This window comes from Protomyctophum parallelum, assembly GCF_964188405.1.
Source record: "Protomyctophum parallelum genome assembly, chromosome: 17".
NCBI lineage: Eukaryota > Metazoa > Chordata > Actinopteri > Myctophiformes > Myctophidae > Protomyctophum > Protomyctophum parallelum.
The window spans coordinates 24,079,699-24,151,787 of NC_139719.1; the positions used below are offsets into that span (position 1 = coordinate 24,079,699).

The following is a 72,089-nucleotide window of genomic DNA, read 5'->3' on the forward strand; positions in this document are numbered from 1 at the left end:
GGCTATGAACGTTTGTTGTGCTGATATCTGACCGACCTGCTTTGCCCCCCCCCCCCCCCCCCACCCCACCCCTCCCAAAAAAGAGAAGAACCCCCGGAAGCACCCTTTGAGGCCGCACCACGAGACAAGGCCGCTGTGAAACAGAGCCTCGTCACTGACTTGTATTATTTCCCTTGAAGAATGTAACCAATATTGTGTTGGGTTAGGCTTGCGGGTGGAAAGAGTTAAAGAGTAGGGGGTGGAGATCTCGGGAACTATTTGGGGAAAAGTGAAAGACACTAGAGCAGAATGCAAGCCGTGGGTATAAGACTTTAAAGGAGAGGGGGGGGGGGGGCTGGAGTGACTCTTGGCCTGCAAATAGAAAGCAGACCGTTTCTTGTGGTATACAGAGGGAACTGGTTCTTTTGTTGGCATTTGAGGCTTATTTTTTCCCCCCTCTAAAATGGCGGCCTTATTGATTGAATTTTGAATCCTTCCTCTGACTGTGGTATTGCCCTGCCTTGTTGCATACAGTGATAGACGGTTGGCGTGGACATTCACAAAACACATGCAGCACAGTAGTATCTATTAGTGTGCTGCGGAGAAGACTCCCAGGAGTGAGTTTGGGTTGTTACACGCTGTATTAAAGCCCCCCCCCCCCTTCCCTTAGCACACCCCCTGGTGGAATCCTATATACTTCATCGTGAAAATAGACGATCTACTGTATAATGTCAAACCGCTTTAGCGATGCAACACATTGTGAGGTTATTTTCCCTGTGACATTTAAAAAAAAATGTGCCCGCAATAGGGACATCAGCGCTAATGTGTGTTAACTTAGCTGAGAAAAGTCAAAGTGCCGTGCTAGCATATTAGCATCAGCATTGTCTCTAGAAAAGGAGAATCATGTACGCGTATTACTGTAGCCCGTGTGTGATTCCGTGTTGTGAGGTACTCGTGACTGTTAATTATTGACTGTTTAATATTGTTTGGTTAGCCCCCATCTCATCTGTATGATGTTCTTTTTGTGGACTGCACTTGAACAGACAACTGTATTTTTCAGTGTAATCGCACTATGACCCCTGCTTATAGCACAGACATCTCCATTCACTGACCCTCACTATGGACTGGACATTACACCCTAACTCAGGCTTGGATAGCTGTGATCTCGATGGCATATGAAGACCTTTAGGAATAGCTCTGAGGGGACAATACAATTGACCCGTTTTGAGACACTACCAGACCAAATTTAGCCAGAGAGAGAATTAGTAGCACTTATAGTTAGCCTTGTGGGAGATGACTAGCATAGTGAATTGATTGGCGTAGTGCTGCTTTGAATACCTACGCATGTACTATGTCTGTTGAGATTTATAAAGATAGGGGTATTTTTGTAAGAGGGTGGGAAGTGACATGCCTAGACAGCAAAGAATGTAATCAAATTAGCTAATTTATTAGAAACTTAATCAGTCAGAGGTGGAGGGGCAATATTTTTTGATGACTAGATAATGAGTTGTGTGAGCAGAATAATAGTATTTGTTAGGCGATCTGTGTTTATGAATTGATATGCAATGTTTGTCAGTTTGAAAAACGGGTTTTTGAATCGGTTCGGAAATGCTCAGGTTCGAAAGGCCAGCCTCGAAGGGTGTTCCCCTCCTCCCTCTCCCCCTCCCCCGACCTCTATACTTTCCACACGCTGTCTCCTGTATTGTCCATTGGGCTCTGCTCCTTCGAGTGCCCACGAAGCACACATCACCGTCTCTGCTCCGTCGGCACATAACGCAAAGCCCCTCAGATATGCGAAAACCAAATGCTCTCTGCTCGGCTAGCTTCAAAACCTAGCAAAAGGGGATCAAACGATTCACGTCTTTCCAGTCCGTATATCTATCAGGTCCATGTAATTCTTAACGAAACGGCGCCACAAACACACCGCCTCCCCGCCTGTCCGCCTGTCTTAGTTATGGCTGCGTGTCCAATAGGAGCCTCCGTTAGCTTCTTTCGGCTCCCTTTGATTACAGTGGAAGGGATGCTGCGTATTGCTGAGAGCTGAGTTCTCAGCATCAGTACAAAAGGTGCCCAGTGGACACGAGGCCTAAGCCCGGGTATGCAGAAATAGGTGCTCATAAAAAAGATTCCATGTCAAAGTCTCTTTCTTTGTAAGCAGTCATGAGAGGACTGCAAATGTATACAGTTCTTGGGTTGGGAGGGGTTACTTTGTACAGATATATGTAAACTCTGTGTCTTGTTTATTCTATTTTTTTCTTTCTCTTTTTTTTTCCTTTCCTTTTTTACAAATCCACTGTCCTGTTAGAGAGAGGCCTCACGTGCCAAACTTTATTCAGAACGTCTTGAGGGTTTGTCTCAAACGCGACACCTCTTTCAAACCTCTTGCGTTTGTATATTTCATCAAAGTTTGACCAACAGCGGCACGCTGAGAGGAACCTCAAAATTCTGTAGGTGTGGAGTTTTCTTGGGGGGGGGATACGTTTGTTTATTTGTGTCACTTAAATGTTGTTTCTATTGGGATTTCTATTGTCCTTTTCTCTGATTTTCTCAAGGACCCTGTTCAACTGGTCCACTTGCCAACTCATCCATATTTGTGATTATGGAAACAGAACAGACTTCAAACCAGCAGTACACTTGTCACAAAGAATAATAATAACAATGGAGTAGACATGCAAACAAGCTATAAACTACTACTACCACAAACTAATACAACTACTATTCTTACTTTTGGATTTCTTACTCTTACTTTTGTATCACTTCTTCAAGAGTTCCTTACTTCACTTTGATTGCCGAGGCTCCTCAGAAAATGACGATGCTCTTGACACATGCTAAAAGGGATGCGACCCCATTTGTCAGGCCTTAGCCTGAGGAACACTTTCTCACTCCCAACTCGTCACATGTGGACGCTTGGTCAAGAGGACCCCTTGGTGTACTTTTTAATACACCGGGTACCACTTTAGCATATAAATTTTTTTCAACGTGCAGTGTAGTCTGAGGAATGTGGACGTTAGTCACGTGGCTGATGACGGAATGCGGACAGGATTGAGAAAATGACGTTAAAACATTGAAGCTAAAAACATTGAAAATAAGGTATAGGGGCGCTATCAGAAGTAGGCATGAGCCCCCATGAAGTCCGCCCGAGCAAGGCACAACTAAGTGAGTGCCCCGTGACAAAAGGGATGTAAAGGATACGTGAAGGGTACCTGAACAAGCGTCAAAATATGACACGTTGGATTGAAAGTGAGGGGCATGACGGGGCATGAGCAATTCGAGCGAGCCTCTTGAAGCTCAATTTATACTCCCATCGCATGACGGTGCTACTGGCCGAATATAACTGCAACACGTTAGCTTGAAGATCAGTTACTTTCAGCCAGCGACCCCGGCCATGCAGCTGAATATGAATTAGGCATTAGACGGAGATTATGGAGGATGGTTTTCTGGAGAAAATAAGCAGCCAAAGGGAAAAAAGAATCCAGAGGGGTCTCTTGGTCTGGAGGTCCCCTCGGGAAAATAAATTGTGTGATTGCAGTGTACAAGATACACTAGATCGTAGATAACGGTGAAGTCTCAAACTGAGACTGGCCCAAACTGGTGGTGGGAGGGCACAGTATGTAGACAAACAATGTGGCCATTCACTGTAAGGGGAACACATCAAAATGGGTCCATTTTTACACGCTCGGAGTTCAATTAACACAATGGATTTTACTGTGTAGGGATATCTCTTTCTGCCTCTATTTCTAGTTTGACTCTCAGACCTGGGTCCGATAGTAGGCTATTTGAAATGTTAGAGAGTAAAAGGAAAGTATTTGAAACGGTGTGACCGCTGGCATTCCACGCAGGTCGAAAAAACAAAACTTTTAAGAACTGCTTGCGATTGACTTGACCCAGGCCAAGTTCTTTCTTTCTCTGTCTCATCTACCTTTTCCTCGGATGTAGCCACTCTCACAGACATGCCAAGCAACAGGAACAGTATTCAGGACTCATAACCCACACAAAGCACAGGGGCAAGCAAACTAGCAAGGGCAACACAGTTATGCTTCAGGCAATGCTCTGGGCAAAGACAAACACCGTCTCTCTTCAAAACAAACACACACACTCATGGGAAACCTCCGAATATCTACTGTGATCTCCTCACACCACCCACACCGTCATCACACCTGCCACCACCCGACCCCTCTGCGAAGGGCATTCCCAAAGCCCTTCTCTCTCCCTCCCTCTATGCCTTTCCCCTCCGCATACCCCTCCGATTACCCGGATAATCGGACCCCAACCCCCCCCTTTCCTGCCTTTCCTCTAAACACGTGTCCAGTGGGTGGTGTGATGTCAGGTTTTTGTGGTGGGCTGCTTATGACAGGTCCAGACAATCAGCGTGTTTGTAAATGTCAATGTGTGATTTTCAAATCTTTGTTTATGGTCAGGATTTTAAAGGAAGATATTTTTATGGTAATTGTCGCTGGTCTATTTTACTATATATTTATGTAATAAATATGTGACTAAATTTACTTCTCACTGACTCTCTGGTCTGTTTTTCCCTCCTGTTTCTTCACCACCTGTCCACTTATCACCGGGCAGCTGGACGGCTCTGCTTTATGGGCTAATAAATTGTATCAGGGGAAAGTGCTTTTGCTATTATCGTATCTTGTCTCTCTGCGTTTAGATTTGTGCACACTCTTGGGTAGAAATTGTTATTTTTTGTCTTAATTGAGAGATCCTAAAGTATTTCCCCCTGTACAATTTATCAGTATACTGTACTTTACTATTTGCCTGCAAACCAGACCACTGAAAATGGGAATAAGAATTGGGAGAATTGCGTTCATTCATCACAATCATTTGTCCATCAATGTATGAGCAGTGTTGCATCCTGAACCATAGCTAATAGGTATCCCATACATACAGGGTGCAACCTGGTTGTAGTGTACACATCTCTAGACCACTAGCTGTGTTACTGTCGACATTCCCGGGGCTCGCATCAATGCAGACCAGCCTCTCCTCTGTAGCGAAAATAAAAGATAATTTTTTCTCTATGATGGTATTCTCTTGGCAATATCGGTAGAGGGAGCAATGGAGTAACTAAAATGTTATGTTAAACAAAATCCCTTTCTGGCCAAAAAGTGCATTTATACATGTGGTGGGGGGCTCAAAGTGCATCCACTAAGGAAAGTAGGCTTTCTAATGACACAACCCGTCTTTGTATTGGTGAGTAGGTAAAACATTATCTTTATTTTCGCTACATGAGGAGAGGCTGGTCTGCATTTCATGCAAGGCAGGAAGCCAATCAGTTCCATAGCCTTAATGCAACGGCAGCAGGAGCACTGGAGCAGTAAGGCTATGGACCAGACCACTCATGACTTTAGAAGCTAGCTGATGATCATTCACTGCACCTGTTCAAGTCAATCGAGTTAGTGTCCACAAGTGCAGACCACTCTCTGACACAATGCCAGAATTATAGACTACATACTACATAATCTAGCATCTTAAGTTTCTATTATATAAATTAAATGGGCTATGTATAGGTCTTGATCAGATTTAGAGGCCACAATGTGGGGAAACTAGTTTGTCATTTATTATTTTGTATTATGATATCAAAACGGTGTGTCCTCTCCTGCAACATCATTGTCAACCTCAAACTGAAGCCTAAATTTGCATGCAAAAAAAAGCAATGTTTTCCAACTGTGACAGTGTAGTCACTACCCAGGGCAAGGAAGGACACAACACAGGGCAGCTTCCTTAAGTTTGTCTTTATTCCTTAATGTGCAGGGAATTATACACAATAATATCCTTTTACACAGGACTGACAGGAGAGGTGATCTCCCCACTGTCCGGACAGAGGCTATCTCCTGAGTCGTGTTTGTGGAGGTGACTGATTTATCCTGTTGTGCCTTGATCAAGTCCATGCACAACAGGTGCGCAGCCACACCCAGCTCTGAGTCCAGTTCTAGTTTTAACTCAGGCCTGGTGTGACTGCTTTAATCAGTCACCCTCCCTCTCACACCAACATTCAGCGGTACGTGGGCTGAAATAAGTGCTAAATGAAGACGGATCCGCTCACCTTGCATCATTGTCGGAATGGAAGTCAGCGTCTGCATCAGCACTGCCGCAGTTCATCAGTGTGCGTCACCGTGCCACCCCACCTGCGTGTTGTATCGACAGATAGCCTGCTACATAACATATGATATCAGAAAGTCGCTCTGGGGTTTGCAACCGTTTAGTCACTGACAGACAGCGGAGGTAGGTAAAACAATTAAATACAACATAAAAATGTATCTCTCTCAACGGTTTTATTGTTGCATTCTTGAGTTACCTGTTACCGGCAGCCGGCTTCTTTTGTTTAAAGTGGGAAATTTGGTATATAGTCTTTTTTTATTGTCTATATACTGTACATATATTCATGAATCCACTTGCTGACCGGCTGTCAGTATTGTCCATTTTTATAGGGGTTTCTTGTGACCCTACCATTAACATCCTATGTAAGGCAAAAATGTCAAACTTTAAGTAGGGGAGGATGGTGGAAGATGAACCACTTTTTACTTAAGTTGTCCTGGAAGCAAGGCAAAATGAGATGGCAGTCAAATCTAATGATCTACACATATTTCAGGATGTCCTCTATCAATTTAAATGATGAGTAAGCAGCTATGACAAAGGGCCATGAAAATATGACCTTTTCAAAAAAACTGGTCATGTGGTAAGGGGTAAGTTGATCCAAAATTGAACCACATGATATTTTAATGTAAAGAGCTTAAACTTGAACAGATAATGTATTCACTTATTGAAAATAATTTAATAACAGTTTTCCCTTTTGCAAATAGTCTTATTTATCTGTTTATTTATTATTTAAACAATATAAAGACAATTAAATAAAGTTTGTTATTCAGAACCTTATATTTGCAATATTGTTAATACAATATAGCAAATTTGCAAACATCCAAATTAAAGGTCATTCAGTATAATTTGAGTAGCAAATACTTAATACAAAAATATGAATGGTGATTCACATTAAGAAAATTGGCTCAATTTACCCCAAGGAATTGGTTCAACTTGCCCCATGGCCACTTTTTGACAAAACATGGCTAGCTTAATGCTCCAGGCTAATGTTTTGCTAAATGATTCACATGGGTTTTATACATTGGTATATCACCAACATGCATGATATATAAGTTTAGACCTGGGTGCTTTTGCTTTAACATAAAAATGATTATTCCAGAAAGGTTGTTTTTTTTTTTCACTTTGACCAGCAAAAAACCCTTTTCTGTGTATAAATGTACTTTCCACTTTGTCCATGTGTCTCTCATCTTCACAGTCAGGTTGAAATGGTGGGTGTGTCCTGATTTTGAGGTCACATGACAACTCATGTGTGTAGTTTTAAAGATACAGGGGGTGGTTCAACTTACCCGACGGTTCATCTTCCCCCATCCTCCCCTATGTAAGTTTGCACAAAAAAAGCTAAAAACAGCCATAGCCACGTGCCCAAATGTGCCCAAAATGTGCTGATCTCATCACATTTGTGCTGATCTCATCACATGTGTGCTGATCTCATCACATTTGTGCTGATCTCATCACATTTGTGCTGATCTCATCACATTTGTGCCGATCTCATCACATTTGTGCCGATCTCATCACATTTGTGCCGATCTCATCACATTTGTGCCGATCTCATCACATTTGTGCCGATCTCATCACATTTCCCAGAGAACAATCGCACAGGTGGGGCAGCAGCACCTTAGATTTTGCATTTGTACATGTTCAGAGCTATTCTGAGGCAGGGGGTTTAATCCCCCTCACTACCATGGCATGGGTAATGAAGACTTTAGACTCTCGTAGATTGTAAATGTCAGAATCGATAAAATACATATACGAGAGTCCAAGGCTATAGTCTTATAGCCTATATACGCCTTATACATTATTCACGGAATAAAAATGTAGAGCTGCATTCTCTGAGACGTGTATCCCCATGCCAATGACTGATATATCTGTTTGATATATACAGTACTAGAGCAGGGGTGGGAAACTTTGATGATGGAGATGGCCACTATATTTTCACACATTGTATAATACTGTCGGGCAGAAACCTCTTATCTTACCTCCGTATTTTTCCTTTTTTGTAAAGGAATGCCCTTCGTCATTCTGTCACACAAAAGTACCACGCGTTTTGAGCTTGTAGATCGACAATTTTTAGCAATTTTTCAATTGGAATCCTAAATTATTGTTTGCTATCATTTTGAATTGGAATCCTGAAAAGTACAATTTGTATTTCATTTCAAATGAATTGAGTTTACTTATCTTAACTATATATATAGCGTGTATAACTGTATATATAGAAACACCTGGCGCAGAGACCTGGAGGACATCAAGACCATGAAGACGACCTGAAACCAGCTGGAGAGAACAGCTCAAGACAGAGATGCTTGGAGATCGCTTGTTGACGGCCTATGCCCCAGAAGGGGCAGTAGGCGTAAGTAAGTAAGTAAGTAATCTTAACTATATGAACTTAAATACAAATGCATTGGACATAAAAAAATACAATACATTTGAATACTAAAGCCATTAAGACATAAGTAATTAAATCGTTGTTTGGAATTGTAATCTGACCTAGAGGACATTGTAGTAGCCTGTAAGCCTAAGACATGTAGGCTACAGTATGTATGTATTGTATGTAATGGTCTCAAATTCCTACATATTGTATGTGTAACCCCCAGGCATGTATTAAAGGGCCACTTCAACCCTTTTGCAACCAGAACTTATTTTAATGATGTTAAACACTTTCCTGGGGTTTTATGTGTGCAATGTGTGTGGGTTTTTTTTAACAGATTTTTGTCATGACGCCATGTTCATGACCAAAAAATCTGTCATGAAAATGTGGTCTCACTTCCTTCCTGGGCTACAAAGTCACACCTCCATGCAGCCTCACCACTAAACTAACTCTAGTCAAACACACACAGACTTCATTCTTTTTCTGGCCATAGGGTGCAAATTTCAAATTGTGTTACTGTTATCTACTAGTATTAACATTGAGTGAACTGCAGTTTCTTCCAGTAGTGAAATGTCCCTTTAAAGGAAAAGGGTGACCCATCATAACCCATGGCAAAGATGTCTCCAGCCTGACAATTTGTCCCCCCCTGGTGGCAGACAGACTTATCGTCATTCTCAACCTTCTATAGTAAGTAGAATCATCAGACTAAATAAATAAATAAATCCCTGTTGCAATTATAGATTGCCTTCGAAATGTCACAAAAGGTCTAAGATAATTGAGAGGAGATGGAGAGCTGCAAAACATTGCTCAGTGACTGAGAAGCTGATTATGGTTAACTTTTTTGGTTTGAGTTGGGGTACATTAGTATAATTTGATATGCAACGTTCTGCTAATATTCCTGTTTGCCTTCAAGGCACAACGGAGCTAATTAAAACCTGCGTTTCTCAAACTCAAGGCAACAGGTGCATGGCTCACATTCTAGGAATAATTTCATTGTAAAAGCGCAACCATGCAGTGACATAAATCAACTGAAGACAAAGCTTAATAGCATAAACCTGGCACCTTTTTAACACAATAGCAAATCTTTCACAGCTTGAATCCTTGAATTTTAGAAGTATATTATTATGAACTTCAAATCATCCTGTTTTCATCGTTATGTTAACATTCTTCCATCATCATTTTAAATGAACAGTGATTTGCAATTAATCCAGGCCTTGGACTCGGAGGTTATGTTTTCTCCTGCCAACTTGTTGTTGCCGTCCCAGATCACAACAAATGATGTCAGATCAGAAGGCATAAAGAATATAGTATTATTCTCTCCCCGTGCAGCATAAGAAAATAATGTGTCATGTGATGTCAGATCAGAAGGCATAAAGAATATAGTATTATTCTCTCCCCGTGCAGCATAAGAAAATAATGTAGGCAGAGAACTGGGTCAGATAAACAGGACGATGAGGAGGTGTGACGGAAAGGTCTTGAATGGGCACGTGCGTGTGTGCGTGCGTGCGTGCGTGCCAGTGTGTGTGTGTGTGTGAGTGAGAGAAAAAGACAGAGAGATATGGATAGAGTGTGTGAATGGACAGTTTTCTCCATTGAAAGTACTATTACATGGTACACTGTATAGGATAATTGCCCTATTTTTGCAGAGAAATAGAGAGAAGTGCAATATAGTAGTGGACCATTATGGTGTTTGTAGTAGCAGAGACTCACATCCTAATGGTTGTTACACCTCCTCAATGACACTTTCTCCCCCTCTCTCTCTCTCTCTCTCTCTCTCTCTCTCTCTCTTAACAGGGTGGTTATCTTAGCATGAAGTCGGCCATGTGGGTGGAAGCTGTTGTAGGGGCTGTGATCTCACAAAGGCAGCTTTCCCGCCAACCAATCCCTTCACTTGATTTTCGGACCCTAGCCCTGCCCCCTCCATTCCCCCTCCCCTACTTGCACCCCCCCCTTCACGCACGCACACACACACACACACACACACACCCTCCCTCTCTCTCTCTCTCTCTCTCTCTCTCTCTCTCTCTCTTTCTCCGAGCTCCATACTCTCTCATAGTAGGAATTTTCCACTCAGCAGCAAGTGAACATTGCGGCCAGCTGTGCTGTCAATTCAAGTATATGCTCACATCGCAAATACTGTCTCTCCCTCTCTCTCTCTCTCTCTCTCTCTCTCTCTCTCCCTCCCCCCCCCCCCCCTCTCTGTCTCTCACTATGTCTCTCTCTTTCCTTTGGCCAGGCAGCAGTTGTTTTGTTCTGCATGGCCTTCTCTGCTTTACACAAGGAGGGATGAGAAAACACGCACACGCACACACACACACACACACACGCATGCGTGTGCATGAGAAATGCCTTCATGTAAGTACAGTAAGCTGCAAAGCTCTATTAGATCCACATCTATTGCTTCCTCCTTGCTTACTCTGCTAACACACTAGGAGATCACAAGAAAACACGAAAAGCCTGTGCATTCCACTGCCTTTACACACACGGACACACAACACACACACACACACACACACACATGCACGCACGCATGCATGCACGCAAATGCGCACGTGCACACACACACACGGACACACGGACACACACACGGACACGTGAACACAAGGGGATCGTTTCCCATGACATTGGAACAGAAGAATGTGAACTAGGGGAGACAGGAGGCCCCACTGGTACACAACCACACCAAGACACACCGGCCCGCCTCCAACAGTAGCTCTGTCTTCTCTGTCCTTGTCCATCATCTACATCTCTATACCTCTCAAATCCTCCCCATGCCTTCGTAATCACCACAAGCTCAGTCAGCCTCTCTCTCTCTCTCTCCCCCGTGCTTTCATCAGTCATGAATACATTGACGCCCACGTACATGTATAGCCTTGTGTGTCCTGCATACATTAAAAGCGTGCCGGTTATATAAGCGTTCCCACACTCCCTAGACTCACCCCCCGCCCTCCCTATACGTGTCCTCGCTTCCTCTCTCCGGTTAGGTCAGGTGAGGACAGGGGAGAGAGAGGGAGGGAAGGGAAAGGGGGCCCGCACGGTATACCCCCCTAATTCCATCAATCCCTTTCAAAATATATACGTGAACCTGGTAGCCTATGCCGCCCTCCGGGGGGGGGGAGGACAGGATCCAGGAGTGATTAGGGCAGACGTTGACGGGGGCCATGCAGGGCCTCGGGGGCCGGGGAGAGGGACATGAAGAGGAGGCCAAAGAGGGGAAATGAAGCCGAGGCGACGAAGACGAGGGATGATGCATGGCTCTTCAATGCAGTGTGTATGGCGCCCCTCACTCTATTCAAACACTCGGGCCTTATAGGCCTGCTCCGTTTACAATGTGATGTTGTCCCCGTTTTTCTTTGCGAAGACATTATGTCACTCTGACACTGAACTCGATACACAGATTGAACGTCCAAGATGACAGCTGGCTAATGTTTACATTCATGGTGTGTGTTGGAGCAAAACAGGCCTTTTATAACGAGTTCTGACGGTTCCAAAGACCCCCATTTTCCATCTGCGAGTCCAACTCTTCAGGAACGCACAAGGATGTACTTTGAACTGTTAGACGGGTCGAGTAAACCCTGGAATGTATCTTTAATGCTCCAAAGGGGGATACATACTTGGAACGGATCATATGGGCGTTCTGTGTAGAGAGGTCTTGGGGGGGGGGGGGAGAGTCTCAGAGGCCAGCTCACTCAGCATTTCGAGACATAAACAATCCATTACGCTTCCCTCTAAAGAGTTGTATGACATCAAAAGGGGTGCGATCATGAGAAATATTGTGCAATAAAGAGCAAAGGAATTCCAGATCATTTGCTTGTCTTGTATGCATGTTTTATGTGCACAATACATACTGTAACGAGATAATAAAGTCCTGGCCTCCCCCCCCCCCCCCCCCCCCACCCCGTTTATAAGCGCTCTGAAACAATCAGCGTTAATGTGTTTAAGTGGTGAAATGGCGAAGCGACAAAGGGGTTCCCAGACTGTTGTGATTCCGTGTTTAGTGGCGGGGCATGCTTGTGAATCAGCGATGGGGAATTAAGTATTCTAGCTCAGGCATAATGAGCTTAGAGCTGGGGGGGCCCTCGGCGGGGGGGCGTTCGCTGTAACTTAAACGGGATGCCTGGGCAGCGAGGACAGAGACACACAGAGACAAGAGGAAGACGTGTGTGTGCATGTGTGTGTGTGTGTGTGTGGGGGTGGGGGGCCCAGGGGGTCCATGTGACTGCGTCTAATGAAGGGTTACCCCGGGACACAGGCAGGAACGATGTCGCACGTAAATTGGCTGCTTACTTTATACCTTTACCTAGTGGTGGAAAGTAATTTACCGCACTACAACTTTTGGTACTTTAAGTAGCCTACATTTTACTCAAGTACAAGTTTGAATTTTTGACTTTTACTTGTAGCCTAGCAGAGTATTTCTACATTGCATTAATAGTACTTTTATTTGAATAAAAACAGTACTTTTCCCACCACTCACTGCATTCATCAACTAACTCACATAGCCTATAAAATGACAACAGCGAATAGTGGTCCCTCTGGTGCTGCATGTGTACAAAGTGTTGCTTCACTTCATGCAGTCTTAATTCCAACTGTCAGCAAGTTCAGAGACAATGCTGAGGGAATAGAGTAACAAGAAGTTGGATGTGTTGTGAAGTATTATAAGTATACATTATTCAAGGTAGCGGTACATGTTTATCCAGTTGGTTCTCATTCTGCTCAACACATTATGGGGGACTTGAACTTCTCATGACTCACAGGGGCTAATTATTTGACCTAGTTAGTTCACCAGGTTCATGTCTCAAGAAAATGGAGTAGGCCTAATGCCTATTATTACCGCCTGAGTACAACATCCCTACACATTTCACATCTTAAGAGCCATGTAAGAAATTTCAATAAATTCTTCATTTGATTACACCACATCAAATTAAATAGGCCGGCCGCCTGATGAGGCTAGACAGAATTTCACTTTTGTTATGCATGCTCTTGCATCTTCACAGACATACTTTACTTATTGTAAATAAAACATCAAATGAGTGTGTATATTTGCATAATGCTTCTTGTATTTGGTGTTGCATCTCGGGTATATGTTTCAATCACGGCCTTTTATGGGTCTAGAATTCAATATTAAAACAAGCGTTCCGGATATACTATAACATTTCCCCTGGCATACATTATAGTACTAATAACTTTTTTATAATGTCAAAAAGTGATGGTGGTCATCATGTAGAATGTTCAGCGATTATGTTTTATCTAAAAATATACAAAAGCTTTGAATGTATTGTACAAACAATGTTTGAAAAACAAATCCACCAATTAAAGTCCACAACTCGACTGTGAATGTTTTTGGACAAAAGAGTTTAGCGCCATCTTGTGGCGAGACTGACGACCTGACGCGGCTGCTGAGGCACTTCCGTAATTGGGAAGGAAGCGGAAGTGGCTTGTTGACGTTGAAGTCAGAACAAACATGGCGGCCGTTTTCTGAGGATTGATTCTTGTAGCTCAGAACAAAACAACTCGTGGAGGAGAAAGAATCAATAGTGTCAATGGCAGACGTCGGAGTGGACGAGCTGCAGCAGCTCGAGTACCTGTCTTTAGTGTCCAAGGTGTGCACTGAACTCGACAACCATCTCGGAATAAGCGACAAAGATCTCGGTAAGCGCCGTCAATGTAATGGGGAAAATATACACATTGTTGTCGGCGTAGCTTAGCCACAAAGCTAGCGCGTTAGCCATACTGCTAAACAGCCACAATAAACTAACATTGGGAGTTGTAGTAAGTCTAATAATAACGAGCCATGTGACAGCTTTATGAATATCCATGTCCCGATATTCATCTCTGTGTGTTTTATATAAATAAAACATAAACAAACACGCAGTAGTTTAGCCACAAAGCTAGCACGTTAGCCACTGCTAGTGTCACTCTCTCGAGACAGACTGTTCACAGATGTTTTACAGTCTATGCTATATGGTGTTGACTCAAATTAAAAGTAAAAGAGGGCGCTGTTTTTCCTTTATATTTTGACGATGGATTCTCAGATTGGCCACTGCACCGCTAAACAACTACCGGTAACCAAGTTGTAGTAGTCTATTAATGGACCATTATGCAAACTTTCATATCGTTCATTAAAATAGGCTGTGCTGCTATCTCTGCCATTACTCGTGTCCGTGTACTGCTCTAAGTGTAATGCTTATATGGTGTCGTCCACAGTTAACAGTCTTGTATTGATTGATTGAAATATGTATTAACAGTTTGCACTTTGCAGAATTACAGTACATTTCAAGCGCAACTCAATACAAAGACTGTTACCTGCGAGTGGACGACCCAATAAAGCATTACACTTGTTCAATTCATCAAATGTACTGTAATTCTCAAACTGTTTATAAACTCTTCAATCAATCAAATAACGTAGCTATTTTATTTGTGGCTAAACTGCTACGTGTTAAATACAGAGAGACATGAATGTTCAGGGTGAAAAATACCACATTCATGTCCCTGTGTATATTACAACAGTGTAAAGTTAATCCAACAACACATTTCTACCTGTCTTGTCTTCCCTGACCCTTGTACCTGGTGTTCAGAGGTGTGTGGTGTTTGGTGGAAACTATTCAACGTTGTCATTATTGTTTTCAGCTGAATTTGTCATCAGTCTTGCTGAAAAACAACCGACATTTGATGGCTTCAAATCTCTTCTGCTAAAAAATGGAGCGGAATTCACAGTAAGTGAAATGCTAGTAAACATGCATTACTTTATATCCGACCAATAACTGAACAATACCTGAAGGACATTATGCTCTGATAATTTTCAGGATTCTCTCGTCGGCAATTTGCTTCGACTCATTCAAACTATGCGGCCCCCGTCTAAAGATTCTACAAGCCAAGGTGAAGTATTAATACACTTATTGTATTGTGCCAAATATAAGACGACTGATTATAAGACAACCTCCATTATTCAAGTCTCATTTGTGGAAAAAGGACATTGAATGTCAAATAGTCTAGTCCCTGATTATAATGCGGCCCTGTTTTTTTTAGGATATTTCCATTGGGGAAAAAAACTTGTGTGCTTATATTCAGCACTATAGGGTATTATCTTTAGTATGCATTATGCCATGCATAATAATTGTAATCTCCAATTTATTTGTATCTGTATTTGGAATTACTTGGGATACCATGTTTCTCCACATGCATTTATTATGCACTGCTGGTGAAAATAAGCGGCTGGCATCAGAAGAAACACATGGTTGTCTACACCCCTACCGCATCCATTGGCAGTTAGTACACATTAATAAACAGGATTAATAAGAAAAAAAGTAGACGTACTTCTGTGTTGTCTGACTCATATCCCTATTGGCTATTGCATCCCAGCAGCATGATTCACATTGGCGAATACGCAGAACTGTTCAGTAATTGCATTGATATGTGTGTTGCTTATAAGCGCTTGTAGCGCCGTTAAGTTATCTCTGGTATATTCTTTTTAATAAAAATAATAATAATTTTGTGATGTATTCTTCGGCAGACTTTGAGCCTTCGGTCCAACCAAAAACGGAGAAGGACAAGTTAAAGGAGTTGTTTCCTGGACTATGCAGACCAGACGATCTAGCCCCTAGAGTAAGTTAACACCATCTGAAAGTCAACTCATTTATATTGGACTTATTGGTATCAGGAAAACGCTCCTGATACCAGAACATTCTGGACCGTTTCTTTCATCCTGTCTTTATCTGCTGTTTTTATTTTCTATTGATTGGAAGTTTATGACTGACATCAACACACGTACAGATGAACAATGTTTTGGATGAGCAATTTCTGCCACAACGTTATTCACATTTATTGTAAATTTCAAGGGAGAATAATATTTTTATGTACAGCATTTGTGTGTGCAAAGTGCAAACCGTACTTTGACATTTTAGAATGGCCATACCTTATTTTGCATCATTAGCCTTTGTGGAGTTAACACACTTGGCGCCATTGCCTTAGACTTACGGCAATTAATAAATAGTATCACGCTCCCCGTCATTGCCGTAGGTGTAGATGTACGGCAATTGGTCTTTTATAGTGCTTATGATCAGAGCAATGGAGCGCGCCATCTTGGATTTTGCACGCACCCGCACTCACTGTATCTGTTTCTTTCGATTGCCTTCATCTCCAATTCCTTGTCCCAGATGGTATTTCTGGTCAAAACAAGGTTTATTCCACGGCCGGTAGATCCGGATATGGTCCGACACCACACACAGTGTAAGTAACTAAAGTGACATCCGGTCGCAGGTTTTGGCTCTTCAAAATATAGGTAAAACGGGGGGAAATCCTGGTGTGAATTACAGCAAATTAATTAATTAATCCTGGCGGGGTTAATACTCTTTTCTCTCTTTGAACCCCACAGAAGCTACTGGATGAAGATGATGTGAAAGTAGCAGCAGATGCCATGAAAGAGTTGGAGATGTTTATGCCCAGTGTCAGCAGTTCGGACTCCAAAAGCAGCAAGAGCAGGTAGCAAGATGTTCAAGTCATCATTGACAGTTGCTTGAGAAATTGTTCTATCGTAGTGGTCAGAAAGTTGTCTGTGTAGATAATCACATCCTTGTAATGTGTCGTTGACCGTATATGCTCATTATGAAAGTTGAAGAGATGAACAGTATTTAGTTCATCTATATTGTTCTCTACACGGTCTACAGACACAGTTGGAGATTGAGAAGAGTGGAGTAATATATGTGGTCATTTGATTAGATGTAATTTGATTTGGGGGTGTGTGCACACTTGCATGTTTGGATATGTGTGCATGTCCATAGCAGGCAATGCATATTGCTTCAAGTGAAAAGGCTAATTTGTACTGCATCCAATTTACATTTCTCATCAAAGAGCATTTCATCTCATTCTAATATACGGTCCTCTGGGTGAAATGAACCATAATCTGCCTCATGTGAACCTTCCTAGTGTTGTCTCAAAACACAGAGGCCTGATATTTCTCGTCTCCCAGGTCCGACAAGAAGAGGCGACACAGCAGGAGTCGCAGCAGAAGCCGAGACCGGGATAGAGACCGAGATCGCAGAAGACGTCACCGCTCGCGGTCACGCTCGAGGTCGACGTCGCGCTCCAGGGACCGTGACCGTCACAGAGGCGACAGGGAGCGAGACGGAGATCGAGACCGTAGCAAGCGCCGCGAGCGGTCGTCCCGCTGGTCCGAGCGGTCTCAGAGTCCCCGCAAAGAGAAGGACAAAGAAGTGGACAAAGACTCTAGCCGCTTTAAGGACAAACACGTGGACCGTCCTCCACCAGAGGAGCCCTCCGTGGGGGACATCTATAACGGCAAGATCACCAGCATCATGCAGTTTGGCTGCTTCGTCCAGCTGGAGGGACTCAGGTCAGTGCCTATAAATAAATCACTAAGAGCGTGCATAATGCATCATCGATTTGCCCTGGCAGAATAAAGTGAGCTTCTATTGAGGGTGTAACACGTGTACGCTATGAATTTCAAATGGTCTCCTAGATTTTTATTAACGTTCTATGAATTGCATTTTTATAGTGCTTTTTCCAAGTGTTCAAAGCGCTTTTAAATATTTAACTCGTATATTGGGAGGTATTTCTCCCAATTCTATCTAGATTGTTTGAAAACATCCTTACTGAGTTTTCTAAGGAAGAACAACAATTCCTCTTTATTACGTAAAAAGGAAACTCTCCAGTTAGTGGCCCCTACAGACTGTAGGAGTTTTAAAGTTGTCGGCGAGTCATCAGATCGATTTCACACTACAGGAGTAAAAAAAAGAAAAATTGACTGTCATATCTGTGTGGCTTTCACACTAAACGATTGATAGCCGACTAGGCATCACACACTGAAAGAGTTCACCAAGATGCGATCCAGACCCGATACATACTGTATAGGCTAAATAATTTGTTTTTTATTCCAATTAATTTTGATATCTCACGTGCAGGATGCCGTGATACAAGCGCGAGACCGACCCAGGACGCCCCTCTCTCTCTCTCTCTCTCTCTCTCTCTGCGTGCACACCACACACAGGAATAGCCAGGCTACATAGGGCGAAATGTTTGTGATAACGTACTGTATAGTCTATACGTGCGCTATAGCGAGACTGGACGTTAAATCTTGATTTTCATTAATTTAAATAACTCTCTCTCCGTATGAACACACACACACACACACACACACACAGAGAGCGCACAAGGTCCAAACGTTTGCTCTGCACTGTTGATTCTGATGCGGTTTTATCAACATTATTCAAGTGAAATGCGTTGGTTTGATAGACTACTTAACAGCACCATTGGGTTTGGGCTAATATAGCTACCAATATGTACGACACAGGGATTTACCCAAGGAATAAAGGTTATATATATTATCATCTATCTATCGATACAGTCGACAGACAGACAGACCGACAGTGTCAGTGAGCACAGCTGTCCTGTGCTCTCATTGGCTGTAATATGGCCTTCTCGGTGTGCGGTCGCAACCCAGTTCATTCATACTGTATGATGTCCAGTCGGCGAGAGAGCCAAATATCAAACCTGCTAGATATTCAGAAACGGTCGGGGAGGCGATTTTATCTGCACTATATCTTCTCGCAGAGCCTTTCACACACAGCGAGCAAAACCTCTGCGATCAAAGCCCGATCTTGCGTCAGATCGGGCATTGAAAAATTGTCCCGACAGCATAATCGGAGCAAATATGGTGCAGTGTGTTCGACTCATAAGGTGTTTTATGCAAATGTCTACAGTACATATCTGTAAGAGTGATTTACGCATAACGTAGCAGCATGTGCTCTATTAGGACGTGTCTTTTCACGTGACCTCATTTACAGAGCTGGGCCTAGCCCATATTATTTTCCCCTATAGCTTTGAAATGGAACTACGAGGGGAACTCAATCGAGTGTTGTTCTATTTCCAGGAAACGATGGGAGGGTTTGGTCCACATTTCAGAGCTGCGTAGAGAGGGTCGTGTGGCCAACGTGGCTGATGTAGTCACCAAGGGCCAGAGAGTCAAGATCAAGGTGTTGTCATTCACCGGCTCCAAGACCAGCCTCAGCATGAAGGTAAGACATGAGCTGGTGACTGCTACATGATTAAAATGCCACATAACCACTTAAACCCTATATACTTCATTGACCGGGCTCCCCCAGAGTGTATTTGTACTTGCGCTTGTGTTTCCATCTATAACAAAATTCTTCTTCACCATAAATAGCCTAAAGATCAGCTATTTTCACATATTGTTTTTTATTGTTGACTGCTAACCTGTAACCTCCAAAATATTAGCAAGCAACGTTTCCTATTTTAACCCATTTAGACCTGAGGAGCCGATTCTACAAATTTCCTTTTAAATCCTATCCTATAGAAAACCTATGGTTTTATATCAGTGGTGCTCAATCTTTTTCATGTCAAGAACCCCTAGAATTATATGTAATTGGCCACCGACCGCCATCTGAAAATATTTTGTTCCAGGGAGTGGGACCTCCCCGAAGCAAAGATTTGAGTTCAAAACGTTTGCTTGGAAAGAATATATTCAATGATTTGCACACATTTTCACAATATTTCAAAAATAGCAGATCTACAAGGTCATAGCACGGCGATGCTGCGCTATGAGCTTGTATATCTGCTATTTTTCAATAGCTAAAGTTGGAAATGATTGTTAAAGTGGTTAAAAGCTACGGTGATACAGATACCTTCCAGGTCTTAACCCATTTTGGGCGGGAACCCCTTTTGGTGTTAACATTATGCTATGCTTTAGCTATTGAAAAATAGCAGAACGACTGACATAAAACATAGCTTTTTCAGAAAACTGTCATTTTCAAACAGACATTTTTAGAATCCGATCTCAGGTCAAAATGGGTTTTAATGGGGTTAAACGAGAATCGCGCCGTTTGATCCCCCTTTCTCACCTCCCCATTTCAGGACGTGGACCAGGAGACCGGCGAGGACCTGAACCCCAACCGGCGGAAGAACGCCCCCGAGGAGGAGACCTCCATGAGGAACCCCGACCGGCCCACCAACCTCAACCTGGGCCACGTGCCCGAAGCGGAGCAGGACGACACCCTGGAGCGCAAGAGACTCACCAAGATCTCTGACCCTGAGAAGTGGGAGATAAAGCAGGTGGGTTGTTAGCACGGCGCTGGCTCCATTCATCATCATTGGTGGTGGTGGTGGTGGTGGTGTGTGTAAATGATATTGGTCCACCAGTATGTGCGTGTGTGTGCCGTGTGGTCAATGAAGCCAGAAGCTTTAATTACAAAACTGTCTCGTCAATTGTGCCGACAAACCCACAGTGCTTCAGTGGGATAACATGGCGACCAATCGGCAGACGGGAACATGTATAGGCAGGGGTGCCCACACTTTTTTGACTTGAGAGCTACTTTCACAATGACCAGCTCAACAAGATCTACTCACCCAAAAAAGTATTATCCCATTGCTGAAAAACAGCAGCACTGGCGTTACATACTATAAGACAAACACACTTGCAATGGGAAATAGAGAGAGGAAAATGGAATTCGTAGTTATTTGTATATGACTTTGTATTTCTATTGCATTTGTATTGTGTGTTTGTGCTGAAAGGCTCTTTCAATCAATCAGTCACCTTAATTCAAGTAGTTTTTTTTAATGATATATATTTTGGGGCATGTCATGTGGTCTACCTGCAAAGCCTTTGTGATCTACTGGTAAATCGCAATCTACCTTCTGGGCACCCCTGATTGTATACAGTTAAGTGGCCGTTCTCATGCATTTGAGTCCTCAGTGGTTTGGTAGATCGATCTTTCCCCAAATGTAAGCTGTTCCACTAACCCCGTTAGTGGACCCCCATCTCATAATATTTTAGTTAAAAATGTTCACTCTGAAATATATATTCAAAGATGTGCGCCACATTTTCATGTCTTTTCAAAAATAGCTTTCAATAGCTAAAGTATAACAATACACTTAAAACACCAAAAGTGGATCCCGCCCAAAATGGGTTAATACACAACTCAAAGATGTCTCTCCTTGTTGGGCTTCTCTGTGAAGTCAGATTACTGAATAATGCAGGTTGAAGGAGGAGCAATTTAGTGTTTCGATAGGCATTGCATGCAAATCCATTTCTAACCACCTCAACCCTATACTTGGTTAGCCAGAATCCCCCAGGGCTTTTCTTATTCTTTCTTTTTTATTCGTGTTTTCACTCTACACTAAAATATCTTTGCAGATCTACACGCTCATACCATGAAGCTTTGTGAGCTTGTAGATCTGCTATTTATTTTAACGATCGCCCTAGAACAGGGATGCTGGTCCTCTGTATTTACCCTTCCTACTCATATATTGTTGCGGCATTATGCCCCAACCGGGACGAAGAGTGTAAGTGAGTATGTATGTTGTGCTTCATCGTATTTAGCATGTTAACGCTAGTTAAATGTGCCCGTTTGTCTTGTGTCCTCAGATGATTGCAGCCAACGTCCTTTCCAAAGAGGAGTTCCCCGATTTTGACGATGAGACTGGCATCCTTCCCAAAGTGGACGATGAAGAGGGTAAAAAATTGATGATTTATGATTTGAAGATTTCTTCTCTATAATAAATATTGATTCAACTCTAGTATTTAATTTTCTTTCTTCTGAGAGGTTGTGGTGTAGAGATGATATATTGACCATCAATTGACGTTGTTGACAACATTGCTAATTTGCTACTCTATTTGACTTTGCCGTCCGTCTGTCTGTTGTTCAGATGAAGATATGGAGATTGAGCTGGTGGAAGAGGAGCCTCCATTCTTGAGGGGACACACCAAACAGAGCATGGACATGAGCCCTGTCAAGATTGTCAAGGTACTGTACTGGCCAATGTGTGGAAAATGTTGTGTCACGTGACATATTGTACTAATTCTAATCAGGGAAATTGTTTGTAGGGGTGTGCAGTTTTAAAGATGTGAAGAAGTGTTATTGGCCATTGACCATTATTAACGCCCCCATGTAAAAGTCCTTTTTAAGACCTTATTAATACCTGAAAAGGACCATTAATTAATCAAAAGTAATAAATATTAATATAATATTAATATAAATGAATATTTATCTGTGGAACCGAGTCAAACTAATTTGAATGCCTCAACTCTAAACTACATCCCAAGTGCTTATCAGTGTGGGCCGCAGTGTTGTTTTTGTCGGCTATTTTTTAATTTAGTCTCAGTCTTAGTCCAGTTTCAATCACCGTTAGTTTTTATCATATTTAGTCGAACTCATCCTTTTTTCTTTCGTCTAGTTTTAGTCGACTAAAAGTCGAGCATTTTAGTCTTTATCTTAGTCCACGAAACCGTGAATTTATTTGTCTAGTTTTAGTCAACAAAAACTATTGCCATTTTAGCCTAGTTTTAGTCTGACAATTTAGTCTAGTTTTAGTCTGACAATTTAGTCTAGTTTTAGTCTGACAAATTATTTTAGCAGTTTACTTTTTTGTCAGCAGATTGAATCTAAAAATATTTCACATAGCATTTTCTCATCGTTTGATAAAAATGACAAATTTAAGGAATACATCCAGAAAGGGAACATGAATTGACATGAATTTGCACATTTATTTTGAATCAACAATTCAGACACATTGATGCTTGCATTAAAATAAATAAAATACATCCGAGATGAAAATATAAAATAAAATAGACCCTTGTATAGCTGGCCTGCTGTCGTCCTTTCTGGGTGGTTGGTTGGTGGTTGTAGCCGGTGAATCTGGGACAGGAGTAAATACAATGTCAGGACAGATACCCACATTGCACAGGATAAAATAGGAAACTATAGGATATAGGCTAAGTAAAGCATTTATTATTATTATTTTACTTAATTAAGCTGTAAAAACAAAATGCCAATGTCATTCCAATCCAAAATCATACTAAAAAGCCTATGTCAACTATCCTACTTCAAGCAGAAATATAATTGAGTCTGCAGACACTTTTAGTTGTGTTTTTGCAGGCAAGATGCATTGCAAACGTATAGCTTCCCATTTGTTTTGTGCCCACTGACTGGGTTGTTTACAAGTTACTATAATAGTTTGCTTGCTGTAGTGCTATTAGCTCATGCTTTAAATAGGCTAAACTTGCAATTCAAATGAAACCATAGTTGCCCCACCATTATAATGTATCTTCAATTCATTCAACTTCACAAATTCACAGCACACGAATTTCCTCTAAAGTTCTCAACAAGTGGCTACGGTCGCTACATGCTAAGAAGCTAACATAAGTTAGGGCAGAGCCATCTAATAGAAGAGTTGCGATATTGAGGGGGCAGAAAACAGCCCGTAAACTTCCGGGACAAATGGGACTGAAGCCCCATGAAGTGAACGCAGTTTGCGTAACTCTGGCTTACTTATGGTTCTGAGTTAGGGTAGGTTTTATTGTAGTAACATTAAGCCGAAAGTACTCAACAACACAACGTTGATTTCATGCTACGTTCTACTTATAAACAACCAGCAGCATACTTTTTGTTATCTTACCTTGAGTTCTTTGTGGTAAATGGCGAAGTGTCTCTTCAGGTTTGTTGTGTTTTCCTCCTATCTTGTGGCCACATTGCTCTCCTTCGGTTAAAATCAAGCATTCTGTTTCATTCTCCACATCGATGTAGCGAAAATGTTTCCATATATCTTCTCTTCTCTTTCTCCCGATCCCCGTGCAAAGCATTTTACAGTTTTATTAAGTATCGCACATAAAGCATGAGGAATCCTCCTCCTCCATAGTGTGAGGTGCCCGCTGCAAAATCAAAAGGAGGCGTGTCGAGTGTGTGGGGCAAGGGTGTGTTCGGATATAGGCACACTGACCACAATGCTAATACAAAGTGATAGGCGACTGTGCTCCCGGACAGTCCCGGCGAGCATTTCCGAGCGCATTTCCGGAGCTTCATACCAAAAGAGGCGGGAGGAAGTGATACGATCATTATAATAATATATTTCGTATCGTCTTTGTTTGTAAACTAAAATGACCACAGATTTTAGCAGAGTCTTTATTTTGCGAACTACATTTTCGTCTAGTCTTTATTAGTCAACGAAATTGCATAATAATTTAGTCCCAGTTATTGTTTATACACATGTCTTTTGTCTAGTCTAGTCTAGTTTTCGTCTAGTGAAAAATGGGCGTTGACGAACACATTTCGTTTTCGTTGACGAGAACAACACTGGTTGGCCGTCCCCAGTTCAAATCTTATTATTTTGGTGTGTCGCTGAGAACCACCACCTGTTAGTCTACTCTGCACATGGAGTCACCGCCACCAAACACTGAGGAGTTTTACCGGGAGGGCATAACGCATGCTGTCCCTCTCAGTTGCCTGTTGAACAGGCGACCGACAAACATGAAGACTCCTTGTTAAAGATCTGTGCTCAAACCAACTACCGGAACAACGATAAAATAAATATTTAAATGTAAAGACACTTGATGCTATCGTAGTAGAGCATGTCTCATGCATATATATACCCCTCCCTTTCCTGCCCTATAGAACCCAGACGGCTCCCTGTCCCAGGCGGCCATGATGCAGAGTGCCCTGGCTAAGGAGAGGAGAGAGCTGAAGCAGGCGGCTCGCGAGGCAGAAATGGACTCCATCCCCATGGGGCTCAACAAACACTGGGTGGATCCACTGCCAGACAGTAAGTCCCTTTTAAACATCTGCTTGATGCTCATTGAGCATTTGTCTAAATGAATTTCTTTGTTATTGTTTTTTTTTCTTCTAAATCTCATTGTCATTTGGGAGTCATTTCTGTGTTCTTTATCTAAAACGCCTCGGTTCAGCTCATGTGCGTGCGTGACACTAGACTTCCTCAGCAGTGGCAGGCTGTGGCCCTGAGGGGGGACCAGTGCTGGAGATATCTATCTGTGTCTTCCTGTAGCCCTCTAGTGGGCCGGATGCAGCAGTATGCACCATGGCTGTGTGTGTGTGTGTCTGTGTGTGTGTGTGTGTGTGTGTGTGTGTGCCCACCATGGCCTGACAGGACCCCATCCATGCCAGACCTGGCTGGGTTGATAGAATGATAGGAGGGGTAGAAATCAGGGGGGGGGGGTGGCACTTAGTCACTGGTTTTCATTTTTATCAAGCAAATTTCCTCTCTGTTATACAGCTGATGGAAGGCAGATTGCGGCCAACATGAGAGGAATCGGCATGATGCCCAATGACATCCCAGAGTGGAAGAAGCACGCCTTCGGTGGCAACAAGGCCTCCTACGGAAAGAAGACCGCCATGACCATTCTGGAGCAGAGAGAGAGCCTGCCCATCTATAGGCTTAAAGAACAGCTCATTCAGGTCAGTGCTGAATGAAAGCATTGAATTAAAAGCATGAATGTCAACATTAGGTTCTTGCACAGTGTGAAATGGAGTTGGGGGGGGGGGGGGGACCAAGTATAGACCTGGCTCTTATAAAGTTTAAGTGGCTAAACAGAAATGTTCTGGAGGAAATGCTTGCTTTAGTAAGAGTTATCTGTTGGCGTTTTTACACGAAGGCTGCTTTGTCAGAAGTGTAGCATCCATTGTGCCACTCGGGCACAGGCCCAGTCAATTGAGATATTGCCCAGTCTAGCTTCTGAAAGACTGGGTAGAAAAACAACAAAAGATAGCCTACATTCATTGGCAACCACAACCACAGCAAGCCACCTTTGCTTTTAATGGTCCAGCATTAGCAAGTCGGCAAAAACGTCCGGAGTTGCGCGTCCTTCCCCCCCCCCCCCCCCCCCCCCCCCGCTCGCGATGCTAATTGGCCCAGTCAATTGTTTTACCCACACCACTCACCTTTACTTCCCTTCCAGGCTGTCCATGACAACCAGATCCTGATTGTGATCGGAGAGACGGGCTCCGGCAAGACCACCCAGATCACCCAGTACCTGGCTGAGGCCGGCTATACCAACAGGGGCAAGATAGGCTGCACTCAGCCCCGCCGTGTGGCCGCCATGTCTGTGGCCAAGAGGGTCTCTGAGGAGTACGGTTGCTGTCTGGGACAGGAGGTGAGTGGATTCTTTCTCTGTATATTAAAAATATTTGTCTTTGGCTGTTGTGTGGAGGAGGAAAGCTTTCAAAGAAGTGCAGTAGATGATTGATGCGTGGTCTTTGTTCTCCAGGTGGGTTACACCATTCGGTTTGAGGACTGCACCAGCCCCGAGACGGTGATCAAGTACATGACAGACGGTATGCTGCTCCGAGAGTGTCTGATTGACTCTGAGCTGGGCCAGTACGCCATCATCATGTTGGACGAGGCCCATGAGAGGACCATCCATACCGATGTGCTCTTTGGTCTGCTCAAGAAGGTACGAAAATATGTTCTACAGTATAATATTATAGCATATTATTATATATATTGCCAAATTTAACAGACAAGGATTTCAACTGCTTTTGTATTCATTCTGTACATTCTTAGCAGATGGAGATATTATAGAAGATTTTAAAAATGATTTTAAAAATGTTTCCTCTATCAGACAGTACAGAAGCGCACAGACATGAAGCTGATCGTCACTTCAGCCACGCTGGACGCCGTCAAGTTCTCCCAGTACTTCTACGAAGCGCCCATCTTCACCATCCCTGGAAGGACGTACCCGGTGGAGGTCCTCTACACCAAAGAACCAGAGACAGATTATCTGGATGCCAGCCTCATCACAGTCATGCAGATCCACTTGACTGAACCTCCAGGTACCTATATCTATGAGAAGTGGAAAACACTTTATAGTGTATATATACAGTACTATCAAAGCACATAACCTCTTAAACCCTAGTGTCCATGTTCTGGCATATCAAAATAGGTGAGCAAATGGCATATCTACGCTTGAGCAATGGGAGCAAAGGATTTGTTGTAGAGAGAAAAGAGGAGGAGTCTAAGTGGTTAATCCTGTAGAATGTTAAATTTTGACAACAGATCTCACATCACAGAATATGCAACTTGCAGTCTTGACTTTGCTACAACTCCACATCACTTTGACCCAAATTTTGAGCTGCATATCGGTCTTTCACTGTCAAACTTTCCCTCTGTCTCTCCGGTGTCCAGGTGATGTTCTGGTGTTTCTGACTGGTCAGGAGGAGATCGACACGGCCTGTGAGATCCTCTATGAACGGATGAAGTCACTGGGACCTGATGTTCCTGAACTCATCATCCTGCCCGTCTACTCCGCCCTGCCCAGCGAGATGCAGACCAGGATCTTTGACCCTGCTCCCCCAGGCAGCAGAAAGGTACGCCGTGTCTTGTCCAACCATATGGACTTTCAAAATATTATCAGTTCTATGAAATCTTAGGTTTCCAGTGAACCATGTTCAAAATCGAGTGAGTGTTTACGTTGTACATATGTAGCTGACTAACTATGGTACATTAACTGCATTGATATTGTCAATACTCAAATTCACTTTACAATGTACTTTACATTCACCCATTCTCACACACACACACACACACTGCAATTGTGGAACTCTGCTACACACGACGCAGAGGCAACCATACCAAGCTCATTGGTTGCAGTTATGGGTTCAGTGTCATGCTCAAGGACATGTGGTGAGGAGCTGGGGATCAAACCGGAACCTTCGGCTCCCAGACTGCACCACTGGCTGACCCACTGCCGCCCCAGCTATAGATTTTGTATTCCTGTACCACTGTTTCCACTGGAAATCACACTGAAGAACCATTGATTTTTCTTCAGGTGGTCATTGCTACCAACATCGCCGAGACCTCTCTGACTATCGACGGGATCTACTATGTGGTGGACCCTGGCTTTGTCAAGCAGAAGGTGTACAACTCCAAGACTGGCATTGATCAACTGGTGGTGACTCCAATCTCACAGGTACGAATCAGTCAGCGGAACAAGTTCACCCCAACGTCCTCTCATGTTATGGCATCACTGCTTGTGCTACAAAAAGAGGGCAATGTGTTATCAGTTGGTTCAATAATCGAAACATGTTTTATTTAATTGACGAATGGCCCAAACAACACAGTTTACAGAGAACACCCGTCCCTCATTTGACAACGTTGGCAGAGGGTCTGTCTGATATAGAGGTCTTACATTTTACAAGGGATTGCACTGTAAGGCAGAGGCACTGTACGCCATGGGTGATTTTGAATCCGCAATGGCGTGGGACAGAAACTGTGTCCAAATGTGGCAGAACATGAGCTTTAAATGCCTTGCATTTGTTTTGTGTAACAGTCTAAAGTTTTGCTGAGCAATCACTGAGCTTATTTGATCCGGGGGTGAAGACGGTCTCGCTGGTTCCTGAGACTGTATTGATTGAACAGGGCTCTTACTACAGTTTGATTTAATCCTACTACCTTTCTCAGGCCCAAGCCAAGCAGAGGGCAGGCAGAGCCGGCAGAACAGGGCCTGGGAAGACTTACAGACTGTACACTGAAAGAGCCTACAGGGATGAGATGCTGACCACCAACGTGCCTGAGATCCAGAGGACCAACTTGGCCAGCACTGTGCTGTCTCTCAAGGTGAGTGCAAGACTGTCTACTGCTTTGCGTTAACTTGACTAAATAATTTCGTTCACAAATTTCACATTACTTTACCATCTTAGAAAATACTGCAAGCAACTTTAGCCATAATTGTGTAAATCTGATCATAACACCTGCAGCTGAAATGCACGGTCGTTATCATTTAAAGGTTTTAATCACTTCCTGGTTCTGTCCACCAAGGCCATGGGCATCAACGACCTGCTGTCGTTTGACTTCATGGACGCTCCTCCCATGGAGACACTGATCACAGCCATGGAGCAGCTGTACACACTGGGAGCTCTGGACGACGAAGGCCTGCTCACAAGGCTGGGGAGACGGGTAAGGAGGAGCACTCATCACATGATTCACGTCATGCTGCCAGATGGCTAAATCGCTAAAGTTGGAAATAAATATGTCCAAAAAAATGTAAATCCCTAGATATTTTATTTCTAGACTTTTATCAATTTTGAGTTCCCAAATGTATTAATGGCCAACATTTTTATTTGTTTTGTCTTCTTTCTCCATCTGTCTTCAAGATGGCTGAGTTCCCTCTGGAGCCCATGCTGTGTAAGATGTTAATCATGTCCGTCCATTTGGGCTGCAGCGAAGAGATGCTCACCATCGTCTCCATGCTGTCTGTACAGAATGTCTTCTACAGACCCAAGGTACACATGCCAGGGAATGTTACAGTCTCAATGAGAGATGGAGGTATAGTAACGAGTCATTGACTAATCATATTTTTGGTTACACTGATTCAGGACAAGCAGGCCTTGGCTGACCAGAAGAAGGCTAAGTTCCACCAGCCTGAGGGAGACCATCTCACCTTGCTGGCCGTCTACAATTCCTGGAAAAACAACAAGTTCTCCAACCCCTGGTGCTACGAGAACTTCATCCAGGCACGCTCCCTGCGTAGATCCCAAGACATCCGCAAACAGATGTTGGGCATCATGGACAGGTACAGAAGCTCTTAAATCATCATTTTCGAGATTTTATCACCAACACAACAAAGATTGCTTCCTCCTTTTCACAGAAGTAAGAATGTCAAAAGTGGATAATAATTTATTTTCCAGCTCTTAGAAACAATTCCCATTACTCTCCTCCACAGGCACAAACTGGATGTGGTTTCATGTGGTAAAGCCACCGTGCGGGTTCAGAAAGCCATCTGCAGTGGTTTCTTCAGGAACGCAGCCAAGAAAGACCCCCAGGAGGGCTACCGCACCCTGATCGATCAGCAAGTGGTCTACATCCACCCCTCCAGTGCCCTGTTCAACAGACAACCTGAGTGGTACAGCAATTCATCATGAAACTTTTTTGCAAGAGAATACATATGAAAGTTGGCATGTAGATGTAAAAAAAGAAAAGAAAATGAGGGTAACATTTTGTTACTGAGAGAAGCAAGACTCTATAAAGACAGAACTTCTAATTCTAATTTCCTGAATGATTTCTTTTCCACAGGGTTGTGTACCATGAGTTGGTGCTGACCACTAAGGAGTACATGCGGGAGGTGACCACCATTGACGCTCGCTGGCTGGTGGAGTTTGCCCCGGCCTTCTTCAAAGTATCCGACCCGACACGTCTCAGCAAGCAGAAGAAACAGCAGCGCCTGGAACCATTGTACAACCGATACGAGGAACCCAACGCCTGGAGAATCTCCCGTGCCTTCCGACGACGTTAAAGCGCTGGACATGGACACAATACTGTACATGCTACTATGTCAGAGACACGGCAGGACACCATACTACTGTACCTGCTATTACTTTAAAGACACAGCTTATGTTCCCCATTTTAAAGCTCAAGTTCTCCATTCACTCCTGGATACTATTACCATACAATATTTTTTAATGTCTTATTTTTCCATTCTCGGCTACCATTTTTATTGTTTTGGAAAGTGATCTCTTGGTTTACAATTTCATTAAAATGTGTTAATTTGGTCAGCTGTTTTACCTTATCTCACCATTATACACAAGGTTTAATATAACCTGAACCAGAACAGCGTACAACCCATCATCAGGTTCACAGAGACACAATTAAGTCATACTATTTGCCAAAGATATGGCACCGAAATTCATTATCTTTATGTAATATTATTAAATCATCTTTTCCAACCAAAAATCAGTAATTGTGATCACAATATCCAGCCAAATATCATTTTAGTCAACGTGCAGCCTACACGGACATACCACGGCTAGCCAACTGACTTGACTGGCAGCCATGCAGCCTGTGGAGTGAACTGAAGCCAGCCCTACATCCAGACGGCCTCATAGGACATTAAATCGGGAAAGGGGAAGAAGACAATTAATTGCTTTTAAGATAAGTCTTCTGTGAGAAGACATTACTTACACTCAGCTTCATCTAGCGCTGTTTTATACTTTGTTGTACAACTGTTTTGCATATGAAAATGGCTGATCTGCAAACGGCATCGTGGTGTGTTGTGAGCTTGTAGATCACCGACTATTTTTGCTTATGGCATGCCCAAAATAGGGACGCCAGGTTGAAATTGGTTAAGGAAAACAATGCAGCGGACTAGCGGTATTTATTTTGACTGTAAATAATTGTTGCTTAATGTCATGCACATGCAAGGCCTTTGGTAGAAATTGGGAACTGAATGTCATTTGTCAAGTCTTTTAGTGTAGGGAGTTGAGACAGATTACAACTTTTTATATATTTTGTAATACAAATGTAATGGGACAGTAAGTGACTAGCAGTATTTCTATAATTTCTGAGATTGCTCTTTTCAGTGGAATTCTGAAATATGTCATTAAAAATGGAGTGCCCCTATGTGTGATGCTGTGTATTTTGTGAACATTTGATTTAGTCACTGTCTGGCAGAAACCTTTTTTCCCCTCTAAATGAATGCATTCGTTAGAGGAGAATTCTCAGTCTAATCTCACTCAGTCAGGCTAAGCCAAGGTATAGTGATGGTGCAGTTGAAGTCAAAAAAATCACTTTCACTGAGAAACTTAAATTCAGTTTACTGGGGAGACATGCTGGAACTTTTTACTTTGAAACGTTTTTTAATTTCTGAGTTATTTAACTTAAACGCCCAATGCATTCTCAATGGCAATAGCACAAACTTTGGCATGCTACTAGTCCTACATACTTACACCCTAGAAACCCCATTCAAACCTATTTAGGTTAATCTTACGGGGGACATGTTTGCCTGAAAAGGCATCATAGTTTTAGAAATATAGTGCTTTTGAGACATTGTAAATGGGGCTCAATGGCAGATATAGGCACTCAAAAAGTCACTTTCACCTAGAAACTCCATTCACACTTTTTTTTATGGAAATTGGAAATACTCAAGTACAAAGTACAAATACCTCTAAATTGTACTTAAGTACTTAAGTACATGCAGCTGACCTCCCCATTGGTGGATGTGATCCTGGCAGCCAGCCAGCATATATGTGCCCTCTCCCTAGGCTCATTCTGTTAAGAAGATATAGCTGTAATTTATTCATTCTGTCACTGAGGAAATCTCTTACATTTCCTGCACAAAAGCACCGGCGGCGTGAGCGGCCGTCCATACGCCGTTACTACGCGTAGTTCATTTTCAGTTCACTTTCAACTGTTCAACTGTCTGAAAACACAAAAACAGTCCAAAAAAGTCCGCCGGCGTGAGCGGACGTTGATACGCCGTTGATACGCCGTCCAGAGAGAGACGGCGTTTTTTGATTGATTGATTGAAATATTTATTAACAGTTTGTAGAATTTACAGTACATTTTAAGCACACACTCAATACAAAGACTGTCAACTGTGAGTGGACGACCCAATTAAGCATTACACTTGTTTACAACAGGGTCCACATTTTTCAATTCATCAAAACATTTAAAGACATACAAACATTTAGAGACATACAAATAGACATTTCTATGTAGCTAAAGTACAGAACAGGAATTCATCATATGGGAAACAAAAAAGGGAAAAGATACAATATACAGTGAGGGAAAATGGGGGGGGGGGGGGGGGGGGGGGATTCAGATTTTACAGAGGCCAGTTTCGAATTGCAGCCATCCGTAGGTGCCCTTTGAGAGCGGTTTTGAAGGAGTCAAGGGATTCACATGTCTTAATGACTGTTGGTTCCACATTGGTTCCACATTGGTTCCACATTTTGGTGGCATAGGAGCGAAAATAATTTAGTCCCTTGTTTGTGCCGAATCTGGGTTGTACATGGTTTGTTGCACTCCCTCTGGTGTTGTGGGTGTGGACTTCGTTTACATTAAGGAAGTATTTAGACAGGTACATGGGTATCTTGGTGGTGTAACGAATCTTGTGGACCAGACCCATTGCAAGATGCTGTACTCTGTCGTCGACCCTAAGCCATCCCAGCCTGTCAAAGTGGGCAGGGGTGAGGTGGGTTCGGGGGGTGAGGCCAAGTAGGAGCCTGACCAGTTTGTTTTGGGAGGTCTGGAGCCTTGTTTTAAGGGCCTTTGAGGTGCAGTCAAAGAAACCTTGTACGAGGGCTCCTGTTAAGGTCTTCAAGGTGTTTTTGCTGACCAGTGAGGAGATCCTGTAAAGGAATCTTGTTCTTTGATTGACTTTTTTGATTACGTTGGTGGCCATTTTATCACCGGAAAGATTGGCCTCCAGGATGGAACCTAGGTAGGTAATTTGATCTTTTCGTGTGATAATATTGTCACCCACTCTAACCAAGAAGCCATCTGCCTTGCTGAGTTTACTATTTGATCCGAAGAGGATGGATTCAGTTTTTCCCAGGTGTAAGGATAGTTTGTTATCAGCGAGCCAGGTGCAGATTCTACCGAGTTCAGAGCTGAGGGTCTTTTCAACCTGCAGTTGCCTGCGTATCAAAATCGTATGGGTGGCGTCTCGGCGTAGTTCATTTTCAACTGGACAACGTTGTCGGCTCTGTTCACTTTCAACTCTTTTTGATATGATTGATTTTTTGATTGATTCTTTTATTTTCGTGTCCTGCACACAAAGTGCCCAACCCCCATGGGTATATAAGACACATATGCATTTCATTATATTCATAATAGCCTACAATGAATTAGAGTGAGCTGACTGCTGAGTGCATGTTGGTGTTGGACGTTGTGTAGCTATAATTATGCAGAGAGAAAAGACATCATATTAACTTCTTTGTGCAATGTTGAATTTATACTTTGCTCGTGCACTTTACTAGAAATATATAGCCTTAAGAAGACATGGGAATCTGGGACTTGAACATGGAATCTGTGTTGAGAGCCTGATCATCAGACCAGTAGGCCTACACCATCTCTCATAGTTGTTGTAGTGTTCTTTTGTATTTTAGCCTTCAGTTAGGTACTTTCCACCACTGCATCATACTAGCCCTGGTCCAGTGCTTACAGCGAGAGAGACTCCAGTGCTTACAGCGAGAGAGACTCGCTGTAAGCACTGGACCAGGGCTAACTGCATACATCCATGCAGCTGAGCTGACCTCCCCATTGGTGGATGTGATCCTGGTAGTGGATTCCGTATTTTAGATAAGATTTAACTTAAACCTTGAACTCTCAAAATCAATTAAAAGTTCTTCCTATTGAGTTCAGAATTATAATTCACTAGAATTACATTCTCACTACTACATACAAAACAAACTGGTCAGGCTCCTACTTGGCCTCACCCCCCTGCCCACTTTGACAGGCTTGGATGGCTTAGGGTCAACGACAGAGTACAGCATCTTGCAATGGGTCTGGTCCACAAGATTCGTTACACCACCAAGATACCCATGTACCTGTCTAAATACTTCCTTAATGTAAACGAAGTCCACACCCACAACACCAGAGGGAGTGCAACAAACCATGTACAACCCAGATTCGGCACAAACAAGGGACTAAATTATTTTCGCTCCTATGCCACCAAAATGTGGAACGCCCTACCAACAGTCATTAAGACATGTGAATCCCTTGACTCCTTCAAAACCGCTCTCAAAGGGCACCTATACGGATGGCTGCAATTCGAAACTGGCCCTCTGTAAGATCTGAATCCCCCCCCCCCTTTCCCCTCACTGTATATGTATCTTTTCCCTTTTTGCTTCCTATATGATGAATTCCTGTTCTGTTCTTTAGCTACATAGAAATGTCTATTTGTATGTCTCTAAATGTTTTGATGAATTGAACAATGTGGACCCTGTTGTAAACAAGTGTAATGCTTAATTGGGTCGTCCACTCACAGTTAACAGTCTTTGTATTGAGTTTGTGCTTGAAATGTACTGTAAATTCTGCAAACTGTTAATAAATATTTCAATCAATCAATCAAAAAACATAATCCGATTCCTAACGTTTAACGAGTCCGCCCGCTTGTAGAGGGCACTTCACCCAGCTGGTGGTGTGTACAGCTGCAAAACAAAACGAATGAGAAGAACAACTTCCGGGTTGGAAGGTTGGAACCAAAACTAGTAAAGTAAACAAAAGAATGGCTGCCTTAGAAGAAATAAAGCGTCTTGAATATCTGTCCTTGGTGTCCAAGGTGTGTACGGAACTGGAGAATCACCTGGGAATAAGCGAGAAGGACCTTGGTACGTTTTGTCGTTTTATTTCGTTTTGTTATTTATCCGAGCAAGCTAACTGCTAGTAACTAGCATGCATTTAGCCCCGATACGTTCCCTCAGACCCTAGTCTCCCTACGCTCATTCTGGGGCTAGCATGCATTCAACCTATGCTAGTTAGCCATAAGATGCAGGTTTATCTAATGTGAGTTTGATCAAATGTTTTTATTAGGACAAACTCCTTGAGATCGATGCACCATCTCCTTTTCGAGGGGGTTCCAATCTAGATACAAATCGCACATCAATCACTGAATTATTGAATACAAGAGCGAGCGAGAGAAAACATTTATGCCACCATAGCATACACGGTAGACAAACGATTACAAAACAACAAACTACGACGTACCAGTAAAAACCTTAAACACAACAGCCAATGGTAGTTACCATCAGCCTCGGGTACTACATTTCAAGTTTGAAAATGTCAGAATCGATAAATACATCCACGAGAGTCTAAATCTTAGGCTAAATACAGAAAAGCTAAACTAAACTTGATTAAGGCTTGATTACCAATTGCTTAAATGACTGGAAGGACAGAAAAATAAAGCTTTGTGTCTGACACGATGATTAGTAGTAAAAGTAGATGGTGTTGCAAGTTACTTGCAATAATATCTTTTACTTGCAGCAAGTAAGGAGGATGATTCAAATGTATACGATTTAGATCTGTTGAAGCCAGTGCTTATGTCTGTTTAACAATATGGCACTCGAAGAGTCATATTGTACAGTGATGGGTGAGAAATGACACCCAAGGACAAATCTCCAGTCTATTATACTTGCTGTGTTAACTTCTGTTAAGTGGAACCCACACTGTCTGATTTACAAACACTGAGTGTAAAGCAATATCTAGATCGATACAGACCATTGATTCCAAAGTTAATCTTATGGTTATGGTCTATCTAGATGAGATTAGACAATTCGGAACATTTTATTTTTATTCAGAGGAGTGCCATCACAAACCGTTTTTGGATTTGAGTTTCTGTCTGGTACCAAAAATCGTGATCAGAATAGCGTTAGGGCCGATTCATACTCCTATTTTACAGCTGTTTCGGTGCTGTAGTACCGAAGAGCCGACTTTAGGACGGTACCCGCCCCCCCCGAACCTCAAATGACGTCAAATTGTAGGCTCTACAACGCCGAACTGACTTTTATTCGGCTCTAAAATAGGAGTATGAATCGGCCCTTGAACATAGAATCTACATTGTGTTATCAATCACATATAATTCAATCAACACGGCTTCCTTTGCAGCTGAATTCGTCATTAACCTTGCTGAAAAACACGAGACATTCGACGCATTCAAAGCCATTCTGTTGGAAAATGGAGCAGACTTTACAGTAAGTATGCAACATCTGTGTGTGTGTGTGTGTGTTTGTGTGCGTGCATGTGCGTGCGTGTGCTTTTTTACTCATTCCATGTTTCCTGTTACAGGATACCCTTATTGGCAATTTGCTCAGACTTATCCAAACCATGCGACCATCTACAAGTAAAGGTATGGCAACATGTTATTGTCGAACCTCTTTCAATGCTAGTATCTACATAGAGTCTGTAACTATACGCCTCCTGAAAGCTGCGAATGGGGGTTGTTATTTCCCTTCACAAAAATAACATTTCAATTTCTGTTAAGCAGCAAGATATTATATGCTTCGACTAATTTGATTTACAGCGGGACAGATTTTTGTGACTGTAAAAGTAGGAGGAGGTGGACATCTGCTGTAGTTTATTCTCATTCAAGGTTCAAGGTTCAAGGTTATCTTTATTTGTCTCCCTTGGGAGAAATTTGTCTTGGAGACAGAGTCACAGCTGCATACAAATAACAGACACGTTCACATACGAAAAGGAAAAACACCCACATACACAAAACAGAGATATTGCACACATTCCCTTGATAAAGTGCAACTATAGTCATTAAAGTGCATTCGGCAATCCCTGATTGAGCATTTTAGTTGACAGGGGAACAGTGCTTTCGTTGCATAGACTGTATGGCAGAAGCATTTGTTTTCATTTTGAACATTGTATGAGCCAACAGTCTACAGACTACATTTGTGTACTGAGTCTAGAGTTACACTAAACAAATATACATGTTGGATTTTACTGTATAATATCAAAACAGCTGTTTATCACTATTCAATGAATGTCCTTTCTGGTGGTGTGTGTGACAGCACCTCCGCCGAAACCAAAGACTGAGAAGGACAAGCTGAGAGAAACATTTCCTGGTTTATGCGTGCCAGACGATCCTCTGTGGCGAGCATCACTGATGCAGGTGGGGTCCAATAAGACAAGGAATGACTGTTCTAATCAATTATGATTGGGCCGTGGGCCCATCAGAATTACTAATCAATTATGATTGGCCCGTCAGGATTAGTATCACAACTCTTTTATAATGATAAGAATCAGTGATTGTCCTGTAGATTTTAGTAAGAGATGCTGTGATAAGTATTATTTTCTAAACACTTCCTCTATCTCTGCTAGATTTCCTCCAAGGATCTTCCAAATCAAGACGATCAGATGGTTGCAGAGGCCGTCATGAAAGAGTTGGAGATGTTCATGCCCAGCGTCAGTGGTACAAGCTCTGACAACAGGTGAACACAAAAGACGGCTAAAACGATGGCTCCACCATTTCAAAGGATTGAAACCACGAAATTAAAACGTGTTTTGTGGAGTCCTGTTTAGTTGACATTTTACTGACTGGATATTATGACTGTGAACGATTAGAAGTGAATTGTACACAGCAGAGTCCGAACTAATAGTTTTGACATTTTTAGAAACCATGTTACACAATAATTGTATCACTGGATGGAATACGACTACGGCCATATCGTAGCAAGACAAATTTCATTGCGAGCTGACAATAAAGTACCATATCATATCATATCTTCCGGCCCTCAGGTTAGGCAGGGACCAAGAGGACAGAAGTTGGGAGAGCGACGGGGGTGGCGGCCGGCACCACCACCGGTCCCGCTCGCGGTCCAGGTCGCGAGAGCGAGACGGAGACACCAGCCACAACAAACGCAGGAGGAAGCGGAGCCGCTGGACCGACCGCACACCAAGTCCGCGCAGAGACGAGGACGGGGACAAACCCAAGGACAGACCCGAGGAGGAGAGCGACCCCGCGTACCGCTGGAACAACAGACACAACTGGAAGGACAGACACGTAGAGAAGCCACCGCCGGACGAGCCGGTGGTGGGGGACATCTACAACGGCAAGGTCAGCAGCATCATGCAGTTTGGCTGCTTCGTCCAGCTGGAGGGACTCAGGTCAGTCAGAGTTGCTGGGTGGCCTCTAATACAAGATGCAATACAAGATTTGTATGGTTCCAAATCGTTCAAGATGTGACTTTGACCACAGCATTGGTTTATATTGAGTTAATTGTGCTGATATCTTCCAGAAAACGCTGGGAAGGTTTGGTGCACATCTCTGAACTTCGCAAAGAGGGACGAATAGCTAACGTGGCTGATGTTGTCACGAAAAGTCAGAAGGTCATGGTCAAGGTGCTGTCGTTCACGGGGACCAAAGCCAGTCTCAGCATGAAGGTAAGAATGTAAGGTGTTAATTATGCCGTAGTGTCTAAATGCATAATGGAAGACAAGACGCAATTTATTGCAGTCTTGATGTAAAAAAATAAAGACTGCTATGATGTGAGTGCTCTATTTTTCATCTTTCACTACAAGCCCCCCCCCCCCCCAACCAACCATTGGGGGCAAACCGCAAATGGACGTCATGGGCGCTTTGAAATGGCCAAGGGTGCCTGAGCACTCCAGCAACCCCTAAGGTGCTATTTACACGAGGATGGTGTTCATATAAAACGTCAAAATAAAGTATCGTTTGCTGCTGTCATTTAGACGAGAACCGTGTTCTCAGGAGGTGAAAACGCAACAAAGTGAAACCGCCTCCCAGAGTGGAAATCTTTAGAACACCGTTTCCTATGGTCTCCATATAAACAGGCAAAACGGTGAATCCGCAAAACTTATGACATCATGGCTCACGTTGGCTCACAGCGCATATGTTTATTACATTGATGCAGAGCAATATCATTATGATATAATGGAGTTCCTGAACAAGCCTCCCTCCTCGCCTACAAAGTGATGCTCATCAGCGATGTTGAATGTAAAACCATGATGTAAATAAAAAGCCTTGTGATAGACGGCAGCCGCGGCAGCAGCGTTTATGTAGCCTAATGTATTATAAAATATATACCATCCCGTGGCGCGCCCAGAGCCGTGTTGCGCAGGCTTGCGTGAAGGTTTCTTCTTCTTGTACGTGGGGGACCTGTCTATTTGGCAGCCCGTTATCGCCACCTAGCGACAGTATAGCATAATAGCACATCATATCATAACGTGTGCGTTCTCGTGTAAAGGGTAAGAAAAAATGAGAACGCAACGGGACTTTGACGTGTTATATGGAGATGGTCGCCGTCTAAAAGAGGCCTAAGTCAGTTCTGTCATAACATCCAGTGGTGATATCAAAGTTAGCCAGTTGCCTGGAATAAAATAATAGTAACTAGAGAGATAAATGTGCTTAGTGGAGCACATACTGTATCTTCGCCACACTGGGTGTCCAGTCTGGCACCAGTCACTATGACATGACTCCATATCTGGGCATAGTTTCACCCCCAACCTGCCGCCATTCACTTATTATATAAAATTGTGGGGAGAAAATGCATGGAGGTACTTCCTGTGCATTCTACTGGTAGAATGCACAGGATATTTGGCGCTGTGGTTTGCTAGATTAGCCCCAGACAGTAATAATCTCCCCCTTGCCGTTGGCCTTGTGGAGGTCACCACTGCTGACAACAATGATCATTACCAGTGGATCAATCTTTTTTCTTGCATTTGAAAGGTGCTTATGTCGGGTCAATATATAAACGGCATATGCCAAAAATGAGTTCCTAAGCGCAGTATATTCCAGATGCTGTGCATGTCGGCATAAGAGTGTTTCTGTCTCCGCTGTCAGGACGTGGACCAGGAGTCGGGGGAGGACTTGAACCCCAACCGCCGGAGGAACCAGGCCGTCTTTGGGATCGGTGATGGATCCATGAGGAACCCCGACCGGCCGGTGGAACCCAGCCTGCTGGAGCTGGAGGAGAACCCCACTGAGCGCAAGAGGCTCTCCAAGATCACTGACCTGGAGAAGTGGGAGATCAAGCAGGTAATAATAATCCACTGAGTGCACCGAGATGCAGCGCGAATCCATAGATATTTAGGTTTCATTCGAATATTATCTGTGGTGAGCCCTTTTATTTTTAATCCATCATCAACTTGTACCGTCTAAACGGGTCTAAACTTTCCCCTTAAGCGTTACTTTATCTCTGTAGCCGGGAATGCGTTCAATACCGTCTCCTTGTAGTTTTGTAGTCTTTTTCCGGATTAAATTCTGTGAAGTTTCTCAGAAAGGGAAAGGAGATTTGCACACCGTTTTTAAAAGCTTCCAAAGAAATGTATTATTAGCACAGACAAAAAATACAACGTTTTGGCCTCACTGGCCTTCGTCAGGTATCTCCTCTCTCCTTTCTTAGTCATTTTTTGGATCCTCCACCCGTTGCAATTGGATGAGCGTGCACCTCTTGACCATTGAAGTTTCTCAGAAAGGTTTTTAGCCTCGTATACCACCCCCTCCCAGAAAGGTTTTAGGGTGTCTTTCATCATAAAGCTGGCTTAGTTTTTGAAGGCCTTTTCAAAATTGCCCTCCGGTCTAAATGGTTAATATTTACTGTTACGCCGGGACAACGCTCCACACGTCCCAAACTCTTCTCCCTTCTGGCTCCAAAACTGTGGAATGCACTTCCCATTGCAGTCAGAACTGCAGCATCACTCCCAATCTTCCGCCGTAGCCTGAAAACCCACCTTTTCAGACTCCATCATGGCCCATAGCACTTACCCTAACCCCTTAGATAGCATTTCTGTTGGCTTAGATAGCATTTGACACAGACTTATAGCATGTTATGTAGACAGCACTATAATTGTATTGTATATAGTCATAGCACGCCATAGTACATATGTATAGCATAGTAGTAAATATGTATAGTTTATATGTATAGTGTATGTATAGTTTCATTATATAGATATTCCACTGTTACTTTCTTAGCTTACGCATGTTTCATGATAAATGCTTTTATGTTCTTGCTTAAATGTAAGTCGCTCTGGATTAAGAGCGTCTGCTAAATGCCTAAATTGTAAATTGTACTGTGCCACCCCACTCAGATGATTTCAGCCAACGTTCTGCCTAAAGAAGAGTTCCCTGACTTTGACGAGGAGACGGGGATCCTCCCTAACATAGATGATGATGAAGGTACACAGGGTGTTCTTATTAGATTGTATTGCATTATAAAGAATGGAAGGTGATGTCTCATTCTAATGACCTTGTCCAACAGATCAAGACCTGGAGGTTGACCTTGTTGAAGAGGAGCCACCGTTCCTCAGAGGACAGACCAAATTCACCATGAACTTGAGTCCTGTCAAAATAGTCAAGGTATGTTGATCATCAGTCCAACTAACGATAGGTTCTTTTGTGTTTCACATTTTAACAAATGGCTAAATATTGACTTGACTATGGACTCAATATGAGAAAGCCATATGATCTGCCACTGAACAACCTTCCATATCGTTTCAGTTTGAGCACACATTCCTCTCCTTTTCATCATGTCATTGTGTGTGTTAGAACCCAGACGGCTCGATGTCCCAGGCGGCCATGATGCAGGGCGCCCTGTCTAAGGAGAGGAGAGAGCTGAAGCAGGCGGCTCGTGAGGCAGAAATGGACTCCATTCCCACGGGCCTCAACAAAAACTGGATAGACCCCATGCCAGACTGTGAGTTGATCATTATCCACTCGTACCCTTAGCATCCGTCTTCTGGGGGCGAACATTTGGTGAAAATACTAGCCCATCTACAAGCTCACAAAGTGACGTGCTTTGAGCTTGTAATCGGCTATTTTCGCCAATTAATGGCAAAGAAAAGTCTCCCATCACTCCCAGCATCCATCCATCCCGTGGAGCCAGTGCTCCTCCAAGCTTTTCAGTAGCTCTCCCCTGGATTACCATGCTATGGCTGGAGATGATTATCTGCCTTCAGGATGACTTTTAGAGCAGCTTGCGGAGACATAATGTGCTGCATGTCTGCGTCTTCCATAGCCTGAGGCAGAATAGGAGATTATACGAGAGAGAGGGGGGGGGGGGGGGGGGGGGGGCGGAGGTTGAACCGGTTCCTTCCAGCCCTGGCACACTGGCTCTGACTCATAGTTTAATACAAAAGGCAGCCTGTTTGGAAGTTAATTATCAGGGCTGTTCGTCTTGGTTAAACAAAAACAGTAGTTTGTGGGGGGGTGGCGTGGGTGGAAGGATCCTGCCGGAAGGTTGCATTGGCTCTAATTCAAAAATAAAATGGGGAATTTGTGGTGATACCCAGGGGGGGAAATCCACTTCTCTGCATTGACCCAACTGTGGCTCACGCTGAGTGACTGTCTTGCTCAGGGATATTTAATTTTGGATCAAACCGGCGACCATCCGATTCCCAGACAGCCGCTCTACTGTCTGAGCCACTTCTTACTGGGTCACAGACAAATAACTTAAATGTTTTATTGGTTTCTGACTTCACGGTGAACGCAGCATTCTGGTCTCGGTGAGAAAGCACTGATGGAGTGTGCGAGGGAGAGATGGTGACAGGTTTAAGTATGTAGACTTGGGAATCAAGCCATGTGGCCGATGGGTCAGGAGCCGATCTCCTGTTTCTGTAGCATGCGTCAGCTTGATGTCTGGCACCTGGACATTATTGCTAGAATGTCACAGACTTACCCCTAAACCAACTCTTGATGATGAGTGCCAAGCAGAGCACCAATTTGGGGTATCATTTGTAATTGTATAGGCTTTGGTATGACGTCACCGGATATTGAACACCGATCTTTCAGTCTCGGTGTGGACACTCTAACCACAAAGGTCACTGAGCTGATGACATGTTTGTTTCACATTTATTGTGCCTCGCTCTCTCTCTCCCCCATGCAGATGAAGGAAGGCAGATTGCAGCCAACATGAGGGGGATCGGGGCAATGCCCCTTGATCTTCCGGAGTGGAAAAAATACGCGTTTGGCGGAAACACAGCATCCTACGGCAAGAAAACGGAAATGACCATCTTGGAGCAGAGAGAGAGTCTGCCCATCTTCAAACTCAAAGATCAGCTTATACAGGTGTTTTTATTTATTTAATTATGTTCTAATAGCATAAAAACCTTACCAGAAAGACAGTGAAGACTGATAGAATGTGTGTGTGTGAGACGGGGAGGGAATTCTTGAATGAGCAAAGGCCGGTGGTCCGTAGCCCCAGTCCACCAATTGGAACACTATTAGAACACTGGTTATCAACATGGGGTCGAAGGACCCCCAGGAGTCCTTGAGGGGGTTCCAGGGGGTCCCCAGCTAAATGATCAATAGTACGGAACCAAATGGACCCTTACCTACAAAAGTATACCATATGAATGGAGCTTAATGAACCCTTTGGCTCCATTTTGTACACTCAACGCGGTCTGTGGCCTAATAATAATGCATAAAATTAAAAAAAGGTTTAGAATCGCTGTAGTAGAACACCCAGTCACATTTACTCTATCAACATATTTCTACCTGTTGTCTTTGCTCACTTGATGGAGACCTCCGGCCATATCATAAATGTTAACATGTGTTAATAAAATACACACTTTGTCTCTTTTACAGGCGGTCCACGATAACCAAATCTTGATAGTAGTGGGAGAGACGGGCTCCGGCAAGACCACCCAGATCACCCAGTACCTGGCTGAGGCCGGCTACGTATGCAGGGGCAAGATAGGCTGCACTCAGCCCCGCCGTGTGGCCGCCATGTCTGTGGCCAAGAGGGTCTCTGAGGAGTACGGTTGCTGTCTGGGACAGGAGGTGAGTTAGGACCTCCCACCAGATGAGAGGAGCCTTTTAGTTTTATAGCTGGCCATTTTCTTTTGCCTCTCAGTTTAAGCATTGTGATACTGATAGCAGTGTCTGTCAATACCACTTTAACTTAAAGTAAATATCATTTGAAGATTTTCACATGACATGTAGTCCGGCAGCCGAGGTGGACGGGTGGGAAATTTGGTATATAGTCTTTTTTTTATTGGCCTAAAATATTGTCTATATGCATACATTCATGAATCCACTTGCTGACCGGCTGAAAGTATTGGGCAATTTTCTTATAGGGGTTTCTTGTGACCCTACCATTAACATCTTATGGCAGGCAAAAATGTCAAACTTTCATTTTGCTTTTTTTTTTTTTTTCATTTTTCATTTAATTTTGGATCGGTCAGAAGGTATAATCTTCATATAAAATGCCTGTGGGGTCGTGGGCGGTAGCTGCAGTGTTAGCCCTTTGTGGCAGTATGTATGCTGCAGCTGGCCTGGACGGACCTAGACTATAACAGAGGCCTGCCCCTGGCAGTTACAGGTGTGATCATGCATCCAGCTGATTGACGCTCATGTATAATACTGCACATGTATAATACTGCAGCCCTATCAGACGTCACTGTCTATTTTTGCTACCGTATCAAACCAAAAAAGAAATGTCACTTCTATTAACTACTGCATTCCTATTTTTCTTTTGAGGTGGGCTACACCATTCGTTTCGAGGACTGCACGAGCACGGAGACGAAGATAAAGTACATGACCCACGGCATGCTGCAGAGAGAGTGTCTCTTGGACCCCGACATGACTCAGTACTCTCTCATCATGCTGGACGAGGCCCACGAGAGAACCATCCACACCGACGTGCTGTTTGGCCTGCTGAAGAAGGTACAGCTGCCTGATGCATATTAATAGTCCAACTGTACTGGACATGTTCATGGAAAGCATAATAATGTTCCTAATAGTTTCCTAGTGATGTTTAGTTGTAGATGCCCATTGCACGGATCGGTCAGAAGGTATAATCTTCATACAAAAGGCCTGTGGGGTCGTGGGCGGTAGCTGCAGTGTTAGCCCTTTGTGGCAGTATGTATGCTGCAGCTGGCCTGGACCGACCTAGACTATAACAGAGGCCTGCCCCTGGCAGTTACAGGTGTGAGCATGCATTCAGCTGATTGACGCTCATGTATAATACTGCGCACACACACACACACACACACACAAAATACCAGTTGTTTTTGGCAGCAAATTTAGATTTTAGTTTTAGTCATAGTTTCTTGAATCGTTTTCACTTAGTTCTAGTCACCTGGAATGTTTTAGTGTTGGTCTTGTTTTAGTTGACTAAATATCATCAAGACTTTAGCCTACAGTTGATTTAGTCAAACAAAATGTATTCTGGCAGGACTTGATGCCGTTGTAATGACATGCTGAAAATGGCCGAGCTACAAGCCCACAACGCGTCGCAGCGCGTTGTGAGCTTGTAGATCGTCTATTTTCAGCATGCAACTAATTGTAAAATGACTTATAGGGGATCTCTTGTCCACTAGTCCCTTCCATAAAACTAATTGTAAAATGAAAACTGAAAAATACAAATGAATTGCCTGTTCAAAAGAATGGTGTAATGGTTCCAGTTATGGAATGGATACATAACATTTGTCTCCATCCAGCCCTCTTGTCGAAGTGTGGAATCGTTCTACTTCTCGGAGAGTGCTACTCAGTTTTAACTCCTTGTTAAATGTAAATCCCTGCGCACTCTCTCTTAGACTATACAGAAACGTAAGGACTTGAAGCTCATTGTGTCTTCAGCCACGCTGGACGCCGTCAAGTTCTCCCAGTACTTCTGTGAGGCACCCATCTTCACCATCCCTGGAAGGACGTACCCGGTGGAGGTCCTCTACTGCAAAGAACCAGAGACAGATTATCTGGACGCCGGCCTCATCACAGTCATGCAGATCCACCTGACGGAACCTCCAGGTACCATTGTGAGCTTGTAGATTAGCTATTCATAGCGAATTGATTCGGTGAAGAGGAGGTGGCCGATTAGTATAGTATAGATCCCTAGAGGGCCCACGATTTGAAAACATTTCATCCTTATCTGATCTAATAAGATTTGGAAATCCTATATTTTGTGTTGCAGGATCAGACAACCCAGACAACATTTGTCGGGACCAATGGCTTCCAATGTAAAATTGGAGTCACTTCCTGACTTGCCTATGTATGTAATTGGTGACGTTTGGGGAATATGAGTCAAGTAGGACCATGGCCAGACTGAGAAGCGAAGTGAGAAAAATAAAAGTGAACAGAGTGAATCGGTACCAAACTCCCAAAAGGCCACTAGGTACTAAAAATGTGACAAAAGGTAAGCTGTAGTAGTCAAACCTCCTTCCCTCTGTCTCTCCGGTGTCCAGGTGATGTTCTGGTGTTTCTGACTGGTCAGGAGGAGATCGACACGGCCTGTGAGATCCTGTATGAACGGATGAAGTCACTGGGACCTGATGTTCCTGAACTCATCATCCTGCCCGTCTACTCCGCCCTGCCCAGCGAGATGCAGACCAGGATCTTTGACCCTGCTCCCCTAGGCAGCAGAAAGGTACGGACGGTCAGGTGCTAGGGATGGCTGTCATTTAAAAACCATTTCGACCTGAAGACGATTCTACAAATGTCTTCTAAATCCAGTTTTCTGAAAAACCCATGTTTCTATATCGGTGGTTCTCAAACATTTTCATGTCAAGGACCCCCAAAAATATATGTAATTGGCCGCCGACCCCCATCTGAAAATATGTTGTTCCAGGGACTTCCCCAGAAGCAAAGATTTGAGTTCAAAACGTTCGCGCTGAAAGAATATATATTCAAAGATTTGCGCCATATTTTCACGATTAAAAAGAAATAGCAGACCTACAAGCTCGTAGTGCGGAACTCGTGCTGCGCTATGAGCTTGTAGATCTGCTATTTTTCAATAGCTAAAGTATAACGTAATGCTTAACACCAAAAGGGGTTAAAGATAGATGCCAGGGAGGAGGGCTTGTACAGTACAGCACCACTCTCTTCAGACGGGTATTATATAATATATAATTTGTAAATGAAAGCTGACTTAATTTCATTACATGGAGTCTGCTATTATATCTTACCACCATATATTATATCTCAAGACCTGCTGACATATAAATCAAATTATTACTGTACAAAACCAGTCCACACCCTGATTATCATACCTTTCTAATAGAATCCACTCATGTCATTCTCCAATGTCCTTCCATCTCATGTAGGTCATCATTGCTACCAACATCGCAGAGACCTCGCTGACCATCGCTGGGATCTATTACGTGGTGGACCCTGGCTTTGTCAAGCAGATCGTGTATAATTCCAAGTCTGGCATTGACCAACTAGTGGTGACTCCTATATCACAGGTAGGCCAGTTGGTTTAAGTTTAACGGAATGTTTAACTTCATGAGTCGAGTTACTTGAATGTTATCTTTCTTAAGGGCTTGCTGTTGTTTTTAAACCACGCATCTCCAATTTGTCGAATAGACTTAAATTTGGTCAATATTAGTCATCACCAAATGAGACCCGAGGCCGATTCTACAAATGCCTTCTAAATCAGTAGTTCTTCTCACACAAGCTCGCAGCATGACACAAAGTGAGCTTGAATATCTGCTATTTTTGAATAGCCGAAATAACGCGAAAATCTAAAATGACACGGTTGCGTTCCCGTTTTTAATGGGTCAAGGAGACCTGTTTGTTTTGTTTGACTAATACAAAATGGTAAACGTGTATCTTTTGTATTTTTTTCAGGCCCAGGCCAAACAGCGTTCGGGCAGAGCCGGCAGAACAGGCCCAGGGAAGTGTTACAGACTGTACACTGAAAGAGCCTACAGGGATGAGATGCTGACCACCAACGTGCCTGAGATCCAGAGGACCAACCTGGCCAGCACTGTGCTGTCTCTCAAGGTATACACTACTACATGTTGCGTAGGATTGGATGACGCGACAATATCTTGGCAAAATTCAATCTTAACCCTGGCACACTAAACATGGGTGATTTTTCACCCCGGCAATTATATTTTTGTAATTTTCATAATGTTGCTGATGTCTGAGGTAGGTGGGTCTTTCAGTACCATAGAAGGTAAGTTTGTTTCCCTGCCCACATCCCTGTTTTTTGTTTTTTACAGGCAGGTGTTCGGGTGAATTTCACCCGTGTTTAGTGATAGAGAAAAATCCCATACACCCACAATGTTTTTTCATGTCCCATGAATGTGTGGACCAAAAGAGAAGTTACCAGGTCCATTATTTATTTATTTTGGGAATATGTTTTAAATAATACCCACATTTTCACAGATTTTGCCTCCCTATGGTATTTATTTTGTTCGTTTTTTTGTCATGATGTAAGAAGAGTACCTCAAGTTGCCATACTTCAATATATTTTGATGAGAAACATTTGTTATGCAATATCTTACATTCAAATTTTCCATTCTTGGTGTCATTGCACTAAATATAAGGCTTTGAAAACCCTCTTTGTGTCTGCACTCTGCACTGACAAACTTCGCTGAACTATGAGTTCTGCTATTTTGTTGTATATAACAAATCGATTAACCACTTACTTCCTATTTTACACTTCACCAGTTCATTAACACCTGAACTGAAACCACGCCCACAGCTGTTGTAATATGATAATGGGGGAGGGGTTAGGGCAGAGGATGATCTTAGTATGATAATAGGGGAGGGGTTAGGGCAGAGGATGATTTTAGTTTCACTAAAGTGGTGTATTTCGATTGGGTAAAGTCAACTCCATATTTGCATACAAAACAGAAAAGGTATAATCTTCATATAAAATGCCTGTGGGGTCGTGGGCGGTAGCTGCAGTGTTAGCCCTTTGTGGCAGTATGTATGCTGCAGCTGGCCTGGACGGACCTAGACTATAACAGAGGCCTGCCCCTGGCAGTTACAGGTGTGAGCATGCATCCAGCTGATTGACGCTCATGTATAATACTGCACACACACACAAAATACAAAAAAGTGTTGTTTTTGGCAGCAAATTTAGATTGCTTTTTTTGATAGGCACTCCATCTTTAACTGTTGCACCCATATGGCATTGGTCATTAACCGGCTGTCCTTTCTTCCCCAGGCCATGGGTATTAATGACCTGGTAGCGTTTGACTTCATGGACGCTCCTCCCATGGAGACGCTGATCACAGCCTTGGAGCAGCTGTACACACTGGGAGCTCTGGACGACGAAGGCCTGCTCACAAGGCTGGGGAGAAGGGTAAGGAACAAGGGAACCTCTGTGTCGCAGGTGTGCAAAATAAGTGTCGTGCGGCAGATCAAACAAAATGAAGCGCTCTTGCGTACCAACATTTACTAGCTCTGGTGTCACGTACTACACATGTCTGTCTACGTCCTGTAAGTAGACTAAGGCCTCACTCACACCTTTCGATCTAGCATACAACATTGATGCATGCTAGATGTACGCAAGATGTGATTTCCAATGGAAGTCACATGGTTTGATACAACATTTTGGACTACAAGCTGTTGTATGGCTTTCGGCTGTGTTTCGACTGCCCCCCAAACACAAATGTTGTTTCAAACCATGTGACTCCCATTGGAAATGCATTGCGAGCTTGCATCAGCTATACATCTCATACAACAAGCATACATCAATCTGTTGTGCATGTGTGAGTCAGGCCTTAGAAATAAAACTAGTGTTGACTAATCATTAAAAGTGGCTCTTATTTTGAAGAGGAAGTCCGTTTTGGTTGTAACCAAGCTGCCGTGACAGTTGTTGAAAGTGAAAGTTGCTATGATGATGCAGCTGCTTTCGGAGCGCTAGTAGTAAGTAAACAAGAACCCACATGGATTAAACACAAGTTTATATTTGATTTGTAAATGCCGCAGGAAAATATAACCGGATATGCCGAAGACATGGTATATAATGGTGAAATTCTGAGATGCAGTCAGACTCACTACTTTTGGAAGCAGATGTCAGAAACGGAGCTAAATAGACTAGAGGACATCCTAAAATGTCCCATAGATTGTTCATGACAGCTGAAATAATGTAATCTATTCTGGGGGAAAATAATGTTATGGAAGCAGCAACAAATATGGCTTTGTTAGATCTATTTACCCCTTAGGCTTGTCAGAAGCACAGCACACTTGGGTGACACAGACAAGTTGTTAATCATTTCCTGGAAATGCCACTTAAAGCTGTGTATTGCCCTAAGTAGGGCTAAACAATTTTGGAATAAATGTCTGGGAGAACAAACCTGAAGATATCTGATTATAAACAAACATGGTTGAATTTTCTTTCTTTTCCTTTTTTTATTAATATTATTTTCTTTACTGTTGCCATCAGTTTTCTCACTTTTATTGAGATTTGAACCAACTTCAAAATCGAAAAGAGATTATTGTCCCAAATTGGTCATTTGGTTTCCTGCCGTAAGGCATCAAACACAATCAAGACACATGGACACGTACTGGATATAGTGTGGCTGTGGTCGTTTGAGAACCAAAAGGTTCCCAGCGCAATCCCTGGCTGTTTCTGCCTTTGTGTCGGAAGTATCCTTGAGCAAGACACTGAACCCCTAATTGCTCCCAATAATGAGCAGGTTGGAACGTTGGACGTGAATGTGTGAATGTAACAAACGAAAGTGTAATGGCCCCAATGACTGAATCATGTATGATTGTAATGAAGTGTACTTCTTGATAAATGGTCTGCATTATTAAGTTAAGGACATGAGGTTGAGAGTTTATTACATTTACGCAAAGTTTCAGCTTGTGACATGAATGAACCTTTTTGGATTCATTTTACAGTCGACTTGTCTATAACCTGAAGGAAGTGGCACAAATTTTCCCCAACAGGGAACGACTATAATAGGACAACCTGATGCTCTAAGACTTTTCTTATCTTCTCCAAAAGTAGACTACATCAGCAACATGTGTTTATTAATGACTGTAGGTCTTTACAATTTACAATTTACAATTTACAATTTAGGCATTTAGCAGACGCTCTTAATCCAGAGCGACTACATTTAAGCAAGAACAAAAGCATGGGAATACATCACATAAAAGCATTTATCATGAAACATGCGTAAGCTAAGAAGGTAACAGTGGAATATCTATATGATGAAACTATACATACACTATACATAATAAACTATACATATTCACTACTATGCTATACATATGTACTATGGCGTGCTATGACTATATACAATACAATTATAGTGCTGTCTACATAACATGCTATAAGTCTGTGTCAAATGCTATCTAAGCCAACAGAAATGCTATCTAAGGGGTTAGGGTAAGTGCTATGGGCCATGATGGAGTCTGAAAAGGTGGGTTTTCAGGCTACGGCGGAAGATTGGGAGTGATGCTGCAGTTCTGACTGCAATGGGAAGTGCATTCCACAGTTTTGGAATGCACTTCCCATTGCAGTCAGAACTGCAGCATCACTTTCTCAACTGCACCCTGTGCATACACTTCATAGTGGCTTAACTCTCTGTGTGTGTGTGTGTGTGTGTGTGTGTGTGTGTGTGTGTGTGTGTGCGCATGTGCGCGCGTGTGTCAGATGGCGGAGTTCCCTCTGGAGCCAATGCTGTGTAAGATGTTGATCATGTCCGTCCATCTGAGTTGTAGTGAAGAGATGCTCACCATCGTGTCTATGCTGTCTGTACAGAACATCTTCTACAGACCCAAGGTAATGCACAATTATACAAAGAAAACACTATTAGCTGTTGCCTTTAGCCTCCAGTGTTAGCTGTAAGTAATGCTAACTAGATTAATTTGTGAATGAGCTACTACTGAAACTGAGACAGCGTTTTTACTTGCGTTTTTACTTATCAATTACATGGCACAAGATTAAAAACACCAAAGGCCAATGTTGTTAAAGCTCCAATGTGCTGTGGAACAAATAAAACGGCGGTGTTCTTTCTACAGGACAAGTCAGCCCAGGCTGACCAGAAGAAAGCCAAGTTCTTCCAGCTTGAGGGAGACCATCTGACTTTACTGGCTGTCTACAACTCCTGGAAAAACAACAAGTTCGCAAACCCCTGGTGCTTTGAGAACTTCATCCAGGCACGCTCCTTAAAGAGAGCCATGGACATCCGTAAACAGATGATGAGCATCATGGACAGGTAACCTACACCGGACATGTCTTGTTTAAATGAAATGTAAGCATTTCTTGTTTTAAATTAAATGGTACCATGAGCCACCTACCATAGATATATATATATATATATATATATACAGTTTAGGAAAACGTATTTTTCAATTATATTACTACCCCAAAAAAGCAGACCTTTTATTTATCCTTCGGGTAATTCAGCTTCACCCAGCTGATGGCTGGTCAAATGGTCATGATGAGCGCTCTGGGACAATAGAGGGTATGCGCGTGACATCATCATCATACCAGGAAGTTATGTGGGAATGCCTACTGAGTGGCAAAAAACTACTTTCTGGCCTTGACAGCCCATACATCCAAACAGAAAAGTCCTATTTCATTGCATGAAATGACTTTAAAATGACTCGATCTGCCATTCACTATATGCATGCGCATACCCTCTATTGGACAATACATGTATACTGGGTGGAACCCCAGAGCTCAATCTGTTACCTTCAGATTAGCAGAAGGCCTTACACAGTGGCTTGAAGAATGCAAGTCACACAAACGTGTCTTCACCTTTTCTCAGACATAAGCTAGACGTGGTATCCTGTGGGAAAGCTGCCATGCGGGTCCAGAAAGCCATCTGCAGCGGTTACTTCAGGAACGCAGCCCACAAACACCCTCAGGACGGCTACCGTACCCTGATAGACCAGCAGGTGGTGTACCTCCACCCTTCTAGTACACTCTTCAACCGACAGCCTGAGTGGTGAGTCTATATGCTCATTCCCTGCTGGGAGGGTTTGGTTACGTCTTTTGTAAGATGCAATGTGATGAAAACGAATATGGTTATTAGTTGAACATGGGGTCTGTTGACATAAGTTATGAGATACTTAAGTTGAGATAGTGGTACCCTGATTGTCTCAAGGTGTACCTGGCATCAAATGTTTTTAGATGCCCCCCCATTTTCTTTCCACCACATTCTATAATCCATGTAGCCTTTTTAGTTGTCTGGTTGACATTTTAGAATCTCTTGGATTTTCTTATATTTTCACAATCTTTTTTTTTTTTTCTCCCTTTCTGTCTTTACCTTGCATCTGTGCCCTTTCATTATGGATGCAAATGTGAATCATAATAAATTGTCAACCCATTCCTCTCCACATCCTGTTCCCCAGGCTAGTGTACCATGAGCTGGTGCTGACCACTAAGGAGTACATGCGTGAGGTGACCACCATTGACCCGCGCTGGCTGGTGGAGTTCGCCCCGGCCTTCTACAGAGTCGCCGACCCGACGCGCCTCAGTCGACAGAAGAAGATGCAGAAACTGGAGCCTCTCTATAATCGCTACGAGGAACCCAACGCGTGGAGGATCTCCCGCGCCTTCAGGCGACGCTGATCAACTGCCTTTTGCAACTCTGTTGTTTTTTTTACCAAAGGGACATGCAGACAGTGGGGTTCATATCGAGAGCTGCCAGCTGACAACATTCTCGACCCTTTTTCTGATTGTCTAAACAATCTTTGAGGTCATAAAATATGACATAATTTATTTCCTTTTGTTGAAGTGAATGATACTGTCTTTAATTGAAACTGTATATCTAAGTGTAGGTATACTCTATGAAACATCAAACTCCAGTTGTTAGTGTTCGGTATACTCTATGAAACATCAAACATGCGTTTCACTTCAAACGGGGAAGAAATACACAAACATTGCTATTGACTACATATAATTTGTTTGCTGTCACCAACTGGTAAAGGTCTTAGTCCGTTTGCTATTACATCTAAAACATTTTCATTTTCTGTTTTGTTTTTAGTTTGCTTAGAATCACGTTTGTCCTGTTTTTAAATACCGGATGCTTTTTTCCTGATGCCAATTATCTTCCGTTTTGTCTGTGCACACATCAATGCTAGGAATGCTTGTTCTATAAGCTCTCTACAATAACCACAGATTATCACAATGGAATGTAAAGCTGAACAACGGAAGAAAGAACTGCTTGAAGTCACAATCATGTTTATACTTTATGGATGAAAATTTTATACTGTGTGTGTGTGTGTGTATATATATATATATAAACCACAAAATGTTCAGAAACTTAACTTCAGTTGATTATTTCTCCCCTAAAATTATTCCAATTAGTCTTTTATTTTTATATAATGTTTTACCGTTGATTACTGATTCAAAAATGATGAAAAACTAGGATAAAAAAAAAATCTAAATTTCAAAAAACGATGGGCTATAACCCATGTTGATTTAAAAAAAAAGATTCAAATCCTCAAATGATGAAACACGTCGTGCTATATTATGCCGTACGGTAGGGGCTAGAGCCCATGTTCAAAAATGATGAAAAACGAGGTTAATTATTTTTTTCAAAAATTCAAAAAACGATGGGCTATAACCCATGTTTTTTGAATTTTTGATTTTTTTTCAAATCCTCAAAAATGATGAAAAACGGCGTGCTACAGTATTCCGTATGGTAGGGGCTATTAGACGAGCGTCTAAAAATGGGATAAAAAACGTCTAAAAATAGACGTCTAAAACACATCTAAAATAGGCGTGTTTTAGACGTCTATTTTTAGACGTTTTTTAGACATCTATGTTTAGACGTTTTTTATCCCATTTTTAGCCGCACGTCTAATAGCCGGCTATTGGTCAGTGGGATGGTCAAAATTGATGAAAAACGAGGATTCAAATTTTTTTCAAAAAATCAAAAATGCTGAAAAATGGCGTGCTATAGTATGCCGTACGGTAAGGGCTGTAGCCCATGTTCAAAAATGATGAAAAACGAGGTTAATCTTTTTGTCAAAAATCAAAAAACGATGGGCTATAACCGAAGACGACGACGACGTCGAAGGCGACGACGACGACGACGTCGAAGGCGACGTCGAAGACGACGACGGCGACGACGAAGACGACGACGTCGACGACGACGAAGACGACGAAGACGACGACGAAGACGACATTTTTGAGGATTTGAAGTTATAGCCCATCGTTTTTTTTTTTTTTTTTTTTTTTTTTTTAATCATCATTTTTCATCATTTTTGACCATGGGCTATAGCCCCTGTCGACGACGACGAAGACGACGACTACGACGAAGACGACGACGTCGAAGATGACGACGACGACGTCGAAGACGACGACGAAGACGATGAAGATGTCGAAGACGACGACGACGACGACGACGACGAAGACGACGACGACGAAGACGACCACGACGACGACGACGAAGACGAAGACTAAGACAACGTTTTACGTTTTTCCTCGATTTTACGTTTTCTCGATTTTTACGTTTTTTACGTTTGACTGTGACTGACACGTTTTGCGTTTTTACGTTTTATGTTTTCTCGATTTTCCGTTTTCCCGTTTTCTCGATTTTCCGTTTTCTCGATTTTCCGTTTTCCCGTTTTCTCGATTTTCCGTTTTCTCGATTTTCCGTTTTCCATTTCTCGATTTTCCGTTTTAAAAAAGAAAAAATCCACCACTGCATATTTGTCGTCATCGCTTTTTTCCCGTCATCGCTTTTTACCCGTCATCGCTTTTTTCCCCGTCATCGCTTTTTTCCCGTCATCGCTTTTTACCCGTCATCGCTTTTTTCCCCGTCATCGCTTTTTTCCCGTAATCGCTTTTCCCCCGTCATCGCTTTTTCCCGTAATCGCTTTTTTCCCGTCATCGCTTTTTCCCCGTCATCGCTTTATTCCCCGTCATCGCTTTTTTCCCGTAATCGCTTTTTTCCCGTCATCGCTTTTTTCCCGTCAACGCTTTTTTCCCGTCATCGCTTTTTTCCCGTCATCGCTTTTTTCCCGTCATCGCATTATTCCCGTCATCGCATTTTTCCCGTCAACGCATTTTTCCCGTCATCGCTTTTTTCCCGTCATCGCTTTTTTCCCGTCATCGCTTTTTTCCCGTCATTGCATTATTCCCGTCAACGCATTTTCCCCGTCATCGCTTTTTTTTCCCGTCATCGCTTTTTTTCCCATCATCGCATTTTTCCCGTCATCGCTTTTTTTCCCGTCATCGCATTTTTCCCGTCAACGCATTTTCCCCGTCATCGCTTTTTTCCCGTCATCGCTTTTTTCACGTCATCGCTTTTTTCCCGTCAACGCTTTTTCCCCGTCATCTCTGTTTTCCCGTCATCGCTTTTTTCCCGTCATCGCTTTTTTCCCGTCATCGCATTTTTCCCGTCATCGCATTTTTCCCGTCATCGCATTTTTCCCGTCATCGCTTTTTTCCCGTCATGTCATCGCTTTTTTCCCGTCATGTCATCGCTTTTTTCCCCATCATGGCTTTTTTCCCGTCATCGCTTTTTCCCGTCATGTCATCGCTTTTTTTCCCATCATCGCTTTTTTCCCGTCATCGCTTTTTCCCCGTCATCGCTTTTTTCCCGTCATCGCTTTTTTCCCGGCATCGCTTTTTTCCCGTCATGTCATCGCTTTTTCCCCGTCATCGCTCCGAGACGATGGACTATTATAGCCTGTCGCTTTTCCGTGATTTTCACCTTTTTTTCAAATCCTCCAAAATCGCAAAAAAATTAAACTTGCACCCTATTTTTTAATGATCTTGTTGTGAGAAATCGGCAAGAGTACGTTTAACAATATTTAGCTAATTTGAAACGTTATTTTTGTGATTTATTATTTTATATACTGTTATTATTAACTACAGTGTAAATTGTGAAATAACTTTACTGTTGAAATGTAATAAATGTGATTGCTTTTGGACCTGTAAATTACAACAAAACAAAAAAAGGCACTGGTGTGGTACTTCCTGGTTTACCAGAACGGGGTTCAACTCCCTGTGGTGCTCTGCTCAATTTGTTGTATTTACATGATTTATCACCCTATAACATGCCCTCCAAGACGATGGACTATAGCCTGTCGCTTTTCCGACATTTTCACCTTTTTTTCAGATCCTCCGAAATCGTGAAAAATGGCACCCTATAGCATGCGCTCCGAGATGAGGGACTATTGCCTGAAAAAAAGACATATGCCTACTATAGTTCATGGTTTCGGACGAAAAGGCATGTCGTTTTTCTCGATTTTTGAGGTTTCGAGAGAAAGATGAAAATCGAGAAAAAACGACATGCTATACGAACGAATGCATTGGGCGTTTAAGTTAAATAACTCAGAAACTATAGAACATTTCAAAGTAAAAAGTTCCAGCATGTGTCTCCACAGTAAGCTGAATAATACAACGTGTGAATGGAGTTTCTAGGTGAAAGTGATTTTTGACGTGCCAATGTCTGCCATTGAGCCCCATTGTAAATTTGAAAGCACTATATTTCTAAAACTATGAAACATTTCAAAGATTCCTTTTCAGGCAAACATGTCCACCGTAAGATGAACCTAAGTAGGCTAGAATGGGGTTGCTAGGTGTAAGAATGTAGGCTTCTATGTTGTTAGCAAAACATCATCATGGGTGTTGCAGAGGATGAGAAAAAGTTTCTCATCCTCCGCAACACCCATTCTCATACACCGCTATACTTTTAAGTATGTTGCGGTAGAGAACGTCAACGTCTATAGCCCATATCGTACGGCATACTATAGCACGCCGTTTTTCAACATTTTTGAGAATTTGAAGAAAAGAAAAAAATATCAAAAAACATGGGCCCATCGTTTTTTGAATTTTTGTTTAACCTAGTTTTTCATCATTTTTGACCATGGGCTATGACCCATACCGTACGGCATACTATAGGACGCCGTTTTTCATCATTTTTTGAGGTAAGGGCTATAGCCCATGGTCAAAAACGGAATTAGACGCTCGTCTAATAGCCCATACCGTACGGCATACTATAGCACGCCGTTTTTCATCATTTTTGAGGATTTGAAAAAAAATGAAAAAAATGAAAAAACAAAACAACGATGGGTTATAGCCCATCGTTTTTTTTATTATTTATATATTTTTCAAATCCTCAAAAATGATGAAAAACGGCGTGCTATAGTATGCTGTACGGTATGGGCTATAGCCCATGGTCAAAAATGGGATAAAAAACGTCTAAAAATAGACGTCTAAAACACGTCTATTTTTAGACGTGTTTTAGACGTCTATTTTTAAACGTTTTTATCCCATTTTTAGACGCTCGTCTAATAGCCCATACCGTACGGCATACTATAGCACGCCGTTTTTCATCATTTTTGAGGTTTTGAAAAAAAAAGAAAAAAGAAAAACATGGGTTATAGCGCATCGTTTTTTGAAATTTTGAAAAAAAAAGAATTTACCTTGTTTTTCATCATTTTTTAACATGGGCTATAGCCCATACCGTACGGCATACTATAACACGCCGTTTTTCATCATTTTTGAGGTTTTGAAAAAAATGAAAAAAAAACATGGGTTATAGCCCATCGTTTTTTGAAATTTTGATTTTTTTTAACCTCGTTTTTCATCATTTTTGAACATGGGCTATAGCCCATACCGTACGGCATAATATAGCACGCAGTTTTTCATCATTTTTGAGGTTTAAAAAAAAAAAAGAACATGGGTTGTAGCCCATCGTTTTTTGAAATTCTGAAAAAAGAAATTAACCTCGTTTTTCATCATTTTTGAACATGGGCTATAGCCCATACCATACGGCATACTATAGCACGCCATTTTTCATCGTTTTTGAGGATTTGAAAAAAAACAACAACAAAAAACCATGGGTTATAGCCCATCGTTTTTTGAAATTTTGAAAAAAGAAAATCCTCCGCAACACTCCGCAATTCCTCCGCAACACTGCTTTGAATGCCAGCATCAGAGTTTTGTATTCTGTGACTACCGGCCGTTAGCAAATTGCGGAGTGTTGCGGAGGAATTGCAATTAACCTCGTTTTTCATCATTTTTGAACATGGGCTATATAGCCCATACCGTATGGCATACTATAGCACGCCGTTTTTCATCCTTTTTGAGGATTTGAAAAAAATGAAGAAAAAAAAACAAAACATGGGTTATATCCCATCGTTTTTTTATTTTTTTTTATTGTATAGCAGTGGCTCACAGCCTCAGCCTGATGACCTCAAAAGTCTCATATCTCCCCTGAGCCATAGGCAGTTGCTTTGGCTTAGTGGTTAAGATGTTGGCCTTCATTGCAGGTGACCTGTGTTCGATTCCTGGGTGTTACACTCTGATGAACGTGATTCTATGTTCAACTCTTGATTCTTTCAACTTTACTATCTGAAGGCTAACATACAAACGATCGCTTCAACAGTACAAAGAGGCAGATGTTACTGAGTGATGGTGTAGTAGGGGTTATTCCGCACAGAGAGTTCATTTTCAAATCCCACTCTTCCTAAAGTTTAATGCTAGTTATTGAGCTTAATTTACTGCTATTCTAGCAGTGGCTCACAGCCTCAGCCTGATTACCTCAAAACTCTAATTGTCGTAGTGGTTAAGATGTTGGCTTTCCACGTGGGAGACCAGGGTTCGATTCCCGGCTGTTACACTATCATATAAAAGAAGACCTCAACAGCGCTAAGAAACATCTGATTAATATGTTTCTGTGTTATTTAAACTTTACTAACTGAAGGCTAACGAACAAAAGATCACTTCAAAATTACCAGGAGACTTTGCCTGAGAGTGTCTGACTGATGGTGCAGTGGTCTAATCATCAGGCTTTCAGTACAGACATTCCAAGTTCAAGTCCTGTTCCTCCTACAGCTCAATGCTGCAGTAATTTGAACTTTTCAAGGCTTGAATGAAAAATAAAAACTCAAAAGCACCAGGAGACATCTGCTGAATGCCCAAATGTGCCTTGGCGTAATGGTGTGGAGCGCTTGACCCGTTGCCTCTGCTACAGGCAGTTGGCAGGTTCAAGTCCCATGCCGGGAATCGAACCCTGGTCTCCCACGTGGAAAGCCAACATCTTAACCACTACGACAATTACAGTTTTGAAGTGGTCAGGCTGAGGCTGAGGCTGTGAGCCACTGCTAGAATAGCAGTAAATGAAGCTCAATAACTCTAGCATTAAACGTTAGGAAGAGTGGGATTTGAACATGAACTCTCTGTGCTGAATAACCCCTACTACACCATCACTCAGTAACATCTGCCTCTTTGTACTGTTGAAGCGATCTTTTGTATGTTAGCCTTCAGATAGTAAAGCCCCTGGGACTCCGAATCCATATTCAATACACACACTTTTGCTTCAACACTCAACAGCCTTGTGTGGCGCTGTGGACTAGTGCGCTTGGCTGTAAACCAAGAGGTTGTTGGTTCGAATCCACCTCGGGGACGATGGTGCTTTTAACATGATCCGAAGCAGTACTGTTTAAACATTCTTGCTCTGTTTAACTCAAAAGCACCCGGAGAAATCTCCTGAATGCCCCAAGGTGCCTTGGCTCAATGGTGTGGAGCGCTTGACCCGTTGCCTCTGCTACAGACAGTTGGCAGGTTCAAGTCCCATGTCATGACATCAAGGTGCTGGAGGACCATTGGGAGACGGTGCTCTCTCCCCCTGTTTCCTGAGATGTAACGGTTGGGGCTTATGTCTGAAAGAACCCTGTCCAGCTAACCTTTTACCATGAAAATGTCCAATTTAACATAAATGGTGAATGGTGCATGCACAATCTCTGTAAAGCGCCTTGGATAAAGGCGCTACGCGCCTTTATCCAAGGTGCTTTACAGAGATTGTGCATTACATTCACCCATTCATACACCGATGGCAGCGGAAACCATGCAAGGCACCAACTAGCACATCGGGAGCAATTAGGGGTTCAGTGTCTTGCTCAAGGACACTTCGACAGTAACTCTGGGGGAGCCCGGGTTTGAACTGGCAACCTTACGGTTACCATCCAGGCACTCTACCCCTGAGCCACTGCCGCCCCACAAGGCACCTTAGGGCATTCAGCAGATGTCCCCTGGTGCTTTTGAGTTTTTATTTTCTATTCTAGCCTTGAAAAATTCAAATTACTGCAGCTTTGGTTGAGTATTAGTTTTGTTTGAGTTTTGAACCAGTAACCTTTGGATTATGAACCTCAGATTTATCTTTTGAGCCACATCGGCATGTAAGGTACAATCGGGAACTTATATTTAACCAGCCGTTTAGAATTTAGATGGACAGTGAAAATGTTCTTCAGGAGAATTGAACCCGGAATGTTCTGCTTATAAACCCCAGGTTTATCTACGGTGCCACACGGGCATGTGAGGTACAATCGGGAACTTATATTTAACCATCCGTTTAGAATTTAGATGGACAGTTCTGTTTATAAACGTCTAAAACAAGTCTAAAAATAGACGTGTTTTAGACGTCTGTTTTGAGGATATGAAAAAAAAACAAAAAAACATGGGTTATAGCCCATCGTTTTTTGAAACTTTGAAAAAAAAAAAAGAAAAACTCGTTTTTCATCATTTTTGAACATGGGCTATAGCCCATACCGTACGGCATACTATAGCACACCGTTTTTCATCATTTTTGAGGATTTGAAAAAAATGAAAAAAAAAAAAACATGGGTTATAGCCCATCGTTTTTTGAAATTTTGAAAAAAAAAAAAAACCTCGTTTTTCATCATTTTTGAACATGGGCTATAGCCCATACCGTACGGCATACTATAGCACGCCGTTTTTCATAATTTTTGAGGATTTGAAAAAAATGAAAAAAAAAAAAAACATGGGTTATAGCCCATCGTTTTTTGAAATTTTGAAAAAAAAAAAAAACCTTGTTTTTTATTATTTTTGAACATGGGCTATAGCCCATATCGTACGGCATACTATAGCACGCCGTTTTTCATCATTTTTGAGGATTTGAAAAAAATGAAAAAAAAAAAACATGGGTTATAGCCCATCGTTTTTTGAAATTTTGAAAAAAAATAAATTAACCTTGTTTTTCTTCATTTTTGAACATGGGCTATAGCCCATACCGTATGGCATACTATAGCACGCCGTTTTTCATCATTTTTGAGGATTTGAAAAAAATGAAAAAAAAAAAAAAACATGGGTTATAGCCCATCGTTTTTTGAAATTTTGAAAAAAAAGATGAACCTCGTTTTTCATCATTTTTGAACATGGGCTATAGCCCATACCGTACGGCATACTATAGCACGCCGTTTTTCATCATTATTGAGGATTTGAAAAAAAACAAAAAAAAAAAAAAAAACATGGGTTATAGCCCATCGTTTTTTGAAATTTTGAAAAAAAAAGATGAACCTCGTTTTTCATCATTTTTGAACATGGGCTATAGCCCATACCGTACGGCATACTATAGCACGCCGTTTTTCATCATTTTTGAGTATTTGAAAAAAAATGAAAAAAGATGGGTTATAGCCCATCGTTTTTTGAAATTTTGAAAAAAAAAGATGAACCTCGTTTTTCATCATTTTTGAACATGGGCTATAGCCCATACCGTACAGCATACTATAGCACGCCGTTTTTCATCATTTTTGAGTATTTGAAAAAAAATGAAAAAATGAAAAAAGATGGGTTATAGCCCATCGTTTTTTTATTTTTTTTATTGTATAGCAGTGGCTCACAGCCTCAGCCTGATGACCTCAAAAGTCTCATATCTCCCCTGAGCCATAGGCAGTTGCTTTGGCTTAGTGGTTAAGATGTTGGCCTTCATTGCAGGTGACCTGTGTTCGATTCCTGGGTGTTACACTCTGATGAACGTGATTCTATGTTCAACTCTTGATTCTTTCAACTTTACTATCTGAAGGCTAACATACAAACGATCGCTTCAACAGTACAAAGAGGCAGATGTTACTGAGTGATGGTGTAGTAGGGGTTATTCCGCACAGAGAGTTCATTTTCAAATCCCACTCTTCCTAAAGTTTAATGCTAGTTATTGAGCTTAATTTACTGCTATTCTAGCAGTGGCTCACAGCCTCAGCCTGATTACCTCAAAACTCTAATTGTCGTAGTGGTTAAGATGTTGGCTTTCCACGTGGGAGACCAGGGTTCGATTCCCGGCTGTTACACTATCATATAAAAGAAGACCTCAACAGCGCTAAGAAACATCTGATTAATATGTTTCTGTGTTATTTAAACTTTACTAACTGAAGGCTAACGAACAAAAGATCACTTCAAAATTACCAGGAGACTTTGCCTGAGAGTGTCTGACTGATGGTGCAGTGGTCTAATCATCAGGCTTTCAGTACAGACATTCCATGTTCAAGTCCTGTTCCTCCTACAGCTCAATGCTGCAGTAATTTGAACTTTTCAAGGCTTGAATGAAAAATAAAAACTCAAAAGCACCAGGAGACATCTGCTGAATGCCCAAATGTGCCTTGGCGTAATGGTGTGGAGCGCTTGACCCGTTGCCTCTGCTACAGGCAGTTGGCAGGTTCAAGTCCCATGCCGGGAATCGAACCCTGGTCTCCCACGTGGAAAGCCAACATCTTAACCACTACGACAATTAGAGTTTTGAAGTGGTCAGGCTGAGGCTGAGGCTGTGAGCCACTGCTAGAATAGCAGTAAATGAAGCTCAATAACTCTAGCATTAAACGTTAGGAAGAGTGGGATTTGAACATGAACTCTCTGTGCTGAATAACCCCTACTACACCATCACTCAGTAACATCTGCCTCTTTGTACTGTTGAAGCGATCTTTTGTATGTTAGCCTTCAGATAGTAAAGCCCCTGGGACTCCGAATCCATATTCAATACACACACTTTTGCTTCAACACTCAACAGCCTTGTGTGGCACTGTGGACTAGTGCGCTTGGCTGTAAACCAAGAGGTTGTTGGTTCGAATCCACCTCGGGGACGATGGTGCTTTTAACATGATCCGAAGCAGTACTGTTTAAACATTCTTGCTCTGTTTAACTCAAAAGCACCCGCAGAAATCTCCTGAATGCCCCAAGGTGCCTTGGCTCAATGGTGTGGAGCGCTTGACCCGTTGCCTCTGCTACAGACAGTTGGCAGGTTCAAGTCCCATGTCATGACATCAAGGTGCTGGAGGACCATTGGGAGACGGTGCTCTCTCCCCCTGTTTCCTGAGATGTAACGGTTGGGGCTTATGTCTGAAAGAACCCTGTCCAGCTAACCTTTTACCATGAAAATGTCCAATTTAACATAAATGGTGAATGGTGCATGCACAATCTCTGTAAAGCGCCTTGGATAAAGGCGCTACGCGCCTTTATCCAAGGTGCTTTACAGAGATTGTGCATTACATTCACCCATTCATACACCGATGGCAGCGGAAACCATGCAAGGCACCAACTAGCACATCGGGAGCAATTAGGGGTTCAGTGTCTTGCTCAAGGACACTTCGACAGTAACTCTGGGGGAGCCCGGGTTTGAACTGGCAACCTTACGGTTACCATCCAGGCACTCTACCCCTGAGCCACTGCCGCCCCACAAGGCACCTTAGGGCATTCAGCAGATGTCCCCTGGTGCTTTTGAGTTTTTATTTTCTATTCTAGCCTTGAAAAATTCAAATTACTGCAGCTTTGGTTGAGTATTAGTTTTGTTTGAGTTTTGAACCAGTAACCTTTGGATTATGAACCTCAGATTTATCTTTTGAGCCACATCGGCATGTAAGGTACAATCGGGAACTTATATTTAACCATCCGTTTAGAATTTAGATGGACAGTTCTGTTTATAAACGTCTAAAACAAGTCTAAAAATAGACGTGTTTTAGACGTCTGTTTTGAGGATATGAAAAAAAAACAAAAAAACATGGGTTATAGCCCATCGTTTTTTGAAACTTTGAAAAAAAAAAAAAAAAACTCGTTTTTCATCATTTTTGAACATGGGCTATAGCCCATACCGTACGGCATACTATAGCACATCGTTTTTCATCATTTTTGAGGATTTGAAAAAAATGAAAAAAAAAAAAACATGGGTTATAGCCCATCGTTTTTTGAAATTTTGAAAAAAAAAAAAAAACTCGTTTTTCATCATTTTTGAACATGGGCTATAGCCCATACCGTACGGCATACTATAGCACGCCGTTTTTCATCATTTTTGAGGATTTGAAAAAAATGGAAAAAAAAAAAAACATGGGTTATAGCCCATCGTTTTTTTAAATTTTGAAAAAAAAAAAAAACCTTGTTTTTTATTATTTTTGAACATGGGCTATAGCCCATATCGTACGGCATACTATAGCACGCCGTTTTTCATCATTTTTGAGGATTTGAAAAAAATGAAAAAAAAAAAACATGGGTTCACTTAGTAAGAGACCACACCTTCGCTCAAGTTTAACCATTTATTGGTAAATTGAATGATGAAAGGGGGGAGGGGGGGGAACCCGGGATGGGTGAGACTCAGGATGGGGGTGTAGTCTCGGGAGAGGACGCCGTGTAAGCGCGCTCGGAGAGCGGGCGTCTCTGCTCCGGAACTGCCCGGGTTCCTGAAAGAGAAGGAGACAAGTGTGATTATTGAGGTGGAGGTAGAAGGGGTGGATGGAGGGTTTGTTCTGGATCACGTAGTGAGAACAGGTAGATGTTGGCGCACAGGTGTATTTATACTGTGGTGATTGTGGCAGGATTGGCCAGGTGATAATGACAGGCAGGTGAGTTTGATAAGGAGGGGAGTGATTGATAAGGAGGGGGGAGTGGTTAAGGTCGAGCGGAAGGAGGCCTCTTCTCCCGAAACTACGTTGTATAAATACAACTTCCCTTCACTTAGTAAGAGACCACACCTTCGCTCAAGTTTAACCATTTATTGGTAAATTGAATGATGAAAGGGGGGAGGGGGGGGAACCCGGGATGGGTGAGACTCAGGATGGGGGTGTAGTCTCGGGAGAGGACGCCGTGTAAGCGCGCTCGGAGAGCGGGCGTCTCTGCTCCGGAACTGCCCCAAAAAGAGCTTGCTGGGAGACGAGTGCGGGACTGGAGGAAGGGAGCGAGTGAGGATCTCGAGAATGGGGAAAGGGTTTAAAGGCGGCCTAGGTGGAGATGGGCGTTTTGGACATCCGTGATGTTGGTCCTGATGTAGGACTGGTAGGCCTGGGAGGACCAGCGGCCGAGGATTCGGATGAGGTGGTCCGAGAGGCCTCGTCTGGACGCGGTGGTGGCTGCGCCGATGCGGAATGAATGGCCGGAGTAGAGCTGGGAGGGGAGGCCAGACAGAGTGAGGATTCGGCGGAGGTGCTTGTGGAACCAGGAGCGGGTGGCGATGGAGCCCGTCTCTGTGGTGAACAGGGGGTCGTGTGGTGAGGCGTTAAGGGAGCGTCTTGTGGAGACGTAGCGGAGAATGGGTTCGTAGGGGCTGAGAGGGGGATCTGTGCGGAAGAGGTGGATTGCTGAGGTACGCCCGAGCTGGTCTGTCTTGCTGTGTTTGAGGGTGAAAGTGAGGGAGTCGGAGGAGTGGAAGGTGATGTCGGAGAGGCTAGGATGACGGGAAGGGTCGTAACGGGCGGAGGAGGAAGTGAATTCTGCGCACCGCAGGAACCCGAAGAAGGCAAGGAGGAACATGCATTCCAGGGTTAGGTCGACCAGGGGGGACAGGTAACCTGAGCGGAGCGTGGCCAGGCATTTGAGGAGTGAGTCGGAGGCGAGGGGCTGGCGGCCGGAGGGTGCCGGGGCTTCGGTGCGGCGAAGGCCTCGGAGTAACATGATGATGTGGGGATGAGTGACGGACGGGCATGGGGACCCGTGGAGAAGTTTATGGAAGAAGTTGATGCCGCTCAGGTATACTTGTGTGGTGGAGGTGCGAAGGCGGAGGTGGGAGTGGGCGTAGGTGACGAAGGCTGCGATGACCGGGAGGTGAGTGGAAGGGAAGGTGATGCTAGAGATGGAGTGGAAGCGCTTGAAAGCGTTCCAGGCGGAGAGGTAGGTTGTAAGGGTAGCCGGCGAGAATCCGTTGAGGATGTGGTGTTGAGCTTGTATGGTGAGCTGACGGATGAGGGGGTTTAGATGAAGGTTGTCGCCGAAAAGGGAGGAACTGGCGTCGGTTGGGGGTCCGCCTCGGGGGCGAGCTGCCGAAATCTCTGAAAAGAGAAACGGGAGAGGGAGTCAGCTATCTGGTTGTGGTGACCTGGGACATGTGCCGCACGGAGGATGAATTGGTGAGTGACGGAGGTCCAGGTGAGGCGGCGGAGGAGTGGTGAGATGTCAGGGGAGCTAGACCGGCCTTTGTTTATTATTGCGACGGTGGCGGTGTTGTCGGAGTGGATGAGGATGCTCCTTCGGGACCATTCGTGGCCCCAAAGAAGCGTGGCTATGACGACTGGGTAGAGTTCGTGAAGGGCAGAGGAGGGGTGGGTGGCGGAGTGAGACAGGGTGGTGAACTCTGGTGGCCATGCTGAGGCGAACCAGCGGCCTTGATAATAGCCGCCGAAACCGATGGAGGGGGCTGCATCTGTGTAGAGCTGGATGTCTTCTGGGTGGGTGGTGAGGGTGTCGTAAAACAACGTGATGCCGTTCCACTTGGAGAGGAGGTGGTACCAGAGGCGGAGGTCGGTGCGGCATGGCTCGGTGATGGTGATGAGGTCGTGGAGGGAGCGTACGGAGGATGCTGTGGTGAGGAGGTGGGATAGGAAGGGGCGGCCTTGGGGGATGATGCGGAGGGCAAAGTTGAGGTGACCGAGGAGGGACAGGAGTTGGCGTTTGGTGCAGCGGGGCGTGACCAGGTAGTTCTGTAGGAGGAGGGTGATGCGGTCTAGTTTCTCCTGGGGGAGGGAGGCTTTGAACGCCACGGTGTCCAGTGTGATGCCGAGGAATTCCAGGCTGGTAGCGGGGCCGAGGGTCTTTTCCTCCGAGAGGGGGACTCCGACGTCTGCAAAGACGGTCCTGAGGATGGAGAGGCCGGGTGTGGGGTGGGGGGGAGGGGGCTCGACAATGAGGAAGTCGTCCAGGAGGTGTACTAGGTGGGCTATGGGGTGGTTATTGATCAGAATCCAGCACAGGGCGTCTGAAAGGGCGTTGAAAATTTTTGGGCTGCTTTTGCATCCAAAGGTGAGGCGAACGGCAAAGTAGTAGGAGTCCTTCCACTGGACTCCGAAGAGGTGCCAGTAGTCGGGGTGGATGGGGAGGACCTTGAATGCGTTAGTGATGTCGGCTTTGGAGAGGAGGGATCCGCGGCCTGTGAGGTGGATGAGGTTGATGGCGTGGTTGACGGTGTGGTACTGCATGGAGAAGTCGTGACTGGGGATGAGACTGTTGATGCTGGGGATGTGTGAATTGTGGGGGGAGGAAAGGTCTACGACCAGGCGCTTCTTCCCCGAGTACTTTCGGGTGGCGATGCCGATCGGACTAATACGGTACAGGGGGAAGGGAGGCTCGTGGAAGGGCCCCATCATGAAGCCCTCCTTGACCTCTTTGGCGAGCAGGGTGTCGACCGTGGTTGGATCTTGGGTGGCTGACAGGAGGTTGTGGGAGGTGTGGGAAGTGGTGGGGATGGCTAGCAAGCCAGGGTGGAATCCGTTGGTGAAGCCGTTGATGAGGAAGTGTACGAACTGACGGTCGGGGTGGTTGCGGAGGGAGTGGGAGAGGGCTGGGACTTTGACGGGGGTGCTGAGGTGGCGGTGTGCTAGTCACGTGGGGTTGTGAAGGCATGCTGCACGGCCGTGAGCTCCTCCGCAGAAGGAGCAGGCATGCAGCATCCTACAGGAAGATTGAGAGCAGCCAAGGTGGTTAAAGTTGTTGCAGATCATCCTGCCGGATTGGTAATAAATGGGCCTACCTTGCTTGTCTGTGGCTGTGGTGGGGGAGATGAGGCTGTTGGCAGGTTGTTTGGGGACTATAGGGGGCGGGGGGGCTGCGGAGTATGGGGGGGGTTGGGCTGCGGAGCGGGAGCGGGTGGATTGGGCCGGAGGGCGGGCGGAGGAGGTGGGTGTAGAAGCGGGTTTGGGTTTGGGCTTCTGGACGGCCGTGGTGCAGGCGGAGGCGGGGTGGGAGGGAGCTCCGCAGACCTCGCAGGAAAGGGAGGCCCTGGACGCGAATACCCTGCAGTAGAGTTCGTGGTCCAGGACCCCCCAGTACACTGTCTGGTTGAACTGCTGAACGCATGCAGCCGCCTGGGTGGTGAAGAGAACGTGGTACGTGTAGTACCCCGTGCCGCCGAACCGAATGGCCAGCTCCAGGACCAGGGTGAGGTACTGGTCCAATTCGGCTCGGCGGCTAGGGTACGCGGAACACACCACGTCTCTATACAGAGAGAATGCGAAGGCGAACTCTGTGGAGGTGAGGTCCCGTGACCGTGTGGGGAGGGGTTGGCGGAGTTGTGCGAGGCAGCCGAGGGGGGTGATGAGTTCTCTGTTCCTGAGGGGGTCTGTGAGTGATGGTTGTATGAGTTCTGCCAGGTCTACGTACGTACCATTCAGAATGAGGGTGCGGAGGTGAGGCGGGACTGGTGACGGCCTGGGGACGGCGGCCTGCGGGGGGGCAGCCAGGGTGGCTGATGCCAGAGTGAAGGTGGGGGCCGGGAGCTGGGCGGAGGGCATCTGGAAGGCGGGGGGGAGGGAGGGGAGAGGTGTCTGGGAGGTTCCGAGGAGCATGGAGGAGAGCATCGAGAAGACCTGGGCTGGGTCGGGAGGAGGCGTGGCCTGGGTGGTTGCCGTGGTGGCGGAGAATGCAGGGGGGGGCGGAGCCTGGCCGAGTGCGGCGGGGGGATGCTGGGGTGGCTGGGGGGTGCCCTGAGCACCGTGGCGTGCTGGGTGGTGAGAGGAACGAGTCCTGTGGCGCTGGGTGCGCTCGGGGTGGGCAGGAGGGGTGGGGGGGGGCGAGTGGTAGCGAGCCTGGCGCTGTGGGGGCTCCAGGTGGGTAGGAGGGGGGGAGGGGGCCGGGCGGCGTCGTGACTGGCGCCTGGTGGGCTCCGGACTGGCGGGGGGTGGTGGGCGGCGGTGAGGCTGGCGTCGAGCCTGGCGTTGGGTGGGTTCCGGGTGGGCCTGGTGGCGGGCTTGGCGCTGGGTGGGCTCCGGGGGGGGAGGTGGCGAGCGGTGGCGGGACTGGCGTCGAGTTTGGCGCTGGGTGGGCTCCGGGGGGGGAGGTGGCGAGCGGTGGCGAGACTGGCGTCGAGTTTGGCGCTGGGTGGGCTCCGGGGGGGGAGGTGGTGAGCGGTGGCTGGACTGGCGTCGAGTTTGGCGCTGGGTGGGCTCCGGGGGGGTAGGTGGCGAGCGGTGGCTAGACTGGCGTCGAGTTTGGCGCTGGGTGGGCTCCGGGGGGGGTGGTGGCGAGTAACGGAGAGCCTGGATGGGTGGGGGGGGGGGGAGGGGGGGGGTGGCGGTCTCTGCGAGGCTGGCGGGCGGGGGGGGAAGAGGGGGAGGTGGGGGTCGAGTGCCCGCTTTGTGTTGCTGAGGACGAGGGTGGGGAGGAGGAAGGGGATCTCTTGCGGGTTTGTTGTTGGGATCGACCACGGCAGAGAGACACGGGGGGGGAGGGGGAGACGGTGTGGTCCTGAAGTGCTCGGCGGTGGACTTGAGGGGGGAAGGGAGGAGGCACTTGCTGGCCTGAGGGGAGAGAACGGGAGGGGGGGGGGGAGGGGAAGGAGGTTGGAAGTGGGCGAGGTGCGTCGCCGCCACCGCCGCCTGCGGGGCGTATCACGCGCCCGCCTGCGGGGCGCATTGACGCACGTGCCAGCGTGCTCAGGGGGGGGGAGGAGGGGGAGGGGAAGGAGGTTGGAAGTGGGCGAGGTGCGTCGCCGCCACCGCCGCCTGCGGGGCGTATTACGCGCCCGCCTGCGGGGCGCATTGACACACGTGCCAGCGTGCTCAGGGGGGGGGAGGAGGGGGAGGGGAAGGAGGTTGGAAGTGGGCGAGGTGTGTCGCCGCGACCGCCGCCTGCGGGGCGTATTACGCGCCCGCCTGCGGGGCGCATTGACACACGAGCCAGCGTGCTTGTGGGGGGGGGAGGAGAGAGGGAGGAGGGGGAGGAAGGGTGGTTTGTAGCAGGCTGTGCGTGCGCCGGCCGGCGTGTGTGTGAGGGGGGGAGGGGGGGGGAAGTGGGCCGGGCACGTGCCTGTTGTAGCTGCCGGGAGGCAGGAGGGGGCGGGGCCGCGCCACGTCCAGGTTGGCTTGATGGTTTTGCCAGCCATAGGGCGAACAATGTCGCCTTTCTATCCGTCCTCTGAAAAGGAATCCCTCTGGCCGTGAGCAGGCGCTGGAGACCGGACACCGTCCAGTCGGCGACGGACAGATTTAATTGGCCGAAGCTGGCTATGACTGGGGCGACAGAGGAGGAGGATCGAGAGTACGTGGCGCGGCTGCTTCTGCTGCTGCTGCTCGGTTCCGCTGGCCTTGGCTGTGCCGGCGGGACCGAGCGCGAGCTTGACATGCCGGTGTCGGGAATAGCAGACACGCGGCTAGAGCTTCCTGACGAAAATAGGACGTCTTCGCTATCTGAAGCGTGAAGCTCCAGCTCGCGCTGATTGTGAGAATCCATTTGGTGGATTGTTTCGCTGCAGCGGGGCTGCGGCTTCCTCTCTCTTCTCCTTTTGAGTGAGAAAAGAAAAAGAGAGAAAACCAGCGAAAAGCGCCGCTGCTAAGCAGCACTTTAATGTTCGGTGTAGGACACGAACACGGGTATTTTATATGTTTAAATCACGACAGTATACAAGGAAATGTACGGAGTGACAAGTGATTTATCTTAGATTTTTTGGTGGATTGTTTCGCTGCCGCGGGGCTGCGGCTTCCTCTCTCTTCTCTTTTGAGTGGAGAAGAAAAAAGAGAGAAAACCAGCGAAAAGCGCCGCTGCTAAGCAGCACTTTAATGTTCGGTTTAGGACACGAACACGGGTGTTGTTTAAATCACTACACTATACAAGTAAATGCACGGAGTGACAAGTGATTTATCTTAGATTTGAGAGCAGTACAGAAAATGAAACTAACGGCTGATTGACGGGTTGTCAAGCAGTTTTACGCTTACGTTTCGTTGTATGTTCAGGTCGGCGGGGACAGCAAGAAGACACTTCTGGCATGTCGGGTTCTGGATCACGTAGTGAGAACAGGTAGA

General features: G+C 44.2%; 2 protein-coding genes across 2 annotated transcripts; both read left to right on the forward strand.

The window, feature by feature from the left end:
* The first annotated feature begins 13,908 nt into the window (after positions 1-13,908).
* On the forward strand, positions 13,909-31,591 carry LOC310874520 (ATP-dependent RNA helicase DHX8). Its single transcript, XM_083787353.1, has 23 exons — positions 13,909-14,095; positions 15,074-15,159; positions 15,250-15,322; positions 15,957-16,048; positions 16,818-16,924; positions 17,412-17,795; positions 19,332-19,476; positions 20,333-20,530; positions 21,843-21,930; positions 22,124-22,221; positions 24,865-25,012; positions 25,481-25,662; positions 26,163-26,357; positions 26,472-26,657; positions 26,826-27,036; positions 27,389-27,570; positions 28,032-28,172; positions 28,664-28,819; positions 29,021-29,158; positions 29,356-29,484; positions 29,578-29,774; positions 29,925-30,104; positions 30,275-31,591. Exons 1-23 carry the CDS (start codon positions 13,987-13,989, stop codon positions 30,492-30,494), a joined length of 3,645 nt encoding a protein of 1,214 aa, XP_083643479.1. The 5' UTR covers positions 13,909-13,986; the 3' UTR covers positions 30,495-31,591.
* Positions 31,592-35,180: 3,589 nt separating this feature from the next.
* Positions 35,181-54,401, forward strand: LOC310874521 (ATP-dependent RNA helicase DHX8-like). Its single transcript, XM_083787354.1, has 23 exons — positions 35,181-35,310; positions 36,584-36,669; positions 36,764-36,824; positions 37,495-37,595; positions 37,805-37,914; positions 38,222-38,590; positions 38,722-38,866; positions 40,287-40,481; positions 41,534-41,621; positions 41,704-41,801; positions 41,991-42,138; positions 43,327-43,508; positions 44,028-44,222; positions 44,922-45,107; positions 45,980-46,190; positions 46,625-46,806; positions 47,483-47,623; positions 48,009-48,164; positions 49,339-49,476; positions 51,778-51,906; positions 52,146-52,342; positions 52,898-53,077; positions 53,484-54,401. Exons 1-23 carry the CDS (start codon positions 35,208-35,210, stop codon positions 53,701-53,703), a joined length of 3,621 nt encoding a protein of 1,206 aa, XP_083643480.1. The 5' UTR covers positions 35,181-35,207; the 3' UTR covers positions 53,704-54,401.
* The last annotated feature ends 17,688 nt before the right edge of the window (positions 54,402-72,089 follow it).

Excerpts from the sequence above, each read along its gene's own strand:
- LOC310874520 (XM_083787353.1), top strand. The coding sequence starts at position 13,987 with ATGGCAGACGTCGGAGTGGACGAGCTGCAGCAGCTCGAGTACCTGTCT. Across the intron at positions 16,925-17,411 it reads TCCAAAAGCAGCAAGAGCAG|GTCCGACAAGAAGAGGCGAC; the intron begins GTAGCAAGATGT and ends CTCGTCTCCCAG. Across the intron at positions 27,037-27,388 it reads CCACTTGACTGAACCTCCAG|GTGATGTTCTGGTGTTTCTG; the intron begins GTACCTATATCT and ends TCCGGTGTCCAG.
- LOC310874521 (XM_083787354.1), top strand. The coding sequence starts at position 35,208 with ATGGCTGCCTTAGAAGAAATAAAGCGTCTTGAATATCTGTCCTTGGTG. Across the intron at positions 41,622-41,703 it reads TAACATAGATGATGATGAAG|ATCAAGACCTGGAGGTTGAC; the intron begins GTACACAGGGTG and ends CTTGTCCAACAG. Across the intron at positions 45,108-45,979 it reads TGTTTGGCCTGCTGAAGAAG|ACTATACAGAAACGTAAGGA; the intron begins GTACAGCTGCCT and ends ACTCTCTCTTAG.